The sequence below is a fragment of the Crotalus tigris genome, unplaced genomic scaffold, assembly GCF_016545835.1.
Source record: "Crotalus tigris isolate CLP2741 ecotype Arizona unplaced genomic scaffold, ASM1654583v1 scf7180000018435.730608, whole genome shotgun sequence".
In the NCBI taxonomy this organism is placed as follows: domain Eukaryota; kingdom Metazoa; phylum Chordata; class Lepidosauria; order Squamata; family Viperidae; genus Crotalus; species Crotalus tigris.
Window position 1 is genome coordinate 636952 of NW_024097001.1, and position 72089 is coordinate 709040.

A 72089-nucleotide genomic window follows, 5' to 3' on the forward strand; every position below is an offset into this window, starting at 1 on the left:
TGAAGTTAGTTTGGCCAAGGTTAGGAAGCTAACTGGGTTTGATTTGGTTTGGTTTTTCGCCGGGAACAGACACCCTCCGTCTCAAATGGAGGGTCGTTAACCACGAGGGCTGCGATCAACCCCCCGCGTCCGCTCCGGCTTTAGGTGGAAAATCTCCGCCTCGCTTGGTCCGTTTCCTTCAAGCCTTGCTGAGCTTCTCAGGGAAATCCCCGTCCTTTCCCCACCCTTCTCCAACCTCCGCTAACAACGCGTCACTAGCAACCACTCCTGGCAAGCTTCTACTTCACTCCTCCCCTACTAAGGAAGCCGAAAGGAGGGCAATTTTCTTGAAAAATAACAGACGCGTTTAGAACGCCCTCTTGGAAAGAGGAGGGTCGCAGGTGCTCCGGACCTCTCCACCCATTTCCTCCACACCCCCGCCCCCTCCCCCCCCCGCGCGGACAGACGCGTGCAAGCGGGTCCAAGAAAGAGTCGGGTGACGTCACTCCCCCCTTGGATTCACGTGCCGTTCATCTTAAATCATGCTGCGCCCCCTTCTCTTCTTTGCGCGCGCGCGCAAGAGATACGGCTTTTCCCGCCAGCCAATCACGAATCGGGCCGGTCTATATCTCCTCCCCCATCCAGAGACTCGCGCTTTCGCCTCCGGGACGTGAGCTGAGAGGTGGGGGTAAGGAAAGAGCCGTACGCGCGAATAGTGAGGGAAGAGACGAGGAGCAAAGTTGCAGGCTTTAACCAATATCTTCCTCGGACGGGGGCGGGACTTCCGCCGGGAGCCGGAAGAGAGGCTCGTGGGTCTCCCTGGCGTTTTCTCTCTCTCATATGTGAGCGAATTGTCCTCGCTGTTTCTTGCCGTCGAAACGTTCCGGGGCTCGGACCCGCCGCCGCCGCCCTTCCTCTGCTCCTGCCTTCTCCTGCCGCCGCCGCTCCGCGCCCTTCCCCTCCCGCTTGCCGCTTCCTCCTCTTCCTCCTCCCTGCTGCCGCCACTGCCGCCACTTCCCCCCCGCCTGGGCGCCGCCGCCTCTGCCCCTCTCCCCGCGCTCTCTCTCACCCCCTTCCTGGGACTTGGCGGCGGCGGCGGCGGCGGAGAAGGAGGAGGAGGCGGCGGCGGCGGCAGTGGGGAGCAGCGGCAGCAGCAGAGGCCAAAATTCCTGACCCGACTTTCCAGCAAGATTCCTCCGGCCCGCCGTGGCCTTATTAGCTCTGGGTTGACAGGTGAGTGAGGCCCATTTCCCCTGGCCGCCGTTTCCGAGTTCCCCCCACACCGCCATTTTCTCACCCGAGGCCCTCACGGGGGCGGGGCTGGCCTCAGCGGATGGGTCCGGATTTAGGCCTGGTTCTACCGGCAGCTCCGCACTGCGTCTCTGCGGGCGGCCTTCGCGGGAAGGAAACGTTGGGTTTGAAATGGGTCTTCCCACCCCATCCCAAGCTTCCCTTCCCTGTGTATCTTTGTCGACTTCATGTTTCCGCAAAGCCTGGGGGGAGAAAGCTGTCGCCCCAACTGGTCATATGCCTGCTGGCTACCTTGCCTCAGTCTTACCCCAAAGAGGGAGTCTCGGCGGTTTCGGTTCATTTCTCTTTGCTTTTTGTTTTTCTTCTGCCACTGAAATTCTTAAACTTATGGTTTAACATCAAACTCCAAAATACCAAAGCTCTTGGACTGACACACCTCTCTTGTCACGTCTTAGTAGTTCATTGTCAATAAGGAATAGCAAAAAGGTGGCTTTCCCCCAATGTTTAGTATACCTTAAACTGAAAGACTTGAATTCACTAGCCACTCTGAACTCTGTATGGCAGCTTTGTTTTGTATTGCTTTAAAAGGGAATGTAAGGATGCCTTGTACATAAACCTATGTCTCTTAAATTGGAAAAGTTAATGTGGCAGATTTATGTAGATTAATTGCTGACATAGTTATCATCTTGGACTCTGTTTTGGCTTTTAAAAAATGAAGTTAAAATAAAGTTAAATGTATCACAATAGTAGACTGAAAACTGCCTACTAGGATTATCAAAAAGAAATGTATTTTACTTTGGTTGTATGTCATTCCCATAAGAACTAAAAAAAGTATAATTTAGGATTCATCTTTCTTGTTGGGTTTGATGCTCTGTACATATAACAATACGTATAAAGTTCATATAAGCCATTTATAGTTACAATTTGAACTGTGTCAAAATTTACTTATTTTAGAAATAAAAAGGTATGCTTACAATAGAAATAATTCATCTCTAAGACTAACTTTTTTTTACTGTAACACTATAAATCTTTAATCAACAGGTTATTGAGAATGTTAGCAGCTGTTTCCTAAATGGTACTTAGGTAAATGTCATCCTTGACAGTGGTGCAATTGTGGTCAGAGTATAGTTTGCAGGGTCATTTACTAATGTGTCAAAGTGTTTTGGTGTAAAGAGAATCTTCTTACATCTAGAATATTAACTGTGATTGACTAAAACTCTGCTCCATTTAATGTGAAAATAAGTAGCTGACATTTTCATTAATCTTGGGTGTTTATCAAGGACCAAAGTAGCAGAGTTATAGAAAAATCAGCAAGGTTGAAATGCAAGCACTGACCTCGAGATAGTCTAATAATCCTTGCTATGTCAAGCACTGACCTCGACAGTCTAGTCCTTGGTAAGTGCTCTTTAACAGTCTGTTAGCAGCGGTTTTGTGTCAGAAGTGAGTTTGCAGGAGACACGTTCGATCCTCCAGCAAGTGCTTCTAGATTACGCCTTTAATTTTTTGTTCTGCGTAACTATCAGTTCCAATTGAGAGGATATATGTAAGTATTTGTAGTCTAAAGAGTTATGTGATACAATTATGTAGCTAATTACTGTATGCTTAGTTGCTGACCATTCCAGTTGGTTTCTATATTCTAACTCTGTTACAAGTCTGGTACAGTAACTCTTTTAAAGACATTTTAAAGAGAATAGATGAATAGTATACGTTTTTATGAACTAATACTTCCTTCATCAGGAGCATCCAATAGAATGGATTTTAATATCAAATTTGTGCCTTAACAAATCTGTTATATTTAAGGTGCCCCAAGATACTGGTTTTACTACAACAAAAACTGCTACTTTTTTTGTAAGTGATTATATCTGGCAAATTGCTAAATAAATGCCACATTGTCTTCTAATTATAATTTGTATTTGAAATGGATATCATGCATAGAAATTAGCATCACCATTCTAAACATATTTATTTAGATAGAGTTCTGATTTACTTCTATGGTATTTTCTAGATTGCAGTTTTAAATTGATAAAATCTAATTTATTTGCCTTTTTTATGTCCAACCACTACATCCTGATAGTATTTGTATAGTACTATATGCATTTGTATCTAATTTTTTGAAATATTTTTAGATTTGCTAATAACATAAAGCTAAAAGTCAATCAATATATAGAGAAAATACACACACACACACACACACACGCACACACACATCTTGATCATACCAGGCTCACTTGCATGGCATGATTTACTAGAGGATGCAATATTTTCTCAGTGTAAGACAGAAATAAGTTGTTTCAACAAGAGATGTTGAAAATTATGAATTATATATTGTATTGAAAATCATAAATATTGGAAGTTTTATATCTTAATCTTGGCAACTTTAAACTGTGTGGTCTTCAACTCCCAGAATTCAAAGTTGCCAAGGTTCAGAAACACCATTTTATGTAATATATAAAATATATGTGGAATAGTAAATTTAGTTCCTGTTAAACATGAGAGGCTTTTAGCAATTGTGGTTGTTTCTCAAAATATTTTTAAAATATTTTCTGAAAATCTAGGTACAAATAGCAGTGCAACTGTAAGGTAGGAATTAAAGCCTAGTATAGTTGACAATAAGTTTATTCCTTTGAAATATTCCTTTTTATATTTTTAATTATAAAATATATTTATTGTAGGTTGTAGAGACATATTGAATCACTACTATGTATGATTTTAATAGTTCCAGGTCTTTTTCTGCTTGAAATTGGCATTCTTTATTGTCTTCTCTTGAAGAGTTATTTGTTACAAACTACATAAGGTACGCTTTGAAGAACAAGCACATCTTGCATTCTTCTCAATAGTTGATTCACGTCTTTAAAAAGGTAACCTAATGATACATTTTTCTAATATTTATTACTAGTGGTTCTTTAGGGATTGGAGAAAAAAGGAGACTAATCAATCATTTGTGCTAGTCACTCAATATTATGTAAATTAAGTTCATTAGATTTGGTAACCAAATGATGGCAGTGAACATAATATTTGGCACATATATAACATAGTTCTGGTTTGATATTGCAAAACAGTTAAATTGTTTTTAATGAAATTCTGCCACTGACTTTTCCTGTACGTGATTCCAACTAGAAGTTTTTCTGAGTTAGAATGAATAATAATGTATATATGTGTGTATGTATGTGTGTGTGTGTGTGTGTGTGTACTACAATATATATGAATATTGTAGTAGACCATGATAATAAAATAGTGTTATGTACTATGTATAAGTAAAATACAATTTATTGTTACTTATGGTCAAGTGTCTTTATTCTGAATAAGCTGGAGTTTATATTTAGTATGGTAGATAAGCTGAAAAAAATAACTTTCTTTAGCCATTAATATTGCCAGAAAGGAAATTATCAAATTGCCTGTGATGACCAGTATCTACATCCCTTTGACTTCCCTGGCATTGCAAACGAATATGAAATCACAATCTTGAATGTGAATACAATTTTTGTAGCAGTAAAGTTTTGTTTACTTTGACCAGCTGATGCCCATGCCATAATAAAAACACAGTTTATTATATAGCAAAGGAAACAAAATCTTCTGGATTTTTAACGTAGTTGAGGGCAGCGTTGGATCAGGGATAAACTATTGAGAACAATGAATAGCAACATCTGCTTCGTGATATCCTTTATTAAAACAAGCAACTCTTTACTTCCTTGTGTCCCATCCCAATCCCCAAATTGGTAAGAGTGGTCCCAAGTAGAAGAATATTCAAATTGAACTAAGGGACATGGGGTTCTTTATCCATATTGTATAACAGCTCAATTTTTAGTTCACTTTACATCAGTCCTGTATGAGTGAACTAAAGATCTGAGCTAAAGCTTTGATGATTTCTCAGCCAGTCCTTGTATCTGTATTAGTATATTAAATTGAAATTCATAGTAAATAAAAAAAATGTATCAGAGATAGGAAGATTTGTTTCTCTTCTAATTTTGTCCTTGAGCAGAATGACTACATATTTATTGGTTCTGCTGGCCTAAAATGGCAGGCAAGTTAACATGTTTGTGAAAAATATGCAGAAATTCTGCTTCACTTTGCAAAATGTTGACAGCCAACAGCACGAATGTATGTGATACATGAATGGTTATTATAGTAGCAAGTTAATACCTAGAAATACTTGATAGAGGAAACTGACTTCAAATAATAGGCTTCTAAGGTATGTATAATTAAAAAGGTTTAGGTGTGTTGCCTAAACTACAGTTTAGTTTGGTTCTTTATAAATGTATGACACATGGTTATGTTATTTCCCAAAATTAAAAATACTTTTGAATTATGTTCCTTGAAAACATCCAGTTTTAACACTATGAATTTATAAAGTTCTAACATACTTGTTTTTCATACTCAGCAATGTCAATACTTTATTGAGTTTCCTCAGGTTAATATGTGAATTTAAAAGAAATACCCTGGAATTTCTTGTTTAAATAAAATTTGGTAGTTTTTCAGGAATTTAGGATAGATTTTTAAAATATCTACAGCACAACCTACTTAAAGCTAATATTTCTTTCTTGTGATTTTTTTATATTTTAAAAATGTGTTCTTTCCTTAGCTACCTCAGTCTGAATTGATCAAGTACCATAAATACATTTGAAACACTATGAGCCTTCCGTTGAAGTTTGCTTCACAAAAAAAAGTTGTCATGCTTCACTTGGTCCTCAGATCGATTGATTGCATGAAAAAGTTTATGCACCCCTGGTCAAATTATATGTTTTAGTGAATCCCTAAGTGAACAGAAGCTGATGCAATATCTACATAGTAAAGTGTTAAACATTAAATCTTACTACACACTTGAATGCATTCTTACTAGTTTTGCGTAGTTGTTTTTTCAAGATAAGAAAACAATAAATATGGGTGGGTATTAGTTTGGATACCTTTTTAGTCAGTATTTGTAACACTTCCTTGGCAGATAATGCAGCTTCCTGAAGCCATGTATAAATGTCTGTTCTTGCTTTTGGAGTTGTTTTTGCATGGTTTCTTGCAGCTCAGAAATATTCTCAGGCCTCCTTACATGCTTGAAATCTCCCCACAGATTTTCAGTTCTATCCCAGTCTGAGGACGATGAAAAATACTCCAAAATAGGTGTCTTTCTTTCCTATGCTTCATTGTTGATTTGAAGGTATATTTTGGATGTCACCATGTGTGGGGGTGTGCATGCATGCGCATATCTCTTGATTTATTCATATTGTGTTATGAACCTGTTTATGTCTTCCCCTCAGACAGAATAACAAAAACTGCCATTCAAGCATTTTGTACTATTTTCTGATGAAACTTTGCTATGTATAAAAACAAAAGCATTTTTCTTTTTCCCAAAATGTTTTAAAATCTGATTCCAGTTCCTATTAATTTTATGTCACATACACCCACATAAAGATCGTTGGGAAAATACTCTTGAGTCACTTCTGTATCATTCCCCACCCCACCACACATCTCTCTTATTTAATAAGAACAGTCCAGGAATTTCCAGAGTCTCTCACAGGTACAAATAACTGGTTATTGTCTTTCAATATCATAGACAGTTAAGTATGATAACTTTTTAGAAAATAATACACCAAAATTATAGTACTACTTACTACTTGGTGTTGCCATATAGTTTGCTTGAAATTGTTTAAGCTTTGTGTATTTTCAGACTTCAGTACGAGCAGGATATGTGCTTTGCCTGCTGTTATTTCTTTCAAGTTAAGATTTTTCTCATATGAATATGTATAGGACAATAAATACAGAAAGTACTTTTTCCCTTTAAACTTACTATCTGTGTTGAGAGCCTATAACTGGACTATAAAACTAATGAACCAATTTAATCTTATGAAGTATATAGTGCTTTTCCCAAGTTTTAATTTTATGAAGCTATAAAAGTATACGCTATATTCCCAACTATTAGTAGATGTCTTGTTTTGTTACTAGTTTTTTTCCCCTGAATTGTTTGAGTTCAGGCTTAGTAATGGCTGCCTGCGACACAACAGTTATTTGGTTTCATAATAAGCAGAGATTTAACTCTTGTTACATATATAGCAATATGTATCATATTATTTGATAGATTTGCTTCTCAGTAGGTTAAATGGCGGCTAAATGTGCTGTAGTGGTTGATGACTCACACCTTTAACTTCTAGGACGTTCTCCTGCTGACCTTGTTCCTGAGATATAGATAAGAAAATAGCACTTTGGGAGATAATTTGCTACTCCCTCTATTTTTGCCAATTGTTGTGCTTTCCTCTGGCACCAGAACCATTTGTTTATGCTAAGGGTAAAAATTGTTGATTGTAATTATTGCCTTTAATGAGAAAGCCACCTCTCACCTTTTAATTTTTTTTCTTGCCTTAAAACTATCATAGGAATGTTGTAAATTCTGGCAGCTTTCATTTGCTTTCATAGAAAAATAACAGTCGGAAAAGTATCTTTATTAGCTGGATTCAAACATTTTAACTAGTGGCTGCATTTATACATTAATAACAATGGTTCACTTTACATAACACTCTAAATTGAAGCTGTATTAATTACTTTATAGCTAAATATGATGCTTGAACCAGCCATTGAATTAAAATGCATTTTATTAATACTGTGAGTAGCTGTTATTTTTACTGAGCTGCTCTATTGTGATAACAGCAAGTTAATAACATATAGACCAGCAGATTCTTGCTTGAATTGCTTATAAATAAATGTCAGTTAGGTTCTTTAATGTTACTTGGTTATAATATGTAGAAGAACCAGTATACTGAATCTAAGAATAGAGAGAGTCACAATTAGTTTTTTTACTTATACTGGGCAATAAACATTATTTCTTCATGCCAGAAGAAGCCTTGGCATAATTACCAAACTTAGCACTTGGCAGACTTTAATGTGAATGTCTACAATCTCTCATGGAGTCCATTTGAATAAAATGACTAAATCTGGATTTCATGACTTCAATATTAGACAAGTATTTACCTTTTTTTGTTTTTGCTCATGTCTGACATTGGTGATGAAAATCATAATTTTTCTGTATGTTCCTTTATGTGGCATTGAAATTACATTAGAATAAATAATTCAATTTTGGGTTATTCTTTTTTTCACATTTAACATGTCCAGAATAGCTGATTATTTGAATTATTTCAACTGTGCACAACTGCACAAAGAGTAGAACTTCTTGAGGAAGTTTCAGACATTCACATAAGCTCTTCCAGGTATTATGTTTGGTAGTTGTGCCAAAAAGTAGGTTACGTGGATTTCTTGTGCAATTATTGCTTTGGCTTGTTTGTTGCTTGAGTAAATTTTGCTTATTGACAACTCATATACTTTTTATTGGTTTTTACTTTATTTTTTTATTTTTATATAGGTAGTCCTTGACTTACAACCATTCTAAATTACAACAGTCCTCCCCAGTAGTACTTACAATATGGTTCTGAAATAAAGGAGGCTGGGCATCCCTGCAGTCCTGTGACCACACTTTGGACACTTAACAATCTTCCCACATTTATGGCTGGTTATAGTGCCTTATGGCCCATTTTATGATGTTTTGTCAAAACCCAGCATTTACCTCTGATTTTCAGCAAAACTGGATCAGAGTGAACAATTGATTTGCTTAAGAGCTGCGGTATTCATTTAACAACTGCCACAAAAAAGTCGTTGAGTTAGTCACACAGGTGACCCATTTACAATCACAATGACGTACAAATGTAATAAATATATGCCAGTTGCCAAGTGTCTGAATTTTGTTCATGTGACCATGCGGATTCCGAAATGGTCATGTTAAAAGCGTTCATAAGTTGCTTATTTCAGTCCGTAAATTCATACGGTCATTAAATGAATGGTTGTAAATGGAGGACTGTCTGTAATCTTTAAAGCAGCCCCATGTAAAGTTCCTTGCTGTAGTATGTCATGTGGTAATCAGGGCATTGTTTACTGCAGTCAGACCCTCTTGCACCACATAAGGCTATAATTATTGCACCAGCTGGAATTGGACAAAGGGCCATCTAATCAAAACCTGCATTTACTTTTCAAGTAGAAACTGTAAATTTCGAAGTATCCCTAATCGCAAGCCTGCTCCTTCACAGGTAATACTTGCTTGTCAAAAGACAGCACTTGTATCACTTGTACAAACAGCATCTCTGTCCTGTTTGGGTTCAACTTTAGTATGTTCTCTTCCATCCAAATTCTTGCAAGAGCTGGCTAAAACAACAACATCTTGCTTATAGAATGGCAGTGTGTAATTGTGTATGATCAGCAAACTATTAAATGACTTTTAGTAATTTTATATGAATACTAAAAAGCAGGTGAGAGAAGACCACTCCTTTGCATCCCACAAATCAGAGGCCACAAATCTGATTTCTTATCCCCATCACTACAAACTACAACTATTCACTGAAGGAGAATGACCTTAAAACAATGCTTCTTATCCCCAACTCCCACAGATGATCTTATAAGATTCTGTAATTGACAGTATCAAAAGCTGCCAGGACATGTAAAAGGATCAGGAGAAGTACACTATTGCCATACAGATTGTTAAAACATTTTCAGTCATTTCAGAGAAGATATTTAAACAACTTAGTATTGTCGTAGTCACTTAAAAGTGATGCCAATAGTTTGCATTGGGAGAAGTTTGTACTATTCTATTCTGCCAGCCCTGGATTTTATAACAAAATTCCACCAAGTGCAGGTTTTTGTTTGATTTTTTTCCCAAACATCAAGAATGCAATTTTTTTGAAAAAAATTAAAAATATTTTTAATAATTTTCTTGGAGATGTTGAACTTGCAATGTACACTTCTCCAGTCATCTGTGGGAGTCCACTTAATGATATACTGAGCCCAGTTGCAGACATTGCTATTAGTTGACTAACCCACATCCTGCTTTCCACTCAACTTTGTCTCTCAAGTACTTCATGAAAATGGTTTGGTGGCTAATACTAATAGTTGGTTCATGCAAGTGCTAATACTAGTAAGAATGTACTAAAAGCATAGTAATGAACAGAACTGTAGTGCAGAGGTGTAATGCTGTTGTGAATAATAAATGTGACAATAAATATTAAAACACTAGATTTAATTGAGCTGGAGATCCATTTACTTGTAGCTCCTTGGTGTTCAGAGATTTTTATTATTATTAAAGAACATTCTAGATTAGGAAGCTTGTGTTAATAAACTGCTGTTATGGTATGGGTTAAATAAATCAAATGATATATTTATTTGCTTCCTGACAAAATGGTTATATACAGTATAATAATATCAAATTCAAAGTAAGACACAGGGAATGGTTATGAGTTAAGAAATAAACATTAATGGAACAGTAGGCATGTTAGTTGTATTGATAACAATCTAACTATACACAGATATTTGTCAGCAAAACAAACTTCTGCAGTGTTTTATTGAAATGATGTTAATTCAAAATTATTACTATGCAATTGGGTTTTAAGTTTCATACAATGAAGTTAAGAAAAAAAAGATGACACATCCCTGACTCAGTTATTTCATTTGTTCTGTCAAATGCATTTAAAGGAAAAGATGACATGGTATCCTAATTTGGAACATTATATTTATTGGGGCTGATTATTACAGAAAGAGAGAAGAAAATCCTCTGAAGTCACTTCTTGTACTCTTAGCTACAGTAGGCAGTTGGCTCCGTGACAGGGTCCTGTAGTTATGTATCTAGAATGCTGAGTCGTCACTGGCAGATCTGCAAAAAGCTGTTGGATTGTTCTCCATAGCTTGCTGTTCTGCTCTTCAGACCAGACAGTGTTCAAAAAAAACGCAACACTACACAAATGCAAGATAGTTTATTTGAATTTGAACTATTAGATGAATTTAAACGACTAGAAGATTTATTTCAATTATCTCAAGCACTCTTCTTCAGCTATTATGCAGCAGTCTAGGAACTTATTTTAATGTAAAGTTAGTATTGTGTTGATAGAAAGCGTGCTTCAGAAACGACTGTGTTTATTACAATTAGTTGTTTGTTGCCTACTCAAGCAACTCTAGCAGCTTACAATAATTAAGACCGTCAAATCAAAAATGTTAAAAACATTACATGGATTCGTATTGTTAGCCTTTGTCTTTAAATTCTCAGAGTAGAGATGCTACATTCATCAGTTGGGTATATTATCTCTGCAGCTAGAATTGCTAAATGTGGTGGAGTACCACAATTTCCAAAGTGCAGCTAGCGCCATCTTAATGCTAACATCATTTTCAGTAGCATTCTTCTTCCTGAAAGATGCTTTAAGCAGTTAAAATAATTTATTTTCTTATTTTCTCCCAGTCAGAAACCAAGAGTATGTAAGAAATGGGCACCAAGATAGCTTGTCAGAAGCATATTCCTTCCAAGATTGATTATATAATATGTAGTATCAATATTTGGTAAAACTAATGTAGAATTCCATCTTTGGGGTGGCAGTCAACTTTTAAAAGCTGTATGCATGTTCATCGTTGATCATTTGTCTGATTATCATTGGAAGGATAATTATAGTGCTTCCATTACCAATGCTTTAAAAAACTAAAACAATAATTCCTAAGTAATGTGTCAAAGCAGATTAAAATGCCATGAGAACTTTTTATAATGTAACTTGTAAACTCATTCCCATTTACATAAGATGCCTGAACCATCTTATGTTTGCAGAGTTAATAATAATAATGATGATGATGATGATGATGTGGGAAGGGACCTTGGAAGTCATCGAGTCCAACCCCCTGCTCTGGCAGGAACCCTACAGCATTTCAGACAAATGGCTGTCTCTATTGTAAGTAGGCAGTTGCATAGTGTATCTTCAAAATTTTTGTCACTTGGCTAATTTTCTATTCAAATCTTAACAATTTTGCAAATTGTTTTTGCTATCCCTGTTTTAAACCTCAGTTTGCCATTCAGCTAAAGGAAAAAAAATAAACCAAGATATGATTTAGCTGAATTCTGATAAAATTCTGATTCTAATGAAAATTCTAATTCTGATAAAAGTGTAATCTTTCAAATAGTTTAATGTGTCCCCTATTCTGGCTGGTTTTTACTGCCTTGGCATTTCTTTTCCATTCTTTTTCAGATGTTTAGTAAATCCTGGATTTATTTATTTATTTATTTATTTATTTATTTATTTATTTATTTATGGGACTTATATGCCGCTTTAAGTGCAAGCAATCTGGGTCCTCATTTTACCTACCCCGGAAGGATGGAAGGCTGAGTCAACCTTGAGCCGGTGATATTTGAACCGCTGACCTGCTGAACACAGTCAGCTAAAGTAGCCTGCAGTACTGCACTCTAACTGCTGTGCCACCTCAGCTCATATAATGGATTTGAAAAGCTGATGCTGTTTGCCACCAGTTATGTGCTGTGGAAGATGGCTTCCCAGATGCCTCTTGTAGCATGGCTACAGACTCTTGCAGGGAGCTGAATTGTTCGTTTCTTGCCCCTCCACTGCCTGCTACATTCACTTTGTTTGAGCCAAGGAACCTGCAACAGTAGTGCAAGCTCCCCAGTTGAACTTGAGTCCTCTAGCAAGAGTTGAGTTAAAGTAGCAACCACATTAAGACCAGCAGAATGTTCATTAAAGTGGTTGAAGTGAAACTGGTTGGATTGGTTATTTGTTCATCACCTTTTAATTGCAAAGTCTTTGAATGAGGCAGTCACTAAATAAGGACTACTTGCATTTAGAAAGGCAAAATAGTCCTATTTAAAATAAGGACCACATTTGTAATTCAGATTATTCTAATACATAGATACTAGAATTCTCAGATTTTTTTGCAATCTAGATCACTTTGGTTTTTGTTTCATGCTAGTAAATAAATAAAACTTTACCTAACTTCTGTAATAGGCAGTTCACATTATTGGTACTGCCCTCAACTGCATATTACAGAATTTGCTAGGAAGGGTTTAGTTACCTGTTATCTAAAACTTTTGCAGATCAATAAAATAACTTATTTCTGATCATAACAACAATAGAGCCAACTCATCTGAAAAATTACCACCTTATGCTTTATTATAGACATTACCTTTCATCACCAATTTGCCAGTTTGAAGCTCAAATACTTTTAAATTTATAAGGCAGAAAAGCTATCATACTTGCAAAGCATTTCATCCAATTTGCTTGTTGCACATTTTGTAACCTCTGAGAAGACTAAGGTTTTTACGGATAACTAGTTAAACTGTCAAATCAGGGTTAAGGTCAGGAAGCTGGAATCAAATAACAAACAGGGGAAAGTATAATTAGACAATTACAGAAAAAATAATGTAATGGCATGAATAACAACTGATAGCAAATGAGCAGAGGAACCAGAATGCATAAACAGAGACAGAAAAAGTAAAATATCTTTAAATTATTCAGATAATTGTTTATTTTGGTGCCACACATATTGCTAGACTTTTAGACTCTAATATTTAGAATTGTTTATCAATAAGAATGACATACAAGGCTACATAGGCTTTGAAAGGAACAATAATGTTGGTGAGAATTGTTTGCTTAAAGTATCCTCAAGTGCAATAAAGCAGCTGAAAATAGATGCCTTCTAGTTGTTTAAGGTGTAATGGCATCTGTTAATAACAAACAAGCTGCTAAGATTTTATAAATGAGAATAAAAACTATTGTTGTGTCACTTCCCTCACACATACATTTTGTCCCCAGGCTGTGATCCAGAGTGATGATTCCTGGCATTTAGTTGGCAGGATGTTTACCTTTGTATAGTACCTACGATTGTACACAACTTAGGTGGAATGGAAAAATGGAAGTGTCATCCCTAACTAAAATGCCAGTGATACAAAAATATTGTAATAGTTTTTTCTAGTGTAAGTTGTTGGTAGATGTGGTCAGCACCTTCAGTTTTAAGCTTTCAGTGCTTGGTGGTGTCATCTTTCCAGGTTTATTTAAAATATTTATATTTTGTCAGTTAAATGGTACCTCTGTAAGTGATGTACAGAATTTAAAAAAATACAGTAAATGAAACAATATAATCACAGTTTAATAATGATAGTATTGATAATCAGGATTAGAATTACTTTGTCAAGATTATGAAGATTTAAGATTAATAATCACATATCAAAAATCTAGAGTCTGCAATTTTATTTTGAAAAGAAGGGCATTCAGGGAATGAATGTTACAACCTTAAATGTTATATTCCTGGTTGATATCAAAGGAACATTTAGAGCAGAAGTCTCCAACCTTTTGGACACTAGAGACTGGTTCCGTGGAGAGAGGTTGTGTGTGCATTGTTTTGTGTGCTGCCTGCATCCCAATGATGGCACTTTGCTTATTTGTGCGGACTGGTTGCTGGCATGCCGTGGCCTGGTACTGGTCCATGGACTGGGGGTTGGGGACCCCTGATTTAGAGGTTGTTTTACACCTGATGCGGTTCATAGTAGGCAAACAGACTTATGTAGCAGAAGGTATTCCGTCAGTGCCTCAATTATATAATATAAAAACTTTTAAATTGGTATGGTATCAAATCAGCAGCCAATCTTTCAGAAAGATTTTATGCTGCAATAACTCGGTAAATCATAGCAATTTTATTAGTGCATTTTGCGTGCAACTTAAGATAGACCTACATATTGCATTTAATGTTTCATACAAAGATAGCTCCCCCCATAGACCATGTTATAAGAATCCCATTAGGAAGGGACTAATGTATTAATTCTAAGGACTAAGCTATACAATCCATGTGGTTTCTACATTTCTTACCTCTGCTGTTAAACTTTAAAATAATTGTAGCTTTTAAGTGTCTCTAGTGATGATTATATATTTCTGTCAAGAACTCTGCCTTGCTCCTTTAAAGAGGAGCACAGTCCTCATCCACAAGAGGTGAGGTGTGCTGCATTTGCATGTCAAAGGTAAAAATATGTTTGGGGGCACTCATACAGCATCTGTGTAACTCTTAAAGCAGCTGTATCTTTTCCAAAAATATTAAGGCAGCTTTCCACAGCTGTTGCACAGCCCCAGGAAAAGACACTTTCAGCAGTTGCAGACAGATGCTATATGTCTACTCTTGCAAGCTTCAAAATACTTTTTACTTTTAAATCCACAGCACTATACAGCCCTCTGTTTTTTTAGATTTGGGAGTCATATTTCCATAGAACACTTCAGTATGATTTATCAATGTCATGAATCTTACACTCTAAGCAATCTTGTACTTCATTGAAGAGGGTTTTTCCACCCACCCGTTTCCGTTCCAGTTTCTAGGATTATTGACAACCTCTTCCACTGAGGGATTCTTCAGAACACCATAGATGCAACACTGTGTTACTGACACAGTAAAAGGGAATTGACAGGTATCAGGGAAGGAAAACTACAATTTGAATGTAAGAGGAAGAATGTATCTACTGTATTTGGGATTCCTTCCCCATCCATTACTAGAGAGTGCTCTCCTTTTTATTGTTTAGGGAGGCATTGAAGACATCTTTGCTGTTCAGCTTTCAGTTTATAGACTGTTGTGGATGCTGGGAAAGTTGGCTTTTATTCAGTATACAGTATAGACTTTATAATTTTTAATAGCATTGTTTTACACCACTTGGAATATGGATGTCTAGAATATTCCTTGATTAATTCTGTCATGCAAAGACTATTTTTCAAATGTCAGTATTTTAATATATAGATTAATTAATAATTAGATAGGAAGAGCAGAATTCCTTAGGATGATTTATTATATTTGAATAAGATGATCAGGTAGCATGAACCAAACAAATATCAGTTCTGAGAGCTTGGATTCCCCTTTTTAATAAAAGTTAATTTTTTAAGTACTCAGACAAGCTATGTGAGAGAAATACATTACTATTATATCATAATAATATAATTGTATTTATTTCTGAACGGCAACTGTCTCTGGGTAAATCAACAATAATGCAATTTTTGCCTTACATATAATAAGAACATTTTGTCATAACGGCTGGCTCCCAAGATTGCAAAATCTATCATATAGAATAGATGCAATTAGTATTTGCACAATAGTTATTCAAGACATTTGTTTTAAGATGTGAATATTGCAAATCTACTGATTTTTTTACACTATAATTGGCATGTTGTTAAAAAGCTAACTTGTGAAGAAAAATAAGCATTTACAGGGCTTGGATTATTTTAAGGTTTTAATGCCAGAGGTACTCAATGTTGTAATGAACTCAATGATTACTTTTATTACTGAGGTGGGTCTCTGAATATACCTATTGAAGCATGTAAATGAACATATAAAATGACTTTATGTACATGCAGTACATGTGATCTACACTCTAGTCCAGTGGTTCTCAACCTGTGGGGACCCCATTTGGGGTTGAACGACCATTTCACGGGGGTCACCAAACAATGCAGTCCGCCATTTCCCCCCCCCCTTTTCCTTAGCTGTGCTACTCCCTTTTATTCTATTGGCTTTTGAAAGCCAATAGAATAGACTCTCTTGAATAGAGTCTAATTCTATTGACTTTCAAAAGCCAATAGGAATTGTCCAGGCTGTCTCTGCCCTGCTGAGCCCGCCAAAAATCCCATTCTGCAAATGGTGCTGCACCAGTTGTGTAGTCCTCGACTTACGACCAGTTGAGTAGTCCTCGACTTACGACCGGTTAGGGGTCGCGGCATTAAAAAGGTTGAGAACCACTGCTCTAGTCTTTAGGATATATTACAGGAGCAAGTTCTACTGCACATGTACCCACGTTAGGCTCTACAGTACAAGTAGTAAGTTCAAACCCACACCCCAGTTTGCATATACTCTAGGTGACTACAGCATGTTCACTAATAAATGGATATTTTGCAAATAGTGAGCATGTCATATCTGCATAGCTTAAGGTAACACATTAATTTTTCAGAGTTTGATAAATGTTAAAGCAGTTTATCTCTTACTGGAGGTAACTTTGCTAGAAAAATAGGGAAGATGCAGCACAGCTTATTATATTAGCCGTAGTTTACAAATTTTAAAACTATTGTATTCTCAACTAAAATAGAATTCAGAATATTTATGCAAAATAATACAGTGCATACTCAGAATTTTAAAAATATTCATAATTTCTCTAGCACTTTTTATCAGGCTAGGCAGTCATCATAATTATCAAAAAATTGTGGTGAATCAATTCAATTTTAGAAATGGAAAAGTTATGTTACTAATGAATACATTTATGGCTAAGCAGAAAGTCTGCCTCTGCCCTTAGCATAGTACAGTACTTGAGCATTCTTTCAAATAAACTGTTACTTAATGTCTGTATTGTCAGACACAAGCAACCAGTTCTACTCATGAAGGGTTCAAATTGAATATACTTACTTTATTGTGTTCTACCTATGATAAAAGACTGCTTGCCTTCTTTTGAAACTAACAAATAAGATTCCGTGGAATCTGGCGGGAGGTCAGTCCGAGATCTTCTGTAGCTGTGCAGCAACTCAAGGCTAACTCCTTACTTGATTCCTCCTCCGTGTCTGGCTCCTAGTTTCCCAATATCACCCCTCTCTCACAAAAGCCCTCCTTCCTTTTCCATGTTGCTTCCAATGTCTGAGTTCTCATAGGAAATTTAGACGAGAATTGTCTGCCCCAAGTCTAGAATTTTCCCCAGCCTGATGGTAAGATGCTAGATATCCCTTGAGGCCTGCCACCATCTTAGGTCACCTAAAGTTTCACAGTATCCTCCTGTGTGGTGTCTGGAGGACACTTCCATGACCAGTTCTCTCACTATCATGGCAAAGCTACAGAAAGATAGCTTGATCTTATTAATTATCTTTGTAATTGTGGACTGTGTGCATCTAGATTTCACCATTCTGAAATTCTGTCTCTTGCTTTTTAGGAACAAAAAAGATAGGTACTAAAGCTGGTGGCCTGAAGGTCTACTAAATCCTTTCTGCAAAATGGAATCCAAATAAGATCAACAGCTGATATTGGATATTTCTTCTTAGATGGAATTCTTTCTATCAATGCTGCTTTGTTTCAATTCACATCTGCCAACAACTTGAAATCGTCTATGCCTTCTTTGAGCTGCTTAATCTCTCAGCTGTCTGTCATGATTCATACTCAGAGTCTCTAAAGTGCCCCTTAATTCTGTCCATCAAGTTCTGGTAATTGTCCATGACCTGGTCATTTCCTTTTAGGATTGGCAGCACTCATTTAATGGCCAGCCCCTTTAGCAAGCTTAGCACGAAAGATAGCCCTGCACATTCTGTAGGGAAATCTTCAGTTCACTCTGAGTGATAAAGTTCTTATCTGCTTCTCAGTCAAATATTTCTGGCAAACCTCCATGGCAACACAGCAAAACTGGCTGTGCAGCTGGAATTGCTGGGAATATTGAAGCAGCCAAAGTCCCTGGCAGCAGGATGTTCTTAACCTGCTGCTGAACTAGGTGAAGCACTATGACCTCCAAGTTTTTCACTTCGGTCTCTATCCCTTCCTGATGCCATAGCGAGGCATCCACTATATTTTGACGTGATTCCTTGGGTTTTGGCTACCCCAGTAAACTTTATCCTTTCCCCAGAAGAAAGAGAGAGAAATCTGGGAAGATTAATGTCAGGCACAAGCAACCAGATCCACATGTAGAAGGTTCAAGTTGACTAATTTGTTCTACCTATAAAACAAGTATCTGCCCAGACTGCTTGCCTTCTCTTGAGAACCAACAAAAAAAGTTCCATGGAACCTGGGGGGTGTCGTATGTGTGTGTCAGTCTTTTGCAGCTATGCAACAACTCCAGGCTAATTCTCTTTACCTTGCCTGGCTTGATAGCTTCTCAGCAGTTATGTAGAATTACATAAACTTCCAAAGATTCACCTCTGGTTCTTTAATCATGTTTTGGCAAACTTCAGGTTTAATCAGCTATAAAATTAAATCTTGTAAAACTATCTGAATTGTGTATATGTACTACTTGGCATACAGTCTATTTGTTTAGGAGGAAAAATCTCAGATGTGAGCTGCCTCCCAGGTTAAAAAAAAAAGTCGTAACTATATAAACATTACTTAATGGTCAACATATCTAATTATCTACAGGTAGTCCTCGACTTACAACTAGTTGCTTAGTGACTGTTCAAATTTATGACGGACTTATTTTGGAATTATTTATGATCCTGTTCTGAGGTTCCAATGATTGGGCTTCTATAGTCACATGACCAAACTTTGATTGCTTGGCAACAAAGCTGCAGTTAAAACTATTTGCAGCATCCCACAGGCATATGACCTTGTTTTATACCAGATTTGCCAAAAACTGGCACTTCCTGTTTTTGGAAAAATCACGCCCATGGCAAATCATGGATTTGCTTTAAGCCTTTTGTTTAAAAAAAAAAGGCTATAAAATTAAGTCAGTCTTGTGAGCGATCTATTTTATGAGCCTAATAACTTTCAACCATCTACTACAATCAAATGTCAAGGACTACCTATATTCATTTGTAAATGCCATGTTTCCATGGAGTTAGCTGGGCAGTTCATCAGTTCACACTGTCATGAAGCAATAGTGTGGTAGTTCTTCAAAATTTTGACTTTCCAGTTAATTCATATCTAACAATCTGTTGCCAAATTGCATAGACAAGGTGAGCCTCTACATTCCTGCCCCAAGTTATATCTGACAGGCTCTAAATTAATGTAGCATATGCTAAATGAAGTGACTTTTCAGCATATTAAAAATTTATGTATTGGAAAAATAAGTGCTGCTACCAATGAGGGAAGAGGATTAATTTTTTTCCCCACAAGATATATAAATCAGATGTTTTTTCACAAATTTTCTTTCAACATAATAACTATTATGCGGTCTGTTTGATATTTTTATCAGTATAGAAAATAAATTATGGTGGTTTGTTTTGCAGCTTAAGTGATCCATATAGTTCTCTTTGAGGAGTCAAAAAGCAGACAGCTCATGACTTCTGATCAGGACACTAAAGTTGTGGCTGAACCGCAGGTGCAGCAAGTGCAAGAAGTTAAGGATAGTTTTCATCTGGTAAGTATTGAGATTATCTTGACTAGTGGGAATGTGCAAACATAATTAATTAGGCACTGTGTTTTATGCTGTGAAGTACATTTTTTGTGTTTGGTAATTTGTTAAGCTATTTTACAAAATCCATTTATAGCAAATAGTCTTCTCGTGCCACTATAACGTATTTTTTTCAGATTTTAGTTATGGCAACTAATGTTAACTTAAATGAAAAAGTTACATAATTGATATTGCCAGTAACATACGTAATTGATACTACCAGTAACAATGGCTAGCAGATCAGTCTTTTTATGGTTTCACCTTCAAATCCCAGCAGCTCTGAAAGCATTGTTAGAGGCCAAGAATGGTAGGGGTTATGGTTTAGCAAGATGTTTATTCCAGAACAATGGTATTAGTCTAGATTGAAAAATGTGCTGTGATATATTGACAATTTACAATATGCTCACAGTTTCCTGCTACTACACAAACACTTTTCAAAGTATGATTCTCTACTAAGAAATAGTTCATTGCTTCTTCTGGGAAAGTTAGTTTCTACAAAATGACATATAAAAATGAAAATGGGATTTTTTACAATATTGCATGTATTTAATATAAGTATCTATTACTATCATTCATTGGACTTTAAGATTTCTTTTTCGTGTTTAAATTAGTAGCAGAGAAGATAGGCAGTTCATTCATCAAATATCAACAAGGGAAGGAGATATTGAATGAGATTTTGTAAAGGCAGGACTCCAAAGTTAATTTCCCTGTACAATGAGATTGTTAAAATTGCTTACACAATATAATTCTTTTTACCAAATCCCAATGAAAAAAGAACATCCATGTGGGCAAAATTACTGTGATGAACCTTTTAGCCTTTATTTAAATAATGTTGTAATAAAATGTGTATTTTAATCAAACAACAGGAATAGGGTATCAATTACATTTCTCTAAGGCATCTCTTTAATTTGAATCTTGCTTCCTTCATCCATTTTGAAAATTTTTGGAATCAACTTGAATTATCCCACAGGCATCTAAATTGATACTGAAGCCATATCAGAGGTTATCTAAATTGCTGTTAACAATGAAAAGCATAATTTTCATATCAGTGTACTGGTACAAATATTGCATTTCACTGCCACAGAAATTAAAGAGGATTTAAAATTATGATTAGATTTTCATACTGATTTCAGTAGACTTAAATTTCATAAATATACCTTGAATCATTTTTTGGGCTTCTGAATTGATGGACATTGTTTATTTGTCTATTTAAGGTAATTAATTGAATTGTATTATTATATATAACCAATACAGACACTGTCCAGGTGTAAGGGCTTATGCAAGTTTTAACAATTGTTTCAGAACTCAAAACAGATCAATTGATTCAAAATATAGGAATATTTCATGTTTTGTTTATTTTTTGTTTATTAAATTTATATGCTACCCATCTTGCTGTCCAAAGCGATTCTCTTTGGAATCTACTTGCCCAAACAAACTTGAATATTTTAATGTTCCAACATAGGAAAATAAACAATGTTCAGGATAACTTTAGTTTATTTTTTAAAATAAAAGTACCTTGGCCATTTTTTAGTTTGGGTAGTAGAAAGTTCATTTCTTAGAAAAACAATGGAGCAAGAACTTATTTTAAGTTCATATTGTTCCCTTTGGGAAACACACAGAATGGAACAAATTTTTTTCACAGATTTGTGGAAAAACTCCAGAACATTTCACTTTCTTTAAGCTTTAAAATATTTGTATGCCTTATCCATTTCTGTTTTAAATAAAAGCTGTTAAAGTTTTTGAAGTGAGTCAAAAAAAAAGATATTTTTGGCTTGAAGATGTTTTTTTCTTTTTTAATTTTTCCTTTTTAAGGCTATAGTAATGGTGGAGTTTTATTTAAGAATTTGTTATGATTTCTTGCTCTTAATTTGTAGGCCACATGTGTTGTGCGGAAAATTGGATTTCTTCCCCCCTCCCAACAAAATACATTGAATTGAATGTTACTTTGCTCTTAAGTTAATTCCATATTGTATTAAAGTTATGTGTATATACAATATATATCAGTGGCTTCAGAATTCAGCAAGCATTCTCTGGCTTTTTGACAACATTTTTGTAAGGAGAAACTACTGAAGTTCCTAACTTACTCCTTCCTCTCATAGAATACAGTACAAGCCCCCCAAATACTTACGGGGTAAATTTCTCAGTGCAAAACGCCTTGTATGTATAATATACTGAGGCATTTCTCAGAAACTGACCTTAATGTTGAGTGGCAATAGCACATGAGCCCCCTGCACTGTTTAAACAGTACTATTTTTGGCATCTGGGTGTTGGCTTGTCTCTCCAGCAGTTTTAAAGCGAAGTGGTTATATGCAGCAAAGAGCTTACAGCTCTGGGACTTGCAAAGGAGAACTTAAAATGGGCTGCTGTTTCACTAAGGAGCCAAATAACAGCCATAGTGAGAAAATGAGCCTGCTGCAGAAAAGTATAGAAGAGGAAACCTCTGAAAATAGGATAAGTAAAACTTTAACTTCGGTTTTAGAGGCTAAGGAAAAAACGGGATTGCACATAAGCCAGGAAGAAGGTTGTCTAGAACCTACCATTTATAATGACTGCTGCATAGAATCAATTAAGCATCCTTCAGTCCATCGGGTGGTGTTTGCTGGGAACATTTCCAGTAGGCAATTTAATAAGTATCATCCTTTATCAGAAACCTTATTAACAGATGGGATTAATGATAAAAAGCTAACAGAAAAAAGCAGTCCTAACAATCAGTTTGTGAATAATGTAAGCAGCCATCATATTAATAGTAATAGTGAAAGTGAATTGATTCTCTCTGAAAAGCAATGGCATTCATTTGAAAATACTTCTGTTTTGTGTGCACCAATGGCTTTAAACAAAGGAAGTTTGTTTCCAAAAGCTCTAAATACATATAGTATGATGGACAACAGTTACATGGCACAAGCTGAAATAAAGACTGTTGAAGATAATGATGCAGTTTTAAGTAGAATGGATAAGGAAATAGCAGCTTTGACCTCTGTATGTTTTGACATAGATAGACCCCACAAGAAAGCCAAAGATGAATTCTATAGTATTTGTATAATTGACGATGATATGAGAAATGAAGAAAGGCAAACAATCACTGATGAAGAGTCTATTACAATTGTACAACCATCAGCTATTCAGGAAGGCTGCAATTTAACATGTCCTGTAGAAGAGAAGAAAGAATTCTTCGTTCAGGAAGCAGAGCGTGTGCCAGTTAATATCAGAATTCTGAAAGATGCTAATCTGATGAACAATAATATGGTGCGAGAAAGTGAAAAGAAAAAAGATCCTCCCCTTGGCTTGGTGAGCGAGGGTTATAGATTAAATACTGAAAGCATAGCAACATGTGGTATAGAGGCACAAGCACGTGTTGAAGAAAGTCCTCAAAATAGAACTTGGGAAATGGATATGCTTAATAGTAGAATCATTTTGAATGAATCAGGTTGTGAACACAATTATTCAATACCTGTGGAGAAAGGCATAGACGTGAATTCTTTGCAATTAAGTAAGTTAGTGTGTACATGCCATTCCAGCCCTGATGATGGCAATAGCAGTGATATTAAACTGAATTTTGAACATAATGAAAATCAAACCATTGATGGAGAATATTGTAAATGTTTGTTATCGAAGCCACTGCTTCCATCAGAATGTAGTAATGCAACCATTGATTCAGTTTTTGTAAGACAAATTAATATAGAAACTGTAAGGCAAGGAAATAGGCAAAAATCTGAAAACAAACAAAAGTGTTTCAGGAATGTGAATGAATTTCAGACAATTTCTGATTGCAGTGATAAGGAAATATCAGATATTTCTGAACACAATAATCTACAGAATCTTTTGAAATATGAAATAGTTTCCCATCAAGAAGCTTCATGCAGTCCTGAAAACCTGATTAAAAATGCTATTGTTATGCTTTCAGCATCAAATGATTTAGTTTCTGGAGCAGAACAAACTCATGTACCAGAGTTTAGCAGTAATGAAGATTGCAACTCTGTAAGAACTGGTCAGCAACTCCAATCTCAAATAAATAGCATACCTTCAGAAAACTGTGGTTTGAAAAGAGGTCTGCTGGAGAACAAGGCGACTACCACTTTTTCAGACCTATTCAACATAAATGTTGAAGGTAAGAACATTGAAAAAGAAAATTGCTTGCAAGATCAAACCCAGCAAGATTTCTTAAAAAGCAGCAGTAAAACATATGAATATTCCCATGCACTTAATAAAGACAGTTATTGCTCCATCTCTTTGGCATGTTCTAAGTCAAATGAGTTGGATTTGGACAGGAAACAGTCAAAGGCATGGAGCAAATATATATTCTATAGGCCTGAAGAATTTTCTGCAAAAAACCTTATAAATGGAACCCATGAGACACTGTTTAATGAAGTGGAATCTGAAGATTCTGATGGTTCCAATATTAGTTTTAGTTGCATATTAAATACCAGTAATAATTCACCAGAGACGCATAGTGTACCTCCAGAAGGACAAGAAATGCTTGCAGATCTGAAAGCTTCTAGAAATCTGCAGACTTACATATCTAAGAGCCAGTGTGAAACCAAGAGGTTGCCTGCATCAGATTTACTAGCAACAGAATGCAAAGAAACACCTAGTAATTTAAATGAAAAAAGTTCAGACATTTATAAAAATAGCTCTTCACTTGAACAAAGTAAAACGATGACTATATGCCCACATGATCACTTGATTTCTAGATTTTCTGTTCATTATGAAAATTTATTACAAGAAAAAACAGAGAACTCTGTTTTTAAAGATAACCATGATGATGAATTAAAAACCAAGATAGAAAGCTCTTCTAAAGCAAGCCCTACAGGCAATGTGAGCTGTGGTTTAGAAACTTATGAAGATGCAGGTGTGAGTTTTATTGACCCCAGGCAAGAAGATAAGTATGCGGCTATTCCTTCCTATGAAATACCTCTTTTCCCTGATAACGAACGAGAATCTGAACAGGACAGTGCAAACAACGTTTTTGAGCTGATGGAAGATATATTAAAGGACCCTGATAATATGCAAAAACTATATCTAAGAGATTCACAAGATGATGCTGCATCCCCAATTTGTCAGTCTACTGAAATAAATAGTTTGTTTTCAGCCACTGATTTTACATATGGTCAGGAATGTATGAGCTACCTGTGGATCGATTCTTTTAACAAAGCTGAAAATGCATGCCTGTCAGCTGGCACAGTGCAAAATCAAGCTGGAGATCTGAGAGTTTCTCCTTTTCATATAGGAAAATATCCTTATCATTTGTTAATGAAAGAAAAGAGTGCTATTTGGGGATGGCAAGAGAGAGATGAAGAATGTGTAAGTTATTGTAATTTCATTCATGAACTTTCTTAGAAAACTCAGTACAAATAGTCCTCGACTTAAAATAGTTAGTGACTGTTCAAAGTTACAATGGCACTGAAAAAAGTTATATTTACGACCATTGCAGCTTCCGCACAGTCATGTAATCAAAATTTAGATGCTTGGTAACTGATTCATATTTATGACAATTGCAGTGTCCTGGGTTTATGTGATCACCTTTTGTAAACTTCTGACAAAACAAAGTCAATGGGGAAGCCAAATTCACTTAACAACCATGTTACTAACTTAACACCTGTGGTGATTCACTTAACTGTGGCAAGAAAGGTCATAAAATGGGACAAAAGCCACTTAACAAATGTCTCACTTCACAACAGAAATTTTGGGCTCCATAGTGATTGTAAGTCGAGGACTACCTGTACATGATTTGAAACTTAACTTGAAGATTTTAATTTGACAAAGGGTTACCTAAAGATCCTGTGGCTTGGATCTAGAGGTGCCTATTTGCTTAATGTACATTACTAATGCTTTCCTGCCAAAATGTTCTTGAGTTCCTTTAATGTTGCAGTTTCTTCACGGCCTGTCCCATTCTGTGAGAACATAGGAGGTTGCAATTGGCCCTATTGCAAGATCAAACTCTTCTCTTGTTTTGTAGAATCAATTCACTGTTGTAAAGTTTTCTAATCTTTTCCCGAGGCTTAAGCCAGGAATATTACTCCTCCCCCACCATTGGACAGGAAATGAGATTATAACTGAGATAGTTTGAGAAATACAATTTAAATTAGTGTAGCTTGACAGAATAACATTATGTATTACATAATTCTGCAAAATATACGGAAAAGTGTGGTGTATATGATCTCAAATGTCAAAGTTAGTACAGTGTTTAGAAGTAGCACCTAGCCACCTTGTTGAAATACAAGAACAGTGAGAAAATTCTCAGTTTATTGGACAACCTGTTGCAAAACACATGGGTTTTTCTTCCTTTTAAAAAAGATATGAGTTTTTTGTTAACAATATTAATGTACTCTCAAGATTCATTTTTCATGACTGAGATCCAGATGCAGGAATATCAATCAAGAACGCATAAATATTGTCTCAATTGGATTTGTAACCAAACATGTTTTAATATGACAATTGAATATTGCTATTGTTTAAAAATGATCAGGCACTGACTTCCTTACTACTAACTCTGAGGGACTGAATTTTGTAGTATTGTTGGCAGAGCTAACCATTTATCTTCATAAAATATTATGCTACATGTGTCTTATGCATCCTTTTGTCTTTATTTGGCAAGGAGATGTAATACTTAATGATTTAAATTCAGTGTATTATTCCTTTTAAAAATGTTCTCAGGCATATCTCTTTTACAGCTAGTGCAATTAAAACTAATTTCTTAAGGGAATTATTTAATTAAAAGGACCGTTTATAATGTAAACATTTAAATAGCCTTTTTATTATGAATTGCTATAACTAGTTAAGTTGTAAGATAATATATTAACATGGAGAACTATAAACCTAAAGCATCTCAATAGTTCTAGTGTAAATTTTACTTAAGGCCTTTAACCATGCATATTATAATTTATTGATTTAATTATCATTGGCTAGACTTGGACTTACAAACTACATAACCACTTAGGATTATGTGATTCAAACATTGTCCTGAGGTGTTAACCATAGTTATGCAACCTAATGGTTGGGCTTACATATTAAACACATTAAAAACATAATACAATGTATTCAAATTTAAGTTCAAAACTCTCCTCTGTTTTCACTGGTTAAGTGGCTCTAAAATAGCAATGATCTGTATCTCTATATGTCAATGGCTTTAACTTTAGAGGTTTACTATAAGAATATAGTATTGCTTTTTATTTTTCTATTGATTATGCATTTTATATGGCTCCTTGTCCTCTGTTGTCTTTATTATGAGTTGATGAAAATATTGACACTAATCTGACAATGTTCTCAATGACTTAGATCTACTTTTTTGTCATAGATAAGAATGTTAGTATTCTTGTTCTTCCAAAGCTTGTTCATGGGAACTGTAAGGATACAGAGCGTGTTATGGGAATAAGTTGTGCAAAGAGGTTAAAGTGAACATTGGTGGAAATCCATCCCTTTACATTGGAACAAATAGGAATAAATTTAAGTTAGCGAATATAAATAGTGTTTTTCATAATAAAGAAATATAAACATGAGGTGCTTATGATTTAGACTTAAGAAGCAAAGTGAATTCAGCTAAACATTCAAGGTCTTTATAGGAAGTCTCTTTTTTTAAAAAAAATATATTTTCAACTCATATTGTGTAGTTCTTTTATATAGGCAACTTACAATAATTTATTTTTAATGAGACAAATGCTGTGTGTATATCTGTATATGTGTATCTATGCAGTTAATGAACACAGCTGTTCTGAGTATGCATTATGTATTACAGGAGCCAGCCAAGGTTTCAGAATTAAATCCTAATGCAAAAGTGTGGGGGAATCACATGGTACACGTGGAAGCAAGTGGTACTGAAGGGGGTGTGAACAAACCCTGGGAAGAAATAACAGATCACCCACCAGATTCCTGTAAAGAAGGTACAAGAAATCTGTTTTGAAATACCGCATTATTACTAATACTAAAACTAACTATTTCTATTTATATAATGCTTTACTTATACAAATAGTTTTCCTTTCTTCAGTTAACAAGGTACCTCATACCTCCTCCCAGTCCCACATTCTTCTCTGTTTTTATTACAATTACAATGAAACCAACATTTGCTAACCAGTATGCTCCTCTTAGCTAACCTCTTGCTTTCCCTTCCCACACATCCCCATGCCCTAACCCAAAGGATATGCTTGTACATACTCTGTCCTAGTTGTTCAGTTTAAAAAATAATTACTTAAAAATTAATTAATCCCACCCTTACAACATATTAGAGGCACCAAGTAATGGCTTAGCTTGAGGAAAGAAGAAAAGTTGTTTGCCAGCAGCAGTCGTACATACACAAGTAACAAATCATTGCATATTTCTTGCAGGTTTCATTGAGAGAAACTTACAGTAATTATAGCAAATAACAGCAGTTAGTCAGAGTATGAAACCTTTGATGTCTAAGTCACAGCAAATGAAGTATATTTTTGTGACTCTTATAGTTTTCTCCACAGCATTAGAGGCTAATGGTGATGGTGACAAAAAACACCAGAATGAATCGTTAACAAAACATCAAGAACCATCACTATCTGTTCCATTATCAAATCAAACAGATATGAACCCTTTGGCTCTAGATCATGCAGAGTACGAAACTGTACATGAAAATACTGAGACAGGTATGGAAAAGGTCCTTGCTCATTCTTAAAGCTGTTTAGTTTTCTGGTTTATAGAATGATCTTCAGGAAATTTGCACATTCTAGCTACTGAAGAAACATACCTGAGCAGGACTGAACTGTAGGCATTGTTACAGATGTGCCTATATGAACAACAGCTGTGACTATTAAATCCGTAACACAGTATGAAATAGGAAATGCAGAGTAATAATTTTATCAGCAAACCCATATATGTGCGAGTCATCTAATTGGAATTGTTGCTTGTCTTGTTAGATTTGTCCTGCTTACATACAATTTGCTTCCTGTCATCTTCCATTGCAATATCAAGCTGAGTGCACAACTATAATATTTTAAAAATGTAACATTCCACACCCCCTTCAGCTTAACACAGAGCCACACAGAATCAAATCAGGTAGAAAGATTTTGCCTTATAGACAATGTTGGGGATTTGGATTTCTGATGATAAATATGAATGAAGTTTATGGATCTATATATTGTGTTACACTATTAATTTCAGTTATACAGTGAATTCATACCTTCAACAGGCTTATGCACTTCAAAAATTCAGTTCCAAGAAAAATGGAACAGGGTGATCTTGTCATGGCCCAAACACCAAGAAAAATCCAGAGTTTTTTCTAAGCAGTTTCCTTTATTGTTTCTCATCCACAGATAGAAATCTTGCCAAACTAAAGGAAACTACTTGCATCCTTAAGATATATTTTGAGGATACTTTAAGGAGGAACTGTCCCGACCTCCTCCTTCCCAACCAAACTATCTAAAATTTGCTGTCTCTTATCTTATTCCTCTGGAAAGCATTCCCTCTCCCCTCTCCTCTACATAACCACTCAGAGTCACTTTGGAGAGGGAGATGAGTAGCATATAAATTTAATAAATACATATCATGCAGAGTTTCTTTAAATTGAATGTTTTGCATTGGATGGTCATAGGAAAAAAAGATTATGTAAGACATTGGTACATTCTCACTCCTCTACCAACATTTACATATTTTCTGGCCTCTCTTTAGACCAGCGGTTCTCAACCTATGGGTCGCAACCCCATTTGGGGTCGTTCGACCATTTCACGGGGGTCGCCAAGCAAGGCTGTCCGCCATTTTTTTCCCCTTTTCCAGCGGGTACCTTACCTCCCTTGGGCCGGGCCAGCTGGTGGCCCAGCCGGTGGTCGGCCTGCTCCGTCTCTGCTGCTTGCCAGCTACGCCTCGGCTGGCGCAGGGGATGGCACCATGCATGCGTGGTGCTCCCGGGCAGGGAAAGTCCTCGACTTACGACCGGTTTAGTCCCCGACTTACGACCGGTTGGGGGTCGCGGCATTAAAAAGGTTGAGAACCACTGCTTTAGACACAGTAAAGATGAGGACAAAAATCATAAACACAACTTTATTGTAACCATTGAACAAATGTAGCTTATGTTCTCATTTTAACTCTGTTAGACAATAGTTGGAAAATATTTTTTGTATGATGGAACCATTGCCTGAAGGAGAGAAGGTCCTGATTGGGGGGGGGTCTTTAAAAGACATACCAGTTTAGAATCCATTTGGGGGGAGGAAATATTTGAAGTCAAATTCTTAAGTCTGTATCTGTTATTTCTCAACAATAAAGAAACCTGTTTGACCCATTCTCAGAATTATTCTGGTCCTTGCACCTGGCATTTCTGGATGCTTATATACCATTTGTTCTTAACCTATTTTGGAAGAGTGGTGTTCTTACCACTCTTATCATTTTCATTTGATGGGGTTATTTTTGAATTTCTGATTTGTTCACAAACCATGAAATGTAGTTAACTGGAAGTGTGCCTAGCTCTGACATTCCCTTGGTGTAGTAAAAAATCAAGTTCTTCCTCATCATTGAGGCCTACTGAATTGGCAGAATTACTGCTTTAGCTTGGTTTGAACCATATGTATATTTATTTCCACATGGAGAAGCTGGGAAATGTGAATAAATAAACGTGCCCAATGACTTTGCATAAACTGGAGGTCTGTATAAAAGGAATGTAAATAAAAGATCTTACAGTGAGTAATAGCCACAAAATGCTTGTAGTTTGAGTTCTCATGCCATAAGCATTTGCTCCACTAAAGGCTTTGTTATTCTGTAAGCTGCAGCTCCACACTTGGAATACTGCATCCAGTTTTGGTCACCACGATGTAAAAAAGATGCTGAGATTCTAGAAAGAGTACAGAGAAGAGCAACAAAGATGATTAGGGGACTGGAGGCTAAAGCATATAAGGAACAGTTGCTGGAATTGGGGTATGTCTAGATTAACGACGAGAAGGACGAGGGGGGACATGATAGCAGTGTTCCAATATCTCAGGGGCTGCCACAAAGAAGAGGGAATCAAGCTATTCTCCAAGGCGCCTGAAGGCAAGACGAGAAGCAACAGATGGAAACTGATCAAGGAGAGAAGCAACTTAGAACTAAGGAGAAACTTCCTGACAGTTAGAACAATTAACCAGTGCTCCAACACTGGAAGTTTTTAAGAAGAGACTGGACAGCCATTTGTCTGAAATGGTGTACGGTTCCTGCCTGAGCAGGGGGTTGGACTAGATGACCTCCAAGGTCCCTTCCAACTTTTTATTATTATTACTATTATTATTATGGATCATTGCACAATCAGCCAGATGTTCAGACTGGATTTGGCATTTTGTCTACCTATCGAGTTCTTACCCAGGACCTGGGATAGGCAGATGTGGATGTTTGATGGTATTACAGGTATCGTCGCAGGATGGAAGCAGTTCCTAGTAAGGCCGCCTATTGCAATTGACTAAGCAAATTTGTCAATGCCAATAGTATTCAAGTGGTGCTCCAGTTGTTTTGGGATTGCACCCAAAGAGCCTATTACTATTGGTACTACCCTTGCTAGCTTTTGCCACAATCTTTCTATTTCTCTTTGTAGGTCTTTGTATTTTGTTATCTTCTCCAGTTCTTTCTCTTCTATTCTGCTGTCTCCAGGCACTGCCACGTCCACTATCCAGACTTTTTTGTCTTTCTTATCGACAATTGTTAAGTCTGGGGTGTTATGTTGCAGGTGCTTGTCTGTTTGAATTCTGAAGTCCAGAGCAGTTTAATTTTATCATTTTCTATGACTTTCTCTATTTTATGATCCCACCAGTTTTTGCTTACAGGCAAATGATATTTTATGCAGATCTTCCAATGCACCATTGTTGCTACTTTGTCATGCCGCTGCTTGTAGTCAGTCTGTGCAATCTTCTTGCAACAGCTTACCAAGTGGTTCACTGTTTCTTCAGCTTCTTTGCATAGGCGGCACTTACTGTCTGTTGCTGTCTTCTCAATTTTGACTTTGTATGCATTTGTCCTTAAGGCTTGGTCTTGTGCAGACAGAATTAGTCCCTCGGTCTCTTTCTTCAATTTTCCTGCTCTTAGCCATTGCCAGGTTTTATTATTATCTGCTTTCCCAGCTATTTTTTTCATGTATTGGCCATGTAGTGCTTTGTCTTCCCATGCCTCTATTCTGTTCTTCATTTGATCTTTCTTGTAGGCCAGTTTGGTCTCTCCAGTAGTTAGTAAGCCTTCCTGATATACTAATTTCAGGGCATCTTCATCATTGTTCTTCAGATATTCTTCCAAAGCCATTTTTTCTTCTTCAACCATCTGATGTACTTGTAGCATTCCACGCCCACCTATTTGCCTTGGTAGATAAAGTCTATCAATGTCACTTCGTGGATGAAGGGCATGATTCATTGTCATTATTTTTCTGGTCTGCCTATCCATTGCCTTTAGTTCTGCTTGAGTCCAGTCCACTATTCCAGCTGTGTACCTAATGACTGGGATTGCCCAGGTGTTGATTGCCCTTATGGTATTTCCTCCATTGAGTTTGGACTTTAAGATCTTCTTCACTCTCTTGATGTATTCACCTCTAATCTTTTTCTTGACTATTATTATTATTATTATTATTATTATTATTATTATTATTATTATTATTATTATTATTATTATTAAATTAAGTATAAGCCCGTAAGTCGTATCAGTTGCAAAACAGACCACCTACATGACCAACTTGATAATAGAACCTTTTTTTGCATCTGTCAAAACTTAGGAACTGGGTCATAAATATATCTGAAGAGGTCCATCGTAACTTCAAATGATCACTCAGTGGCCAGTCATAAGTCGAGAGCCACCCGTAGTGTCAAATAATATGCACAATACTAGCTATGTTGTTTTAAAATTGTAATGTTTTCCTTAATCACTAGAAATAGTTAAAGCAAATAAATACTTTTTTCAATCATGTCAAACAGTCAAATTTCAGATGCTGTTACTATGTTAGATAGATAGATAGATAGATAGATAGATAGATAGATAGATAGATAGATAGATAGATAGATAGATAGATAGATAAATAGATAGATAGATAGACAGACAGACAGACAGACAGACAGACAGACAGATAACCTTTATTGTCATTTTTTACTGTGGGCACAATATATACATACATAATACACATACAAACATACTATATACAACATATGTATAGACCTACACCCTTACATATTAGTAACATATAAATATTAATCACTGTCCATCTTGAATACATAACAGAAGGATGAAGCTTTAGAGTTCACAAAATTAATATATAATGTTATATATACTGTGTATTAAAAGATCCAAAACAGTGATAGCTGAGTATTGGAGGCCCTTAATTGTTTTCAGATACATAACACCAACCTTAACCCAAAAAGTTACTTATTTTTTATTTGTAAATGATTTCTTACAGCTTGTTAATTTGGAAATAAATCATGAATAAATTGTGTATTAAATCTTAAATATATTTTTGTTATTGACTGTTCAATTTAGGTAATTTCTCTTTTATCTAATATTTACCCTTCTAAATATTAGTTTAACACCATTGATTTCATCTGCTGAGAATCAGAGGTCTTAGCTTATCTCAAAAACCTGAACCAGTTTAAATCTGGTTAATGCTTAGATAGGAATTTCCTGGTGAGTCTGAGTAGGAAGTTTAAAAAGAAGAAAAGTGGTAAACAATTTCTATACTGATTTAAAAAAAACCTGTATGGATTTGACCATGTAATGTGAACACCACATGCCATAATGGTAGACTGTCTAGGCCAGTATTTTTCAACCATAGCAATTTAAGATGGGTGAACTTCATGCCCCAGAATTCCAGCCATTATGTACTGGGGAATTCTGGGAGTTGAAGTCCACCCATGTTAAAATTGCCAAGATTGAAAAATCCTGATATAGGCTGATCACTTGCTACTTTTATGAAGAATTATATACCATTTTTTTCTTTGTTTCTTGTTTTCCATTTTAGGAAGTAAAGAACATCTTCGGCCAGAAGGTCAAGAAGATTTACGTGAAGTGCTTAAAAAAACACTGGAGTTCTGCTTATCAAGGTAAGTATATAATGGATATAATATAGTCAAGCCTCATGTTATTGCTAATAAGAGGACAGATTAAATGTTAATTAGGGTGGAATAGGCAATATAATTAATTATGAGTGCCATAACCAATATGTTAGTCTCTGGACTGCATAGAAATTCATGATCGGGCTGGGATATATTTATATGCTAATTTTATAGCTTGAAATTCAGAAAGGATTGGGAAGGAATGAAAACTCAATAGTGAAGATTTTATTTTCCTTAATTGTTTAATTATCTTATTTCCACAACTGAATCGCAAAAGATAAAATGCAATTATACAAGCTGCCAGTCATTTGCTAGGTATTTCGCGGGCTCTCTATTACAGGAAGGTTTGTTATTTCAGTACTTTAGAAGAACTAATTGTTGAGAATAGGTGCAAGTCAATTGTATGCTGTCCTCTGCACTAAAAATATTGGTACCTTATTTTGCTTATCATTAAATGTAAAGTGCCAGACACTTGGAACTCTTGTATAGAGTAAATTATATAGCAGTAATTTTTCAAAACTCACCACATGATCTGATTACTGTTAGTCTTTAATATAAAGCTATAGCTTTAAACTAAATTTAATGACGCTAATGTAATCCACATGCTGCCTTCGTGACTGGCTAGAAGTTTGGTAATATCACACAAGTGTTTTTTTTTTCTGTCTACCTGGATACTGATTTTTAAAAGCATCTGAAAATGGGCTACTTTTGGCTTTCTGTGTCAGATGGTTCAAGAAAAGCAGGACTTAACAATCTAAGAGGCAAGGACAACAAGTTTGGCTGTAATTCTGTAATTTTGCAAGAAATGAAGTGTTTTAAAGTGAAAACATGACTGTATCTTAATATTTAGGAATAATTTTAAAGGGCAATGCAACGAACACCCTGCTAGGAATTGCATGGAGAGTTAATTTTATACTGTTTTTTTCTTTCTTTTTTTCCCCCTTCTATAGAGAAAATCTTGCCAGTGACATGTATCTTATATCTCAGATGGACAGTGATCAGTATGTGCCAATAATAACAGTAGCTAATCTTGATCACGTCAAAAAGTTGAGCACAGATATGGATTTGATTGTTGAAGTGCTGCGATGTAAGTAATGGCAAATCATGTATTATTTTGCACCATTCTTTAGAATAAGAGAGCTTAGTTGAGATGGACAAGGTTGAAACTCATTTTTATTCCCTTAAGAAGTAATGTATCTTAAAATGACAATACCATTTTTTTTGTAGGAGAGTTTTATAGAATATTAAGTTCTTTTATCTTAAACAGAAATAAGTCTTTTTATACAGGCAATCCTTGACTTATTGGGACTGGAAAATTTGTTGTTAAGTGGTACAGATGTTAAGGGAGCTATCATGTGACCACATCTGAATTTATGATCTTTGCGTCACATCATTAAACAAATCACCATACCCATTAAATGAAACATAACATGATTGCAATTTGAGACCTTCCTTTCCATCTTCCCATTAACTTTGCTTTTTGGAAGCTGGCTGGGAAGATCACATTGATCATGTGACCCCAGAATTCTGCAGTCATCACAAATCCAAGCTGATTGCCATTGACCAGATTCTGGTCATGTGATCACTCATCATAAGTGTGAGGATCGATCATAAGTTATTTATTCCAGTGCTTTGAACAGTCACTAAATGAATGATTATAAGTCAAGAACTACCTATATATATATTCACTAACCTGACTCAGGCTTAAGGAATGTACACGTGCCTGCTGGCTTCTTCTTGTGAATTATGAATTTGCAAACAGATATCCTGAATAATGGCAGTTTTCCTGAACACACTGTACATTGAGTGCCTTACTTTGAACTTCTTAGCACTCTCAAGAAAATCTGTGTTGGAGTTAGAAAGCCTTTAATAGTCAGCAAAAGGATAAAATGACTTCTTTTCTAAAATGGTTCTGCCATCACCTCTTAATAAGAAACACATATTTTTCTGAGAGTGCATGGTTGAAACCCAGGAGAAACACCTTCTTTAGGAGGTCTCCTCAGCCCCATCCAAAGCCTCTTTTCCGCATCGGATTACAATAGCTGTGTGTTGCTGTTTAAAGTTTAGACATGATAGATAGAGCATGGTAGAAGATAATTTCTACCTTGGGTATTGAGTGTGTTTGATGGTATAGGGTCAGGTGAGCCTATAGTATGAAAACTCAAGTATAGTATCTTCCTTTCCCAGAAGCCCTCTAGATGTAGTTGTTAGGGTGGCAGAAGAGAGGTGTCTTTATCCCACATCCTCTCATTTAACTCAAGTGTGTCACAGAGCCTAGGAGCTCCCAATCTATAGTCAATAGATAAAACTTTCAGTGGCAAAAGAAATAAAAATAGCATGTTGCTCCATTCATAACAGTATCTTAAAAGAACCTCCTATAAAATGTTTTAAAGGAGAATTTCAGTCTGAGGCAAGAGATAAGACATTTATGAATAAGATAAAAGACACTATTGCTCAGAGATCTCAAAATGCATTAAACATAGAATATATGAGCTTCCATAGTATGAAATATGTATCAGAACCAATAAAGTTCTGCTTGTCCATAGGAAATAAAGAATAACCTTAGTTCATTGCTAAATAAACATTTATCTTTGTTGCACAAATACCAGTCCTTTTGAATAGTGTAGAGTTCTTTCCTGTTCATTTTTACTTTTTGGTTTTCTGGAAATTCCAAATTTAAATTGGAGCTAAAAAAGGTTTCTCCTTTTATCCATTCTAATATACTTTCTTCCTTTTATTGGTGATCAGTCTGTATTTTATAGGAGAACAAAGTCCCTTCATACTCCTCAGTCTTGTTTCAGTTAGATTGAATATAGATTTAGGCTCTGAATTTGTTTGGGAACGGTTATAGCAGGGGAAAATTATATTTTTAATTGATTCCCCTGTTTTAATAACAATTGAGCTAATTCTATTATAGGTTAACAGAGCAATGGTTCTCAACCTGTGGTCCGCGAACCCCTGGGGGGGGGGGGCTTGATGTCATCAGATGTTATTTAAATCTTGAGTTAAGTTTTGGGGGTCCATGGCTATGGTCACAAAAGGTATTTAAAGGGGTCTGTGGTGAAGAAAAGGTTGAGAACCACTTTAATAGAGTATTAAAGGTAATAAATACAAACTAGTTGCAACAACATTGTTTGTTTGTTTTTAGCATTGCCTTTAGTCCAAGTAGATGAAAAAGGTGAAAAAGTCAGGCCAAACCAAAATCGCTGCATTGTAATTTTGCGTGAAGTACCTGAATCCACTCCAATTGAAGTAAGTATATTATTTCATCAGAGTTTTTAGTTTTATTTTTTAAATTTATAAATATAGTAAAACACTAATAAGAGAGAGGATACCTGGAGCATTAGTTTCATGACCTGTTCTTGAATACTCTTTATATTCAATGCTAATATGGCTTCAGTTGGGGCTGAATTAGTCATGGTTATAATTCTTAATGAACCCTTCTTCTCTTCAGCCCTGACAAGCTATCATTCCATCCACCCATTTATGTATTTATTTTAGGAGGTTCAAGCACTCTTCAAAGGTGAAAACCTGCCTAAGTTTATCAACTGTGAGTTTGCCTATAATGACAACTGGTTTATTACATTTGAGTCTGAAGCAGATGCACAACAGGTAAGTATGTGTGCCCTTGTGCATATGTTATGTTGAATTATCTATGTTAGAGACTGTATGATTCAAGTTAATCATGGCTCAAGCACTATGATGAGAACACAACCAAAGAAGACTACAGCTACTAAGTGATCATAACAGACCATTCTCCCATGTTTGGAACAAAATGCTGACTCTGTTATGCAAGTAAAGGATTCCATAATTAAATATACTAATTATTTCCCACAGTTAATTTGGTAGTTGGCAAATAATTAAAGGTAGTCAGAGCAAATAGTTAAATAAGCAAATAGCCACAGGCAGGGTTGTCATATAATTGGAAGTTATCTAGTTGGGAAGGGATTCATAATGTTAATAGGTAAGTCTATTGTAAACATAGCAAGATGATTTATCTCCCCCCCCCCCCCTTATTAGCATGGTCTTGGTAGATTTTGGAAGCCTGATGAAAAGGACCCTGAAGCTATCAGTTTCTCATATGCTATAAGATGTCAATAGTATCACTTGGGTTCAAGTCCCATTAAAATGAGTTATATAACTTATTCCTGTTGGCTTTGGTAAATTTAAAATGCCTATTCTGTGATTGTCAAGTTTGCCTGGATTTTTCAATTCCCATAACTGCAAAGATTTCCAGTGTTTTCTCTACCTGATGCTTTCCCACAATATGCAGTTAATTGCCAGATCAAAATAACACAAAAAAATTGATGCATTTCCAAATATAATATATTATTTGTAAGTCTGAATTATATATGGGCATTTTTCTTCATATAGAAAGGTATTTGTGCTTTTTTCCCATTAGTTCAATTGCACCATTTCAAACAAGTATATCTTTCTCTTAAAGGCTTACAGATATCTTAGAGAAGATGTGAAAACTTTCCAAGGAAAACCAATTAAGGTAAATGTATTTTGGAATTTGAAATTGTAATTAGTATAATTCTGAAAAGCATCTTCTAAGAATACAATCTTTTATCATTTATAGGCAAGAATAAAAGCAAAAGTAATAGCTATAAATTCATTTTTGCCAAAGAATGGATACAGACCTGTGGACATGAATATCTACACACAACAGCGTTATACAACATCATTTGCATACTTACCTCCAGTATACGGACCCCAACAGCAATTTCCACTATATAGTTTAATTGCACCACAGGCCTGGTCTACAACACACAGCTATATTGACCCATCATTGGTAAGCACTGGGGAACCATTTGTTTGTTTGCTTGTTTGATGATGTTCATGCTGTTGCAAAATATTTTGGGGGAACTGTTCAGGGGGAGAAAACTTACACAATTGTATTTTACAACATTCTATGTATTATTCCTCTGTACCAAAAACTCCCTGTGTATCTATGCTTAGATGGAGAGGAGTATCCTAAACCTGTCTGCAGTGATATTCAGGAAAACACAGGAAACTTTTAATAGGGAAAATAAAAATCCTTCTACCTTTGAAACCTGATGGTATAATCTTGAAGCCTTTAGTATTATTTGCGCTCTTTTGCAAAGTGCGATTTTTAACCCTGTGCTTTCCTTTTTGAGTTGACATCAGGGTGTTTCCTGAAGTAGCTTATTTTAGAGTTAAATCTATATTACTTGATCTACTACTATGATTCAAACTCAGAACATTCTGTTTAATAAAATGTGGGATGGAAAATCAAACTGATTAAAATTCAGACAACGTGCTGTAATATAACATGTTTTTTTTATATTTTAAAACTTTCGGTGTAAATCAGATTGATTGTTACCTTGTCCTTGATGTGTATTGATTTTTATAAATCCATTAAACTAAGCGTACTAAATAAAATCTCGTAGGATGTAAAATTGCATACTGAGACATTTTGTCAAGACATTTCTCTCTTGTATGCTTGCATGCTTATTTTCTTCATGTAAATTTTTATCCGGAAGAACCATGGTTTTAGAAATATAAATGTATTTATATTGCATTGTATTATATTATAAGTATATTTATTAATATATTCTAAAGCTAAGGTTATACAAATATAAATGTATGTAATGAAAATATTAATAAGCACAAGTAGATACTTATAAGGAAAAGTGAAGTGAACTAATGAAACCATTGTGCTATTTTCAGAACTTTATGGATATATTGAAAGTTTCAAATGTACATCTGAAATTTTCTGTTCTATAGGTTGCACCATTTCCAAATACTGGATTTATCAATGGATTTACAGCTCCTTCTTTCAAACCAGCTGTTGCTCCACTTGCTACTCTTAGACAATATACACCAAGAACCAGGCAAGTTCTGTTAATACATTTTTGTGTACCTGGACAATATGCCTGGTGCAAATAAACTCATATATCTCTCAGGGATTTCTGGCATTATTTCATCACAAAATGTCACCATTTCTATCTCTTAGTCTCTTAAAAAGGCATACACAACAAGAAAGGCAGGTAAAATTGAATAGGGAAATATTTGTACAGACGACAAAGAACCAGTGCCAATTGGAAATTGGCTGTAAATGTTTTATAGCGAATTATGAATTCCATTACAAAATGACCATTGAGTCATAACTGCTGTCTTTGTGCAGAGAAGCCTGCTTCCAAAATAAGCTATGGGCGACAGCCACAACCTAACCCTATTCTAAAGATGCCTCTAGGATTTGTGTTTGCCCCAGAGGCATTCTTGGAAATGGAGACTGCGGTTGAGGGTAGTGCCAAACACTGTGATCAATCGATCTTAGACTCCAGTAAAAGCTTGCATGTTGATGCAGTTCTAAACATCTCCTGAAGATGTCCTATGATGGCTCTGAAAGGTTTTTATTTTTCCCTGTCCAGAAATCCCAGCAAATCATATCTACGGCATACAATTCCTACTGTAGACAGAGGGACTGGACTGCTAGAGAGCCCTACAATATTCAATCTTTCTGCTGACCGATTAATCAACGGTGTCAGAAGCCCACAAACCAGGCAGCCAGGACAAAACAGAACACGGATGCAAAGTACTACAAGCTACATAAAGCGAGATGTAGGGAGCGGGCGAGTAGAATCCACGGCTTCAGATTCATCCCCCAGCTTAGGCAGAGGAAGGTGGGTATTGAAATTTAGGGTAAAGCACTAGCCCCTGAGGTTGGGAATGTTGTGTGTTTCCATGTTAGAGATTTCAGAAAGAAGAATTCTATGGAAATAAAACAAGAAAAAAATTCTCAATTTGTATTTGATAGTATAATCAAAGGCAAAACACTAAGGATATTCTCATGTAACATTAAGCCGTGATGAGTTAGTTCTCTTCAGTATATGAGCCAAGCTTTGTTTATAGAAAATAGTTTCAGTGTCCAGCTATGAAGTCTGTCTGTCTATCTTATCTATCTATCTATCTGTCTATCTATCATCTAAGATAATCTGATTGAGTAGAAACATAACAGCATATGGAAAATAGTGGTGCAGATGTCACTTTTATATGATAATATGCACAATAATATTTTGTGCGTAACTTACAACTATTTATCAAAAACGCTGATTGCTATTTTATTGAATTGTTTATTAAAATGGATCTAATTAATGCAGCTTGGAAAGTAAATGGCAATGAAATCACTTCCAGAAAAAAAAAATATTTTTTTGAAGAAGGGAAAAAAAGTTATTTAATGAGCATCACACCTTGGGTTTTTTTAATATTTAAAATAAAACAGTGTACATCTAGACTTACAGAATTCTTGCATAAGTAACCTTCAGTGAAAGTTATAACATTTCTGGATTCAGGTTATTGGACATTTCTGATATTCCAGAATGCTAGCTGGAGTGCTACAAATAAATGGAAAGCATTAGGTTGGGTAGTAAGGCCATTCAGACATGTATAACTCTTCCTCTTGGAAATTTGGGACAGTATACAAAGTCCTCCATTTTCTATTTCCATCCAAAATTTTTCATGTAATGAACCTGAGAAGTAGGTTATACTAGGCTGAATAATAGTGATTTGCCCAGGATTGCTGTTCACATACCTTAGAAGAAGAGTCTTGAGCCTGCTTCTTTGACCTAACTGAAAGTTCTGACAGCTACACCCCAAAGGGTTTCTCGGTGTAACAGTACAATCACATTTAAGAATGAATAAGTTGCTAATAATGATGACTTCTGTCCTTCCAGAAAAAACTCTTACGGCTATCGAAAAAAGAGAGATGACAAGTTTGTGGTGAGTATGCAGTGTCTAGATATTCAGTTGAGACTAATACAGTAGCACAGCCTTGGTGAGGAATGATTTGACATGATGTTAAATGGTGATTTAAGCAGTAAAAATACCTATTCTAAATTACCCCAAATTGTCATGAGGTAAATGCCAAGGTTGATGGTGACTCATATTTGCATTAGATTTTCAAGTTGTTAAAGCAATTTTACAAAGCATCTCTCTTCCTGGTGCAGCTCTATTTGAATTCATTTTCTGTCCAGAAATTAATTGGTTCTACAAACATAGGAGAAAATTCTCCCATAACAAAATAACTGATTCTCATTTTAGTCACCACAAACTCCTTCATGTTTTAGCTGATCCTGTTCTTATTTTTCTCCTTATCTATAATTTCTATCTTTTTTTTTCTTTTTGCTTTTAAGTGGATCTTGTTTTAAAATTTGAATCTCCCTTTCTATTTTTTTTTTCCACAAAACAGAGAGGCTCACATTATTGGTCATATTAGTAAGAAGAAGAAACACTTAATTCTCCCATTTAAAATATTACAATGGATATTGTTTTCAGCTTCTTGTAGAGAGCCAACTAGAATCATAATTAAAGGAAGCTGAATGCTGGATGGCTATGTTTTTAATGACTAATTGAAACTTAAAAAAATAAGATTAAACCTAATATAGACTAGTATAAAGTAAGAAACAAGAAATCAATAAGAAAGAAAGTGCAAGAAAACAAAAGTTGAATATAAAACAAAGAATATATATATACATGCAGACAGCCCAGGTTCGAATCTCAGAAGGGTATGTCTGGTTGAAAAGAGCTAAAGAGTTTGAAATAGCTATTCCAGTTCTCCCTTAATTCTTTGCTAGCAATCCAAATTTTATATATATAGATAGATAGATAGATAGAGAGAGAGAGAGAGAGAGAGAGAGAGAGAGAGAGAGAGAGAGAGAGAGAGAGAGAACTTCTGATACTCTTCATAGCAGCTATAAGTACAATTACATTTTAATCTCTTTCTCTAAAGTTACATCATAATACTCTTCTTTCTCTAATGTATCCTAATAATCAAAATCATAAATCTCAAGTTCATTTTTTCATTTTTACACAAAACTCTCTAAGAGCTTTCTCTATCTACCAATAAATGTAGATAGTGTCTTTTCTGTAATCAAATAAGTTAATTATCCATTTCTGTAAGATGTGTCAATTTCACCACACATTCCTCCATAATGAATAGTGTTGAATCTTTCCTTCTGTCTGAGTGACTGTTTTTCATGCTTAAAATTATCAAGTTGGGCCCAGAGAATCTGCACCAAATCCTTACAGTAAGAGCTGATTTTTTATATATATATTCACCTGGGTTTCTTGAATTGAGATGATGGTGAAAGGACTTTCTTTGTTGCATTACCTTTCCTTTGGGACAGCCTCCCTTGGAGAATCACTCCCCTCTCACCATTCCTTCCTTCGGGACAACCTTAAAAATATGGCTGCTCCCGTAGGACAGTGATGGCGAACCTTTTAGAGACTGAGTGCCCAAACTACAACCCAAAACCCACATGTATCGTCGGGTTCCAGGTGGGCATGGCCCATTGAGTGGGCATGGCTTTGGTGGTAACGCCAGACTGGGTGGGACTAAAAAGTTCAATCAATCAATTCCAATTAGCGAGATCTTTTTTTTCCCGCAAGAAGTTGAAATTGACTGATTGATTGAACCTCTTTTTTTTTTTTTTTTGCACACTGCGGTGGAGGCCGAAAGCGAAAAGGTTTTATAAAACCCAGCTGAAGGCCTAGGACTTGGGCAACAATATGTGTGCCCTCAGAGAGGGCTCTGCGTGCCACCTGTGGCACGTGTGCCATAGGTTCGCCACCACGGTCATAGGATTTAGTTACGTTACTTACTGTCTAGATTGGGGTGATATGGAAGACTGTTTTCTTCACGGTTTCCTCGGGGTGATGTTTTTTCTTTATAGCATGTTAATTCCTCTCTTCTTAATTTTTGTTAAAAATTATTTTTATGTTAGATAATCTAGAAATTGATTAATGGATAGATGGCAATGTTAATCCATACTCATGGACAGTGCTTATAATGCATTTTATTTCTTTCTAATTTATGAATGATAAATTTAAATCTATATCGCCTACTCAGGCATAGCCTGTTGGCAGGAAAGAAATCTATTTAATAAATAGAAAGTCAATTGATGTATCTACTTTATGACTGCTTGAGTGTAAGATATGCAGTTATGTTCCTTTAGATTTTGATTGTTTTCTACAAGTTTGGTTCCTTTTCCTTGATTGCTGCTGTTGTCTTGCTTTCTAATCCTACATTTCTCTTACAGAGAGGGCAAATGCAGTCTCCACCCCCTATAAAACCGCCATCTCCGAGTTTTGAGCTGGGCTTGTCCAGTTTCCCTCCCTTGCCTGGAGCTGCTGGCAATCTAAAGACTGAAGACTTGTTTGAAAACCGGTTGTCAAATGTGATTGTGTCATCAAAAGAAAAAGTAAAAATCCATAGATGTTGGGCAAGGGGGCATTTGGGGACACACTTTGATGTTCACTCTGAGAATCATGATTCTTTAATGGTACTTGTGATTGCTTTGAGAAAAGAAACTCAGGGACACCCAGTTATAAAGTATTGCTTTCTCCAGTAGGCTATTTTCTATAGTGTTGTTGTACTTGATAGTAGACTTGCCAATATCGTTCTGCTTGACATGAATGTTTAAGTATCTTTAAGTCCTACTCAGAATGGTATGTAATGGGATATAGAATCTTCAGCCTGGAAAATGATCAGATTTGGTGGAAATACTTACTGTTACATGTGTGGCTAAACCCCTCAGATAACGAACTGTATAGCATCAGATATTAACTCTACCGTTTATTTCTTGTGGTGAACAGTTTTTGAAACAGGTCTACATTTGGATAAGATCAAAGCAATATATCATATTCAGCATTGACTTTGATGCAGATTGACATTATTTTAAAAGGTCATCTAGCACTATTGTGCCATGCTTAGTTTCTGAGGTAAACGTGACTTAATCTTTCTTTAAGATTTTAGTAATCTACAACAAGGATTGGACAGGGCTGCTGCAGGTAGTCCTTGACTTACAAACAAAATTCAGCCCCAGATTTCTGCTAAGCAAGGCAGTTGTTAAGAGAGTTTTGCCCAATTTTACGACCTTTTTTACCAAAATTGTTGAGTGAATCACTGCAGTTGTTAAGCAGATCATATGTAATTAAATAAATCTGGCTTCCCCCATTGATTTTGTTGGAATCCGGCTAGGAAGGTTACAAATGGTAATCAAGTGACCTCTGGGAGGCTGCAGCCATCGTAAAAATGCCAGTTGCCAAGTACCCAAATTTTGATCATGGGATGCTGCAATGGTCATAAGTGAAAAATGATCATAAATAATTTTTTCAGTGCTGTTATAACTTAAATGTTTCATTTAGTGACCATTTGAAGTCAGGGACTATCTGTAGTATATTTCTTCCAACTCTTGCCTCTGATGATAATGGTTTAGTTATAAATATAATGTTGTTGAATTGAAATGTAGTTTAAATGACTTGAATTTTGTTTTTCTCAGGGCATCAGTGTAGGTACAAACACAATACCAGCTGGAATTCCTCGTGAGCCTTCTTTGCCAGTTTCTTCTGCTCTGCCAGAGACATCTGAAATATCTCCTTCCCCATCCCAAGCTCCTGAGTAAGGATCTCATAATACAAAGCTTTGTACACATTTCCCATCATTGAAAGGCTAGATATTATTCTGTTAATGTTGAACTATTTAATAAATAACAGTGCTTGTGTAATAGCAGCTTGTGTGAATTGTGCAAAAGCGCATACTGACTTACAGCTTGATTGTCAGTGTTGAAAAAAAGTATCCATATGTCTGCAAGATAAACAGTTTCTTACAATAAAGATAAATATGTTTTCTCCCATAGTAGAGATTTGCTAAGGAGCTGGCAGATGTTATCTCAGAACAATTGCACCACATCTTTCATAAATCCTGGAGCACCGGGGAAGTACCTGAGGATTGGAAAAGGGCTGATGTGGTTCCCATCTTCAAGAAAGGAAAAAAAACAGACCCAGGAAACTACAGACCAATCAGTTTAATATCAATACCTGGAAAGATCCTAGAAAGAATAATCAAAAAACAGATCTGTGAACGACTTGAAGCAAACAAATAGCTAGTAGCCAGCATGGGCTGTTAAAAACAGATCATGCCAAACCAACCTTATTTCATTCTTTGATAAAGTGACTAAACTAGTACACCAGCGAAATGCTGTGGATGTAATATACTTAGATTTAAGTAAGGCATTTGATAAAGTAGACCACAACCTACTCCTTCTAAGCTAGAAAAAAGATGAAATAGACAACATCATCAGATGGATCTGATGGATCAATGAATAGTCCTTAATGGTACTACATCTACAAAGAGGGAAGTAAGCAGTGGGCTACTACAAGGCTGCATCTTAGGCCCAGTACTCTTCAATATCTTCATCAATGACTTAGATGAGGGAATTGAAGGGGAACTCATCAAATTTGCAGATGACACCAAACTGGTAGGAGTAGCCAACACCCCAGAAGACAAACTCAGTATCCAAACTTGAACAATGGGCCCTATCCAACAAAATGAGTTTCAATGTGGAGAAAAGCAAAGTTTTACATTTAGGCAGGAAAAATCAAAGGGACAAGTACAGACTGGGTGAGACCTGGCTTAAAAACAATAACTGTGAGAGGGACCTTGGAGTCCTAGTGGACGATCACTTGACTAAGCCAGCAGTGTGCAGCAGCAGCCAAAAAAGCTAATACAATTCTGGGTTGTATAAACAGAGTCATAGAATCAAGATCATGCGAAGTATTATTACCACTTTATAAATCCTAGTAAGACCACACCTGGAATACTGCAACCAATTTTGGTCACCATACTACAAAAAAGATGTTGAGATGTTGAAAAAAAAAGTTCAGAGAAGAGCAACTAAAATGATCAAAGGCCTGGAGACTAAAACATATGACGAAAGGCTGCAGGACTTGGATTTGGCTAGTCTAAAGAAAAGAAGAAATAGGGGAGACATGATAGCAGTATTCGGGTATTTGAGGGGCTGCTACAAAGAAGTGGGATCATGTTATTCACCAAAGCACCAGAGGGCAGGACAAGAAACAATGGTTGGAAACTGATCAAAGAGAGAAGCAACCTGGAATTAAGGAGAAACTTCCTAACAGTGAGGACAATTAACCAGTGGAACAGCTTGCCCCCAGAAATCATGGGCACTCTAGTCTATTCTATTCTAAAAATGTCACTAGGCAGAAGATAGAATTGAGGTATTTTCATTATACTCACAGGTTCTTTTCTATTATTTTGCAGTAATCCCAAAGCTGTGGACAAGCAGAAAGAAACTCGAAGTACTCAAAGACTTTGTTGCATTGTTACTACTGCTTCTAAATCAGTACAAGTCAATGGTGATCTTCTAGCAGTAAGTGCATTTTGATTTTTATAAGTTGATGAGAAGCTTTTGGCTTTTATATTTTCATTTTTATTTATATTAGAAGAGAGATTTGTTGCCATAAAAATACATCACACTGAACCATAATGTGATCCATTTTGTTTTGACTTAGTATATTATGCAAATCCAGTTCTCTGATACTTTTCAAAGAAATCATCATGTTTTCAAAGTTTTCTCTAACGTCAGAATTCCAGTTGTCTTAGAGATGGCAGACATAGAAGTCTTAAAATTATGACATGCTGAATCAAAACATTACAATTAAATACCAGCACCAAAGTAGTCAGAATGTGGTGTATGGGCAGTAAAACCATTTTGTCAAAACCAGATATGTTAATATCTATCTTACATGCTGAGAATCAAGAATTAAACTATAATGAACCATTGTTATTATTCATAGCCAGCCATTTTAATTTAAAATTACTGGATTATGGTTCACTTTGTTGTTTGAATTAAGCCAGTTGAGGTTTATTTATCAACCATGACATAATGCTGCACTACATGCCGGTTCATGTCTGATCATGACTGTTATAGCCATCCTCCTGATAGTTTGCTCTTATAGGTAGTCCTCGACTTACATCAATTCATTTGAAGTTACAGTGACCAATCCCCAAAATTATGGCCGTTTCCATATCCCCATTGTCACATGATCAGAATTCAGGGATTTAGCAGCACACCTGCCCTTAAACCTGCTTCAATTACCTCCACCCACCTATCTCCCTCCATTTGTGCCTTTTTGGCACCTAGCACTGCACATTTCCTGCTGTCCTAGTTGCCCTTTGCCATCTTCTTGCTTCCACTGTTCTCCAAGCATGCCTAGCCTTTGCGAGGCAACTACTGGCTGCACAAGGCTTTCTTTCTTGTTTGTGCCCAATGGTTTCCTCATAAAACCTGGGGAAGATGGTTTCACACTGCCGACATTTGCCTTAGGAAGAGCTAAGACATACCTCATCAGCAGTGGGAACAGGAAGATGGCAAAAATTAGCTGGGATGGCAGAGCACATGGTGATAGTGGCCTCAGAGTGCATTGGGGCAAGGCTGAGGTTTTGTGCTCTGCTGCTGGGGCTGGGCTTTGCTTTGTGTTGTGGCTCAGGATCTGCTCTCAGGCCGAAAACCACAGCATACTAAGAAGCCATTTTGCTGCACACTGCTGGGCTGAGCCGAGGCTTCTAGAGTTGATGGCAGTCTCACACTGTAGTTCAGGATCTTCCTACAGACCCAGAGCTGCAGTAGGCCAAGAAGCTCTTGAGCTGAAGTATGGCAAGCAGCCTCAGAGTCACATGATTCGTAGGGTGCAGGGTGATCAAAAGTAAGGATTTCTATCACTCTGAAAATATTACACTCTGATGTCTATCAGGGGTTCAAGTTTCCAGTGCACTGTTGAATGTCTTACTCTATTTATGTTTCAATTCTTCAGAACAACAAAATTTCTTAAGGAGTAACTCTTCATGCTGGAGAATCACAAATCTAAGCAAGGCCTTCATCTTATTTTGTGCAAAATTAATATTTCTGATGATGAGACTGTTCAGTTTTATTCAATTTTATTTGTGTGCGTGTGTGTGTGTGTGTGTGTGTGTGTGTTTTTAATAAAGCAGGAACGGCGGAAACCTAGTTATGCAGAAATCTGCCAGAGGATCAGTAAGGAGTCAGCTCCGTTGCAGTCCCCAAAAGAACAGAAGCCAAACACAGTTGGTTGTGGGAAAGAGGAAAGAAAGCCCACAGAAACACTAGAAAGAAGCAAAGAATTGAAGTCTAAAGACCAGTGGAGACCATCAGGACGCAAGTCTCCTCTTCCTTCAGCCATTGGGAAACGTCTGACTAAAGAACAGAGCACTCCTCCCAAATCTCCTCAGTGAAACTAACACTTAGGATGAATTTCAAGAAGTTTTCACTATGAAGTTACCCTATGTTGACACTCAGAGTACAAAGGAGTTGCTGGTTAAAAGCTTGCAGGAGTTATGAAGTATATGAAAAGCTTGCTAGGTTTTTTTCATTGTTGTTTGTTGTTATTGTTTATTTCTTGTAAAATAGATTTTTTTTCCTTCTCTTTTCTTACATCCTTATCATCAAATTCCCCTTGAGTAAACAAACAGTCAACTCTGTCGGGGTTTAATTAAACTTTATGTTAGGTTGGTGCTGAGCTTAAGACGATGCCTAAAATCTTTTTTTTTTCATTAGATGGAAGATGCATTAATCTGAAATCCATTTTTTATGAAGCCTCCATGTGGCTGTATGAAAACAAGCTTGTTCTAATGAGTTTTTTTTCCTAATTTACTAGACAGAACTGGGCTGCTGTATTTCTTTAAATAAATGGTTTATAAGTAGGAATCTTCAAAAAAAAATCCTGAAGACTAATAATAGCAGCTAATACATAAGGTATAAAGCAGAACAGATGTTTTATAAAACAGACAAGTTTAACTTTTTTTTTTTTTAAATTCCAGTTGCTGTAGCAAATCAGCAAACAGGCTATACTTTTTTTTTTTTAAGTTTAGAAAATAAAACTGGTTCTAATATTTTTGTTCTTGGCCAAAGGAGAACTTCATAAAGATCAACTGTGAATGTTCTCTGAATTATTTGTATTGATAGTCTGCAAGCAAGTAATCAGTTTCTCAGTCCAAGCTGAAATGATACCATGAATTTCAGGAAAAGGGGAAAAAAGCACATTATGAATTATATAAATGTACCCTTCTGTATGGCAGATGCAAGCTAATGGCAGTTTTTCACAAGATAGCACAATAGCACTCTTGTGATGAAGATTTCATTTTTTTCCCCTGCTCTCAACTAAGGAAGCTATTTTTGAACCCTTTTCTGGCTGAACCCCTTCTCTGTGTAAGTTTTCAAAACTGTGTCCCAAATGCTCTTTGAAAGAGTTCATATCTTAATCAGCCTGAGTGCTGACATGTTCTGTAACTACCAACATTGGCATATGGATTTAATATTTTTTTTTTTGTCCATGAACTGATGGTGTTTTTGTATGTGTGTGCATGTATGCGGAAGAAAGACATTGCCCTGTATCCTGCCTGGGGTGAGATTTATCACACTTTAGAAGCAATATGCTTCCTGAAGGATAAGGCTGCACTTAAATTAATAAATTTCTAATAAAGTTGCTGGTAACTATTTTTGTTTTAAATACCTAAAGTTTTTCCTTTCAGTGTTTAAGCAGCAGATGGTTCAGATCAAAAGGTGTTCCTGCTAAGTACAGTTTATCCCACCTACACACACCCACACACCCAGACTCACACACACACCAAAAGATTTATTTAAACAACTGATTTTTTTTTAAAAAAGAACTATTTCCATCCAATCTTTAAAGACTTGAATTTTATTTAAACTTGAAAATGACTTTGCCTTAACTTTTGTATAAGACAGCTTAGAATTATTGAGGTCTGACCCTCTTAAGGGTTAGCACGGGGTGGCATATACCGAATTACTCAGTTACAGTATATATGTATTGTCACTGGTCTTACTGGGTAAACATACTCTAGTATAGGTTGTGGTGGCAGTTTTTGTAATATACCTAAAAGATCTTAAGCAGTTGATCTTTTTCAAAATGTTGAAAAATCTGTAAATGGAAATAGTCAATACTGTATTAAAATGTGCACTTGGAAGTGTGTGCTTTTGCTTGTACAGATGTAAATAATCAGAACATATAAAAAGGTACCATTAAAAACCGATAAAAATTATTGATATATTATAAATGTTGCTGTTGAACTGGATGTAGATAACTTAAGTGTTGTGGTTTGAATATTACTTTAATTTGTTTTTCCCTTGTTTTCTTTTCTTTACTCTGATATGTTGAGCTAAGTCTGCCTCTTCACTGCTAAGGGGAATGGAAGGAAGTCTATCTTTAAAAGTCCTGATCTTGTAAATACTTTCTGGAAGTTTTGCATTTCATTCATGTGGAACACAGGTGTGCAGTATAAATGTCAATTCCTAGGAGTTGAAATTTGTGGCATTATTTTAATGGGATTAGAAAGAAACAACATTGCCACCAGAAGCTCCCATCCCAAATATACTCAACCACTGGTAAGCCAACATGTTAGTAAAACTGGGTTTAAATGTCTACATAACTACTTTAAAAAAGCAAACAAACAAAAATCATAGGCAGTAGATCCCCTAACATAAGTTGCTGCTATTTATAATTATCCTTATCAAAAGAAAAACAAACAAACCATCTTGCTCCTTGCACTGCAGACTTTAAAACGGCAAGTTGAGTCTTGTTTGTTATTTCCTGAGAAGACACACAAGCAGAGAATCAAAATCACCTTACTTAACATTGGTTTAACATTGATCTTTCCCCCCCCCCCCACGAGCAGTGACAGGGGCAGTAAGACAGGAGGTATGATTTAGGCCGGCTATGAGTTGTCTTTGTCTGCTGAAAGCATGAATAAAACAGCTGCAAACAAAGAGGTGGCTGGGACAAGTATAAGAGCTAATCATCGGAGCTAGCTGATACAATAACTTTTGCAGGTCAGTAGAAAAGACTGTATTTTTAGTGAATTTGCTGCTGCTCTTTGTACTAGGCTAATACACTGTAATTCTCACTCAAATAACAGTCTGTGACAAAAGTTTGAAACTTTACTGTGATGACTTTTTTTTTCTTTAAAAGAAAGTTCATGCCAAATAATTTCTCCAGTAATTTTTAACGTTCTCATATTCAAGCAGTTCAGGACGATTTAACAACACAGGCTATTTATGTTTAGCTATTCAGATCTGCCTTTTTTAAAAGTCTTTTTAAATTATTGAGTGCAGGTTAAAACAGGAAGAACCCATTGGAAATGGTGGACTGGAAGGGGTAAGACTACTTTGGTGCTCCTTGTATAGAATTATATAGGTTCTTCAGAGTCTGTTTATTCAAAGGATGCATTCAGATATAATTTTGTTTCTGCGTATTTAACATGTACAGTATTTTTGCCTTGGGATATCCTATCTACCATTACTACCCTTGCTCCAATTTTGCATCTAGTCAGAGAAACCAATAAATTGTCAAGCTCTTAATTTTGGTTCCTTTTTTTTCCTGCTTCTCTTCTGGAATTAGAAATTGTTTCATTCCTTGGATGCAGTGCATTGTCACAGCCACTGATTGACCAAGGTTTCCAGTCGTTTCTATATCCCTTTCAACATGCTGTAGTTTTTAGGGGTTACGGGCCCAAATCAGACTGCTAGCAGCGGACAATCAAAGGTTACTGCAAAGTGATAGCTGCCAAGTTATTAAAAGCAAAGATGTCATAGGGAGGCCATATTTTTTCCTGAAGGTGGGTTTTTAGTTCTTCTGTTTAAGACTGGAATCAAGCTTACATGTAAACTATTTGATAATTTAAGTTTCCTTTTGTGTCATAAAATGTACAACTGTCTAAAAATGTAGGTTATGAAAAATAAAAAAATTTTAGCACTGTTGAGTTTGTCTCTTTTTTAAAAAAAATTAAGTTTTTAAAACTTTTGTCTTTGCACTCACTTATATTTAGGCTTGTTGCAACAAAGACCAATATTAGGAGTTCCTTTGCTCCCTTCTTGGGATTGTCTGGTGCTCTGACAATGTGCCAATTTGTCAAGCAGTTTGCTCTTTGGTAATGTTTGATTCCATGGACAACACTGACTTCCTCAGCTAAGAATCGAAGATGAGCCAGACACAACTGACAGGGGAAACTTTACCTTTATTTTTTAATTTAGCTTTTGAAAGGCAATGGTTATCTTAAAATGATTGGTTTTGCCATATTTCAAAGCTATTTGCCAGATTTGTTTTTAAGAACCTCAATTTTCTTAATCAGCCCCCTCATATATGGGAATTGTGGGAATATGATACCTATGCTAGAATTTGTTCACACTGTAACCAAATTGTAAATGATGTTGTTTCCCTCTATGGATTTTTTTTTTTGGGGGGGGGAGTGTTTCTACAGCAGTAATTTCAGACATTTGCTACTCAAGACTCTTCTCACTTTGAGCAAGGGAAATGGCTATGTTCATATAATCAAAATTGCAAGCTTTTAAGATCCTTTTGTTGTAGGAAAATAAAGACACCAGGGCTTTGCTTAGGTACAGGTTTAGGCAAGAGTTGTCCTATTGAAATCAATTACGTTTAGATGTGACGCCTCACTGTTATTCTTTCTCAAAAAAGAATAACAGTATGAGTTGGTACAGTATATTTCTTACAGTCACTTAATTGCAATTTTCAGCAAATGCTAATTTTGTTCCAATGGGAGATATTCCAAAAACCAAATGAGGGAACAAGAAAAATATATCCAAACTGCAGCTTAACAATATGTATAGGATAAAGTTTTGGGAAAACTCGTGTCAAGAATTATTCTGTGAAGCTGGAAATCTAATTATCTAATCTTATTAAAACAAATTGTGCATATTGACTACATAGTAAAGATATTTTGATTGATCCCTATTGGCTGCTCAGAAATGAGGCTGCTTACGAATGTTGTACCACCTTCTAAGATACATACCATCAGAACAGACAGTATTAAATCTTTGTTCCTTTCAAATATCAGTGATGAAAGTGCTCTTGGCAAGTAGCTTTATACTTCTCGATGAAGGAAATTCAAAGTTCCAGGAGAGAAGCCTATTGGAATTCCTGCTCATTATTCCAGGTAGAAAGATGCAGAAATCCGTTAGAGCTGTTTTTTATAATAATTAGGTGGGCGACTTAAAGTATTTGATTAAAAGGTCTAGCTGCAATTAAGATCTCATTCATAACAGCTGTGGGTGAGTTCTTTGATGCCAACCAAGATTCCAATTATTCCTGGTTTTTATTTTGAGGACAGGCGTAGCAGTGTGGATAGGTGGGAGAGACTTACAAGCAACTTGCAACCTTTCTGGTTTTCCCCATTAACTGCTTGTAGGAAGCTGACAGAGAAAGTCACAAATGATCACAAGACCATGGAGCACTGCAACCATCATAAGTGCGCGCCAGTTGCCAAATACCTAGATCAGATCAGGCAGGAAACTCTTATTTGTGCAAGCAGCAGGAGCACATGCATGCAAATGGAGATGCATGTCCATGTGGTACCATCCCCTCTACTACCAACCCACACTGGTTTGTAAAGCTAGAAAGGTTGGGAATGCTGGCCTAGATCATGATAATTTGACTGCAGGGGTGCAATGATTGTAATTTCAAGCCCAATCATAAGTACTACACCTTCAGCACTGTTGCAGCTTCAAATAATTGCAAGCAAGAATTGCCTATAATTTAATGATATAGAAAGGCACATCAATCTCTATGATTATATGGAAGATATCTTGAGATTACCATTCTCACAAACAGAAATGGACAGTTGGAGATGGGAGGAAGCAACTTAGAGAACGATGAGTTTGCCCTTGATTTAATGATAGATGTGAGTTGGTTGGTAGGTTTTGTTTTGCATTGACTTGTATTCCAATTATAGGAATAGGTTGATTGTCTTTGTGTGTGTATAACCTCACCCTAATCAAAATAGCCCTTTGGTGCCGATATTCTTTACCACTACAAATATGTCCATATCCTTCCAAGTAAATTGGGGTCCCCTGTGTTGAAACAAATCTCTTAGATTAGGGGTGCTCAAATGTATTCTTTACATAATTTCTCCATGTTAAATAGCCTGACAGCCCACAAACTGTTTCACTGCCTTCTATGCATCTAGAGAAGATGAGATACAGATAGTCCTTGACTTACAACCAAATTTAGCATCAGATTTCTATTGCTAAGTGAGACAGTTGTTAAGTGAATTTTGGCCTATTTTAAGACTTTTCTTGCCACAGTTTTTAAATGAATCACTGTAGTTGTTAAGTTAGTAACACAGTTGTTAAGTGAATTTGACTTCTCCATTGGCTTTGCTTGTCAGATCACAAAAGTGACAGTGGGATACAGCAACCATCCTAAATATGAGTCAGTTGCCAAGCATCTGAATTTGATCACACGATCTCGGGGATGCTGCAATGGTCATTAAGTGTGAAAAATGGTCATAATTCACTTTTTTCAGTGCCATTGTAACTTTGGTCACTAAATGAACTGTTGTAAGTCGAGAACTGCCTGTACTGTAATTTTCCCATATAACCTGTAAGTTTCTTCTTAGAAATGTTTTTACCTTTTTCTAATGAAAGTAAATAGTCTACCTTCCTAATTAGGCCTATGGTGATGAAACATCAAACTATTTGCACATTGTCAATGAAGTTTTAGTTGACCTAAAACTTTTTTTTCAAAAACTTTAATACAAGGAATGAAAGAGTAGACTTGATTGATAAGAAAAAAGACTCAATGTATGAGCCATCCTTACATTTTAGTCACGACTGCTCTTAGCATGAACAATTAGGATGACATCATCTCTGCTGTGTCAATCCAACGTCTTCACAAAGTGAAAAATTCTTGCAGCTGGCTTGGATAGGAAAACTGACTAAGCAGATGCCTGAAGTACCCATGGAGCTTCCTACATCAAAAGCAGGGCCTAAGGGGGTTGGGAATTCAATCCTGCTCTGAACATATGCACTCAGCCTAGGACTGAGGTGTTTGAGTACTGTCTGAACACGGGAAAGTTACACTTGGATTAATTAGCCTGATTAAGCAGGATTTTGCCTATGGATCCTCTTTGTCCCACCTAATTGCAAGCAAAAATGTGCCAGCATCATTCAGACCCATTGTAAAGCTAAATATTTACCCACATGACCAACCCTTATTGCTTTACTATTCACAGACCACTTGAGGTATTATGGGGCAACATCAATATTTAACGTTAAGTTTATAAACTTTTTTTGATTCTCTTCCTCACTGAGTGAGATACCTGACATATTATATTGTAATATTAACTTGTATGAATACAGAGATGTTTTTCTAAAATGAATTGATGGCACTTTGAAATACAGGTAGTCCTCTACTTACAACAGTTCATTTAGTGACCATTCAAAGTTACAACAGCACTAAAAAAAGGTGACATGACTGTTTTTCACAGTTATGACCTTTGCAGCATCCCCTGGTCACGTGATCAAAATTCAGATGCTTGGCAACTGGTTCACATTTATGACTGTTGCTGTGCCCTGTGGTCATGTGATCAACTTTTGCAATTTTTTGACAAGTAAAATCAATGAGGAAGCCAGAATTACTTAACCATGTTAGTAATTTAACAACTATTCATTTAACTATGGCAAAAAGGTCATAAAATGGGGCAAAACTCACTTAACAAATGTCTCCCTTAACATAAATTTTGGCTCAATTGTGGTCATACATTGAGGACTACCTGTCTAGCTAGTCCTTGACCATTCATTTACCACTGAAGTTACAATACAACTGCATTGAAAAAAGTGACTTGTAGCCAGTCCTTGCATTTATGACCGTTGCAGCAGTCCCACCGTCACATGATCACAAATCGGGGACTTAGTAATTGCATGAATTTACAAGGTGAATTGAAGTGTCCCAGGATCATGTGATTGCCTTCCCAGCTGGTTTCCAACAAACAAAGTCAGTGGAGAAGCTGGATTTGCTTAATTGGATGATTCACTTAACAACTGCAGTGATTTACTTAATAACCATGGCAACAAAATAAAAAATTGGGTGCAACTCAATAACCACCTTATTAAGCAATAGAAACTCTAGTCCCAATTATGGTCATAAATCAAGGACTACTTGTACTGCTTGGAAGATAGCCTGCTTGAGGCATAATGGAGGCAAAACTAATAATAAAAACAATTTAACCAAGCTAACATAGGCCCACAGGAAGCTGCAAATCCATTGAAACCTTCCCTGAAGTTATATTCCACCTGACAAGAGCTAATCAAAGATATATTGCCCAACAATGCCAAGTTTGGCCCTTAATACCTTTCCTCACCCATCACATTCCCCCCAAAAGATCATGAGATAACTTATTGGGAAAATTAGGCATGGAAAATAGGATTTGCTGAAACCAACAGATGTAATATCTGTGCACAACCCATTACAACATTTTAGGAGGACTAGTTAGCCAATACCTCCTCTAGGAAATTAGAAATATTTGTGGAATTTTAGAGATGGACATTTGGCATGAACATGCCATGTAGAAGTTAGAAATGGCTACTTTGGATTCATTCATTTTGTGATCCATGGAATACTAAGAATGAGAAAAGAGTTAATATTAGGGTGGCCAGTTGTTTCTTAAATGTTCATTTTACAGAACAAAGGTTGACTCAGTTTCCTGGGGAATAATTGGCAATTGTTTCATTTACATTATCTTCAGCAAATGTCATCCAAAGGCCATTTCCAGAATTTTTATTGAACTGAATCTAGAAAATCAAATTTATTTGATCAATTTCAATTAAAAGTCCAATTGTCCTGCCTTAGTCAGAGGAAGAAAAAGACTCAAAGGACTTCTGCCTTTCATAAGAATGATGCGATGGCATCTGGAATTATGACTTCTTGTGATTCAGAACTTGCAATCTTGTTTGCCCAACCCGTGAGAATGTTGTGAACTCTGTGAAGAGCCAGCAAACAGGGAAGCAAATTAATTTTGGGTTGCATAATGAAACATGCTAACTTGGTGCTGGAAATCAGGTTTGCACAGTGCCAACTGCACTCAGTTGGAACCTCAAAGCTTCCTATGTTTAAGTTCTCGCCTGAGTGCTCTCTGGCATTGGAACAACTCCCCATGACAACCAGATGTTGGACATCTGATGCAATGCTCTAGCCTTAACGTGGACTACAAAACTCCTTTGCGCAACAAACTTTAGTTCCAGTAGAAAGAGTTTCTATTGATCTCAGTCTGTTAATGACTTTGTGATTGCTAATGAACTGGCTCTACTTAGAGCAGCGGTATGCATGTAGCAGAGGGACTTCCTTGCTTGACTCCTAGCATTTTCAAATATCATAAAGGCTTCCTTTCACTTGATTGGATGTTAAAAGGCCTAACTGCCCTAACATATCATACCAAGTCTAGCCAAACATCTAGTAGCCAATGTACAGTGCCTGGCTTTATAGTTCAGCTTGCTTTTTCTTCCTAGGGGGAAATCAAATTAACAATGGGTAAATGTGTCAAAGGAATACAGCCACATAACTGCTAACTAATTGCTTCTGTTCGAAAACCTCCAGTATTTGGTGATGTGCAACCAGTTCTCTTCCAGTTACTAAGACAAAAAGTGTGAAACCTCTCTTGTTTCTTTGGTTTGCCAGCCTGCTCCACAAAGACAGGAAAATCCTAAGGTTAAAGCTCTAGAATTTCTAGACTCTTGGGTGCCCTTTGAAGTGTGAGATACGAAAGAACTGATTGTCTACATCAGTGGTTCTCAACCTTTTTAATGCCGCGACCCCCAACCGGTCATAAGTCGAGGACTACTCAACTGGTCGTAAGTCGAGGACTACTCAACTGGTGCAGCACCATTTGCAGAATGGGACTTTTGGCGGGCTCAGCAGGGCAGAGACAGCCTGGACAATTCCTATTGAAAGCCAATAGAATTAATCTCTATTCAAGAGAGTCTATTCTATTGGCTTTCAAAAGCCAATAGAATAAAAGGGAGTAGCACAGCTAAGGAAAAGGGGGAAAAAATGGCAGACTGCATTGTTTGGCGACCCCCGTGAAATGGTCGTTCGACCCCAAATGGGGTCCTGACCCACAGGTTGAGAACCACTGTTCTATTCCCATCATAGCCCACATGGAACATTGCAACTAGCAGATTTAGAACAATCCAAGGTTTCAGGGCCCCTGTAAACTAACTGTTCCAAACTTGGTAGTACAATTTTCCATCTTGATATCCCATCCCATTTTATTAACTACTTGGCAAAGAGGTGGAAAGGGAAAATGTGTATCATGTACAGTATATTAAAACCAATATATGCTCATGCAAACTAGGCTATTAAATCACATTCAGCTGAGTCACAACATTTCTTCATGTATAGTAAACTAACGTTTGTGCGGTTCTTGGTGCTTGCTGAGCTTGGTGGTTTTCTTGCAGATGGTTCAATGCCAAACTAGGTAACATCTTCAATCCACCAAACTCAAAGAGCACCAAGGACTTCAGTTCAACCCTAAGCTACACATATTCTCTTCTATTGAGACCAGTATTTGCCAAAGTTGGCAGCTTTAAGATGGATGGATTTCAATTGCCAGAATTCCCCAGCCAGCATGCTCCATTTTTAATGAAAAATGCTGGAACCAAATGCCAGGATGTTCTATTTGCACAACACCATCTCCATGTTCTACCTTTGATTCTGTTGAGTCCTCGGATTAATGGCAAATGAACACAGAACATCTTGTGGTTCCAACAGTTCTTTTATTGAAGTCTTTTCCACTCCGTCACAGCTCTGAGGCTCGCAGGCCTCTCAGACTCCTTTTAACAACGTCCCCGGGCAGAATGGCAACAATTAGGCGTGCGAAGCCAGCGTCAGCCAGTCTGGTCCCGGGCAGCTTGCAACTGCCCGGGACCATTGCAATGTCCCATAACAGATTCCATGTCAACTTTTTAGCACAGCTGTCCCATTTCTCTAGCAATTGGCTATCTATGTACCTACTGTATTCCCACTGTCTTCAGTTTATATCAGAAGAAGGTTATATAAAGTTATAAAAGTGATATTACTTTTTTTTACAAAAATAAATTTGAGACAGTGGAAATGGAGTTCCAACTATGACATGGATTAACTTTCTCATTTTCAGATTAACTTTCAGTTCTTTATTATCCCTTAAAATCCACCTCTTAATTACATTGCTAATTGCAGCATAATTAAGTCAAGGTTCTTATTAATGCTGCTTCTCAAAACCTAGCAAAAGAGAGGTTGAATGTAAAAAGATATTCCAATGGGGAGAATTTCTGTGAAGTTAGTTACACCTACAAGAAAATGTTGCTGTAGAAAAAATAAATAAAACAATGGAATATAGCATTGTAACAATGGAATATAACAAATAACAAGCATTTATTTATACATAGTTATTTTTAAATTTTATTTGTTTGACAATTGAGGAAAATGCTAATGTCTATAAACTCTTCAGACAAAAAAAGGCTGGTGATGAAGGAGATTTGGCAGAAAATAATTCAGGCAGGCAGGCAGAGGAAATTCTCCCCTTTTCTGGCAACAACTGTCATGGATATGTCCCTAGATCCCTCTCTGGATACCAGTTCAGAGGAAGAGGGTATGAGTTGGCAGAGGAAAGCATAGAGCTGAGTGTTGGTCAGGATCAGGGCTCAGAGAGTGCTAGCCTGATGGAGCAGCTGCAGTTGGTCCATCGGATGAGTGACAGGCTGTGGCTGAGTGAGGAAAACCACAGCTGCAGCAAGTTTGCCAGGAGGCTCCAGTCAGCAATGAGGAGGGGGTAGAGTCCACACCTCCTCTTGATCCAAGGACAAATAGAGCAGAGAGGAGACAGGTTCAATGCTGGTCAGCTAGACTATTCGTGAGGAGGCAACCTTGCCTCTCATGAAGGGCTGCACCAGCGTTGCCTACATAACAACAACAATAATAACTTTATTGTCACTGAATGTACACCAATCGGCATACATCAAAATGAAATTTCATTGCATACAGCTCTCAAAAGGCCACCGGCTCAAGTTTCAGAACATCCATTTTAGTCTCTAGGGAGTGAATACTGGTAAACAGCATAGATAGAAATGGAGCTCCATGTTGATTAGTCCTCAAATTAGCTTGTATTCCTGCATAACAACTTCGCCTCCTTTTCTTTTTCTGATCCTGTCTCTTCCATCTTTTCTTTAAAGAGGCCTCACTCCTTTTCGCCCCTGGAGCATGCTGCCGCTGCCTCCAACTCCTCCAAAAGCCTCTCTTCCTTCCTCTGGGCCTGCCAACAGCCTCATCCAGTTCCTTCGCTCCATAAGTCCCAGGACCTCTCCTCCTCTGCCTGCTTCGGAAACAGCCCTGATTTGCAATAGAATCCGTCGCTGTGTCAGCAGTCAGATCTTGTTGCCGGCAGAACAATTTCAAACAGCACAAACAACTTTTAACAGTCTCACCAACAGTTCCAAAACAGCTAAAAACTCGCCATACCAACAAAGATTGTCGGTCATATGTTAGCTTAGTCCCACTGCGTTGCTCAAACACATTAAAATCTCCCCGATCATGTGGCCTATATCCCTCCAAAAACTTTTCGCCTTCGAGAGCCAATGCAGCCACAGCTGATCCAGGCGCCACCATCTTAACTTAATTCTGAGGACTTGAGTGTTGCTGGAGCAACGTGCCCAGTTGTGTGCCTTGTGTGCTTGTACCGTACATCCTGAGCCATTCAAATCATGGACTCTCTTCTTGGACTTTGTGTGTGCCTGTTGGACTCGGTTACCCATTGACTCCTGCCATGCTGAGCTTGGAATCCAGTCTTGTGCAACAGAGGGGTGTTTTCCAAGGACCTGTTTGGATAAACACCTGTAGATTCTTGGGGTACCTGAAGTGGGGCAGCATACCTACAAGAGGGAAAACTAGGAAAATTATTCCTCCCACACACACAATCAAATATCAATTCAAGCCTGGGAGGAGTATTTTAGAGGGTTGTAGGTGAATCGTGCTAGTAACATACAATACTTCTTGACTTACGACTGTTTATTCAGCAACCATTTGAAATTATGGTAGTGCTCAATAAAGAGACTTATGACTGATGCTTGAAGTTACAGCCATTGCAGTGCTCCCATGGCCAAGTGATTGCAATCTGGGCTCTTGGGGAACATATTCACAATTACAAGCTTTCCGTGATCATGCAATTGCCATTTGCAATCTTCTCTGCTCGATTCCTAAGAAAGTCAACGAGGACAAAGTGCTTCCTTTCTCCAGCATAGCATACCAGTTCCCCTTCCCTCTTTGGGCTAGAAAGTTAAAAATGTATGCAGAGACACTGAAGAGATCCCGGTTTAAGAAGAAGACCAAAAAAAAAAGGGGGGGGGGAGTATCTGTGTTGTGCAGAAGCATGCATATTGCCAAACTATATTGCCACACAAATTATACCTAAGGTTTAATGAGGGCTACTAATTTAGTCCATTTTTGAAATGTTAGCATTCTACTCCCTAAATTCCCACGGAAATGAAAAGCCTTCAAACAAAATTAAGCATAGAGACCTCCCTTAAGAACAAGATATACCATCAACTGGATCCTGAAGTATGTTATGGATGCTATCAGTACTATCCAATTAGACCCATGTTTAAAAGTAGAATAGAATAAGAATAGGATTTGGAAGGAATCTTAGAGGTCTTCTAGTCCAATCCCCCTATACCAGACAAATGACTGTCCAGTCTCTTCTTGAAAACTCCAGAGTTGGAGTACTCACAACTTCTGAAGGCTAGTTGCTCCACTGATTAATTGTTCTTACTGTCAATAAATTTCTCTCTACTTCCAGGTTGATTTTCTGCTGAGTTTCCACCCATTGCTTCTTGTCTGGTCCTCTAGTGCTATGGAGAATAGGCTGATCTTTTTTCTGTGATAATCCCTCAAATACTGGAAGACAGCTATCATGTCACCCCCTAGTACTTGTCTTCATTAAACTAGACATACCTAATCCCCTCAATTGTTCATCATACCCAAACATCTGTTTAGGAAAATATTTTATCAACACAGACAGAAATATGTTCCAGATAGAGATAGAAAATCACAAAATGGTAAAGAAATAGATGAAAACCTATGAAAAACTAAAAGAAAAAATAAAGGGGGAAAATACTGTATGTACATATTAATCAATGTCAAACAGATTTTTCAGTTTAGCTTGGAAAGAAAAAGCCATTCTTAATTCTCTAACATTGAAAAATATCATAAAATTTAGTCCACAGAAAAAAATACTCTTTTTTTAAATTAACAGATAAACTTGCCTTCTCAAAAACAGAGAAGACTGACAATTCTTTGATTCAAACCTTAATCTCAGGAATATTGCTAGTTTAATTTTTCAAAATACCGTATTTTCCGGGGTATAAGACAACTGGGCATATAAGACGACCCCCGACTTTTGAGAAGATTTTCATGGTTTAGAAAATACGGTAAGTCTCTTAGCAACATCCCAGGCCTAATACAACCATCACTCCTGAAAGCAATCAAATTCCAAAATTTTGGAACAGAATTTAACATAACTTCCTTTATACTAAAGAATTTCCTCATAAATTAATTTACGTACATAATAATGTTATTCCAGAAAGTTATGTTATTCCAGAGCTTTGATTGCTAAGCAAGGTGATCATTAAGTGAGTTGCAACCAATTATACAACCTTTTTGCTGTGGTTGTTAACAAATACAATTTCCCCCACTGACTTTAATTGTCAGATTCTGGCTGGGAAGCTTGTAAATGGTGATAATGTGATCCCAGGATACTGTAATTGTCGTAAATACATGCCAAGGATTGAAATTTTGATCACTTGACCACAGAGATGCTGCAACAAGGCATTGTATGCCAAGACAACTAGACACAGAGCCAGTTTTTTACCCTCAATGTCATCATCTGCTGGATATCTAATTCTCATAGGTGACAGTGGCCACTAAGTTCTATCTAATATGTGTGTATATTAATTCATAGAATGTGGCTGTGGTATTATTTATCCTTATATTGCAGTTCCTTTTATTTCCCCCTTCTAGTGATTGCACACTTTTAGTATTATGGTTCATTGAAGAGTCATCCAGATATTCAGATTGGATTTGACATTTTTGTCTATCTATTAAGTCCTTTCCAAGGATGTGAAATAGGCAGATGTGGATATTTGATGGTATTACAGATATTATTATTATTGTCGCTGTGTTTCTGTACCTGAGATAAATTCCTTGTGCTTCTAACCACACTTGGCCAAATAAAGTATTCCATCCCATCCCATCCCATATTCTGTTCCGTTCCATTCCGCTCCGCTCCGCTCTATTCTATTCTATTATTCCATTCTATTCCACTCCATTCACAGTTGTAAGTGCAAGGACATGTTGTGAGTCACATTTTTAGCACCATTACAATTTCAAACATTTGTTAAATGACTGCTTATAAATCGAGGACTACCTGTAATCCTGAAATCCCCAATATGGTATCTAATTCACCAGAAGGCCCATACATACTTTCCTTGGTCTCCAACACTCTCTCCTCTTCTATTTTTAAAAAGTTGTTCATTCATGGATTTTGCTTTTGACTGGAAAATGAGAAACTGTAAAATGACTCCAGATTCCCCAAGGTTATTCCTTCTGTCCCTTACAGGAAGTGCCTAATTGTTTTTGCTTTGTACACTATTAGGTTTTGCTTGGGTTTTTTTGTTGTTGTTGTTGCTTTGATTCACTTTAAGTGTAATGTGTGCTGTGTCTCATTTGATATAAAGAAGACAGGGGGTTTGGGGGGAGGATCAAAAAAGCCAAAATAGCATCCATGGTTAGACAATCAAACTGTTGCCTCTTTCATGCACTTACAAAGAGGTTTGTTTACCCTTTAGTAGCTCCTCTCTTGACTTTTATGCCCCCAAGGGGGTTGTCTTTGACATGTTCTCCCAGCATTACAGCTTACTGTAAAATTTTGTCTGAATGTTTCAGAATTAAGCCCTCCTTTTCCGATATTCGTTTTCTTGGCCAAATCCCTTTGCCTCAAGCTTCATGACTTTACAGCCTGTGAAATGGATAATGGTATGAAAAAGCAAGATTTTAAAGTCAGACTTGTGGGAAAATTATTGCTCATTTTAGCTCCATTACCAGTCGGCTTTTGAGAAAAACTGGAGTTTCTTACACAACAATAATTTAATGAGCAGACAAGACTCTTCCTTGATAGAGCCAACATGAAACATTCATATTGTGTCCCATAAAAGTGAAAACTCTGTTATCCTTGTTTTTTCTGTCCATCCAAAATAATTTACATGAATACCAGTAGCAGGCTGGAAGCTGAAGAGTTCAGAGGCTCATTTAAAATTTCTTTTTAGTTGTCAGCTTTGAAAAGTCATTGTTAATTTCAGCACTGGCACTCATCCTCAATTAGACCACGTTTTCTATTACCTGTCTACAGGGAACAATAGCTATGCAAAAGAGCAAATATATCACATTACAGCATCTGGAAATTTATCTTCTTTGAAGTGAAGAGGACAATAAACAAAGAACTAATTTGTTATTGCTTATGGGAAACTGATTGCAAAGGAACACCAGGCAGTAGGATATTCAATAAGGTCCCGAGCCCTGTCATACAATCTATCACATTTTTTAAAAATAACAGGTAATCTCTTCTGCTTTATACCACCTAAATCATGTTGTTATTTTCTGACTGAATAGAATATCCTAAAAGATCAGACCTTTCATATTTGGATATTATGCTCCTAAAGATGAAGTTAAAGACTCCTAAATTCAGCTCAGCTTCATCCATGAAGATGGTCATGCACTTTTATCAGTAATATAGATGTGGTCTTCATTGTCTAGTTCAACAGATTTTTAGGAAATCTCCATCTACAATGAGTAAGCCAATGTATGGTGGTCATGATGTTATGATTAAAGATCCTCCCACTTTTTATGTGTGTCACATCTTTATAGTATTAATATGCTAAGTTTAATTCTTATAATTAGATCTTAATATTGTTAAGTTTTCCAATTCTATGTTAGTAATCCCTGCAATTACTTGAGGCTACTTGAGGAACTGTCTTACCCCACTGGGACTGGCCGTACCAACAGAGGAGGCATGCTGCCAACTTTGTCAGTCAAGAAATTCTGGCTGGCAGGGTCCAGGAAAAAGGACTGTCTACTATGGCTTCTGTGGAACATCTTAGTCCCTGATTGACTCCCACCCTTCTGTGCTTCCTCAGGAGCCTGAAGTCCTAACTCCACCAGATGGCCCGAGGCCCTAACAGGAGAGCATCACATTGGAGATGGTGGATGAATTTAAAAGGCAATAGCACTAGCATTTAGCAATAGCACTTAAACCTATATATCACCTTATAGTGCTTTACAGCACTCTTTAAACATAGACCCAGCATGTTGCCCCTACAGAGTCAGCATATTGCTCCCAACAATCTGGGTCCTCATTTTTCCGGCCTCAGAAGGATGGAAGGCTGTGTCCACCTTGACCCAGTCAGAATCAAACTGCTGGAGTGAGCAGAGTCATCCTGCAATACTACATTCTAACCACGACAATCCTACTTCCCCCCACAGCACTTATCTTGATTGAGGTTTCTGTTTTTATTCTTTTAAAGATATTTATTTTTTAGGTGTTTAATATTTTAATGCTGGGAGCTACACAGAATTGTTGCTAATGAGATGGGTAGGAAATAAATTAAACAAACAAACCAGCAAACAAATGAACAAGTAAATAAAAATATTGGTGTGTTTATTATTTCTATACCTGAAATTCTTTTTCCTGGAATAGTTATAATTCTATGTATTTTTTTTTTACTGGTCTACATCCAAAATAAAATTTGTTTGATGACTATGATTATTGGAGGGAAGCAGAGTGGAAAACTGAAGAAATGACTGGTGTCTATACAGGCAAGGAAGGAAATGCTTTGTCTATACAGGCAAGGAAGGAGATGCTTTGTACCAATACTCCCCCCCACTTTGGCTTATTCATATTTTGCTGAAGAAGCCTGATAGATGCCCGAGAACAGACATTATGAAAGTGATTTGAAAAGGCATTGGTGAAACAGGACATCATTATGTAGTTTCCTGTCCTATCTTGTTCATGTTATCTTTGAAACAGTTACAACTGGCCATACACTCCTCTGACTTAGGAATCTCAGAAAAGAGCTGTGAAAACTGCTTTGCTTCTGCTTGCTAGGTTCATATTTCAATGCACCCCAAATTCTTGCAGTGAAGCATGCTGTGCACCCCACTCTTGGATAGAGATTTCAGTGCTTCCCCAGAGTTGACATCACAAGAAATCTGAGGACACAGACTTTGGATTCACTCCAAGAGAAGTCTAAGGACAGGGGTGGCAAGGAACATCTTGGGTATTAGAGAAAGTTGATTGTACTTGGATGTTCTTAATTTATTATTTCATATGTTAAAAATAATAATTTAATGTTACAATTAACCAACATATTTAAATAACCTCTTGATTTTAGATCCAAGTAGTCCTTAACTTATCACTGTAACCTAGGCCAGTGGTGGCGAACCTATGGCACGCATGTCAGAAGTGGCACTCAGAGCCCTCTCTGTGGGCATGCGTGTCGTTGTCCCAGCAGAGTTCACCAGAGTAGTGAGCAACGTGGCGTTTGGAAGTGACAGGGCAGGAAGTGAGTGAGCAAGTGGCGTTGGCCCGCCGGGGATGCCATGCTCACCCGGTCTGCCATGACTGCTACAGCCATGCCCAACCAGTGGGCCACACACACACACACACCCCGAGGGCACCACAATGCTGATACAGCCCTGGCACTTTGCGATAAATAAGTGGGTTTTGGATTGCAGTTTGGGCACTCGGTCTCTAAAAAGTTTGCCATCACTGTCCTAGGCCATAATTTCAGTTGTAACATTATAAAGTAGGTTATCATGTGACTGCACCTGATTTTATGACCTTTTTTTGGTGGCCATTAAGCAAACCCTTTGTTCACTATGAGGTGTCTTTTGTTGGAAACTGGAAGTAACCATTATGTCCCAAAAACTTTAAATCCAGGTTGTAAGTCACTTCTTTGGTGTCCAACTTCAAATGGTTGCTAGCGACTAGTTGCTAAGTTGAGGACTATGTATATTGCTAAGTCTGTTTCCAATGAAAATGGGAGAAACTGCGGCCTTCTAGAGATTGCTGAAGTACAGTTCCCAGCATCCCTTATCATTGGCCATATTTCCTGCATTTCATAAGAATTGGCACCCAGCAATATCTGGAAAATTATAAACTTTCCCATCTGTGCCTTAACGTATCTTCCCAAAGTCTAACCTTTTAGGATCTGTTTAGGCAGAGGAGTTGTAGAAATCTTAATAAATCGATCCATTTGTTAAAGATCTCAATTAGCTTTCTAAGAAAACTTAATAAAGGATCACCCCCAAAATAAATAGATTTGAATGCTTTAGTTCAATTCTAAATAAATGCTTCAGTCTTCCTGCCTGTTTTATTTTTACAGACTTGAAGAAAAAGAGTGAGTGAGTCAATTAATCCTAATACCTAGTTGTAAATTGCATTTCAGATCCAATCCAGGTCTACAGAGAAGAAATTAACACCATTTCCTCAATGAATTCAGCTTGACAATTTAGTCCATGTCATTTTCTTTCAACTTCTGAAATCTCTGTGGCTTTCCATCTAGTTAATTGAATGTTGATTGGATCGGTTTTTTCGATCCCTGTTTGTTTAGTGCTGGGTGGTAATCAAAAGCAGAATGCATGCAGAGGGAGTCACCTGGCCTCCTTCATTGGTTAGTCATCGGAGAGGGAAAAAGCAACTTATCCTATTGCTTAGTTTCATTAAAAAGCATTCCCATTAACTGACAACTGAGCAATCAAGGATTGTTCAAAGACATCCTAGTCATATTCTAGCATTTGGAGCCCAAGGCATCTACAGAATTCAATGCTTTTGTCAAAATGACAAAAAAAAAAAAAGTGTTCCCAAAATATTTTGGCCATTGAGACAACCAAATGGCTTTCTCCATCTCTTCTCATCCCACACCCCATAAGCTAAGAAACATTGTTAATTTCTGCTGTTAGCTGTTTATAGCCACAAAGGTTATATGATTGATGCTGAGTTTTTTTTAAGAGTATGAATGTTTGTATTACTCAAGGCCATGCATGTATAATGAAGAAATCTCACCAGTATCTTCTTCCTTTTCTGATGGTGAAAAAGAGCAATAAGAAAAAAAAATATTTCCCGGTTCTCTCACAATAGTCAAAACCACCATTTCTGCAATAGTAGTACAGGTGTCTATAAGATATGGCCACAAAGGATTTCACCGTAAGTCCAGCTATAATTTCTCTGGAGATTGGATGTGGTTGTAGTTGTAGTGGATTATGACAGTTGTTGAAGACCAGCTTCCAATTATAATCAATCCGCATATTTGTAATCAAAGCGAGTCTTCTGAAACCCTAAGCCTTCCATGAATCCATTTCATAGTAAATCCAAAGTTTCAAAAATGTATTTATTTATGGCCATCAACCAAAGTAATAGGGAAAATGGGGCATTTTGGCTGAAAAAAAGAAGTGATTGGTGGTTTAAAAAAAGGAGGTAAGATTTATTCACATCTCCCACATGGTTTCCCTGAACAAATGGGAATTGGTACTTTTCATGACAAAAGGAACATCTAAATGAAAATTACCATTCTACCTTTTACTTTACCTACTTTTATCCTCAAATTTAGTCCCAGAAAATGAGAGAAACTGGTTTTACAGTTTATAGGCTCATGAAAAATTGGATACTATATAAGAGGTAGTAAAATTCACCATCAACACACACTACTTTTTATATTAAAATTACATGCACAATGTACAGCTCATTTTATGCGTATAACCTAAGACCTTTAAGTGATCCTCAAAACCCTTGGATGTGGGCTCCAGACTCCGTCCAGAAATCATATTGCAGTTTTTCATCTAACCCAAGGCAAAAACCATTTGAAGAATAATAATATTAAGTACATTGAGTTACATTCAATTATATTTAATTGTGAGCCTTCAGAGCCTTTATGGTTTTCTCCTATGGAATTCACTTTTTTCACTAGTATCTTCCTCTACTCTGGAGAAACTGCTAGAAAAGGCAGCATTCTGAACTCAGAGCCTTTCAGAATGCCAGTGTTTACTAGTGTTCCTCCTTTCTGCAGGAGAAAACACTTAGCGAACAGCATTACTTTCATAATAGTTTGGAAGGTCCCCATCAAATTTTACAATTTGGAGAAGAGGCTTCCAAAGTATCGTGAGAATGGGGCTCAGATGAAATGTGATGGAAAAGTGGTGGCTGTGATGGGGCAGGGAGATGTGTCCCATCTTGCAGCAGGTTTCTGCATGCTGGTGGATGCCAAGCAACCCAGGGCCTCCCCCATCTCCAAGTGCCCGAGCTGTTGCTTAATGACCCCCATTTGGTCACTTAGTCATTGCAACAGGGAGAACTTGGATTGTAGTAGTTGAGCAAGGCAGTTATGTAATGATCACAATGACTTACATCCAAAATTCCTGGCTCAATTGTGGTCGTAAGTCAAGGACTACCCTTAATTCATTTGAAGTGATCCCTGATAAAATTTCCATATAGCTTTTTATGCCATATGGAAAAGGATACTGGCTCTATTTTATGGATGAAGAAGGATAAGATAGTACAACTAGGCTAACTATATCAATTACTGTAACGTTTTTGTCTGACAGACTGCTGTTGAAAGCTATATGGAAATTTTACTTATCATTTCCATACTCTCAATAATTTCCCTCTCAAAAGTCCACTTACACTTCATGATATAGAGTATAGACAGAAGGTGGACAGAATTGGAAAGATGAAAAGTTTTATGCAACAAATCAAACATTTAGCAGCCCTTGCTATTTAAGAGTATCCTCAGTTAATTTCATGTCTTGGGGTGTTTTGAGAAGGTAATCTCAAAATGCCTATCTAGAAATTTGGGGACCTGCCAACTTGTCTGGAGCTCCTCAGGTTGGGTCAAGTAAGCTTGAAACCAGGGAGATGCAGTATACAAGCTTATTTTGCTGTACCAACTGGTTAAGAATACAGCAGTTGGACTTTAAAACTTGCCATTTCTGAGAACCTTGGCTGTGATCATAACCTTCAGTTAGTTTTTCAAAGTACTGTCATCAACCTAGTATGCTACACTTTGTAGGTCTTCATGTCTATTATTTGGAGGACAAACCAGCATTGCTCCAGGCTAGCATGTTGTTTGTTCTCTACATGAAAGTAGTTAGGAATAAATAATTCAACACATCTGGAAGACAACAAGTTTTTTACCTGAAGAATCCCTCCTCCTTTCCAGTCCCAAGGACCACTTCAATCAAGAATATACATGTGCTGTGTATTTGTATAATAGAATAACAGAGTTGGAAAGGACCTTGAAGGTTTTCTAATCAAATCCCCATCTCAGGCAGGAAACCTTATATCACTGGTGGTGATATAAGGGTGCCAGAGGTGGCACTCAGAGCCCTCTCTGTGGGCACAGGCGCCATCGCCCCAGTCCTAGGCCTTCAGCTGGGTTTTATAAAACCTTTTCGCTTTAGGCCTCCGCCGTCTTGTGTAAAAGAAAAAAAAAAGGTTCAATCAGTCAATTTCAACTTCTCGCGGGAAAAAAAAGATCTTGCAAGGTTGGAATTGATTGATTGAACTTTTTAGTCCCATCCAGTCTGCCGTTATCACTGCAGCCACGCCCACCCAATTGGCCACGCTCACGCAATGGGCCACAACCAGCCAATGGGCCACACCGACCCGGCACTTGACAATGTATAAGTGGGTTTTGGGTTGCAGTTTGGGCACTCAGTCTCTAAAAGGTTCGCCATCACTGCCTTATATCATTTCAGACAAACAGTTGTCCAATCTCTTCTTAAAAACCTCTTGTAGCACCCTCAACTTCTGGAGGCAAGCCATTCCACTAATTAACTGTTCTAACTGTCAGGAAATTTCTTCTTAGTTCTAGGTTGCTTCTCTCCTTGATTAGTTTCCTCCATTATCTCTTTCCTGCATTCAAGTGCTTCGGCTGCCTTCTTTGTGGCAACCTCTGAGATACTGGAACACTGCTATCATGTCACCCTTCATCCTTCTCTTCATTAAACAAGACATACCCAATTCCAGCAACCGTTCCTTATATGTTTTAGCCTCCAGCCCCCTAATCATCTTTGTTGCTCTTCCCTGCACTCTTTCTAGAGCAGTGGTTCTCAACCTTTCTAATGCCGCGACCCCATAATACAGTTCCCCATGTTGTGGTGACCCCCAACCACTTATACATCACCGGGTGCCAGGGGCGTGGCCAAAGAAAAGGGGGGAAAATGGCGGACAGCCTTCTTTGGCGACCGCCATGAAA

At 36.9% G+C, this 72089-nt stretch overlaps 1 protein-coding gene across 11 annotated transcripts; it reads left to right on the top strand.

Annotated features, from left to right (window-relative positions):
• The first annotated feature begins 664 nt into the window (after positions 1 to 664).
• On the top strand, positions 665 to 52721 carry LARP4B (La ribonucleoprotein 4B). 11 transcript variants are annotated; one of them, XM_039352501.1, is made up of 18 exons: positions 19941 to 20074; positions 24009 to 24212; positions 25332 to 25405; positions 27837 to 27981; positions 28549 to 28710; positions 34008 to 34089; positions 35052 to 35188; positions 37250 to 37353; positions 37603 to 37713; positions 38546 to 38599; positions 38684 to 38896; positions 39853 to 39959; positions 40500 to 40751; positions 41802 to 41847; positions 44166 to 44327; positions 45408 to 45526; positions 47189 to 47297; positions 48917 to 52721. In XM_039352501.1, exons 3-18 carry the CDS (start codon positions 25355 to 25357, stop codon positions 49178 to 49180), a joined length of 2118 nt encoding a protein of 705 aa, XP_039208435.1. In that variant the 5' UTR covers positions 19941 to 20074; positions 24009 to 24212; positions 25332 to 25354; the 3' UTR covers positions 49181 to 52721. The 11 variants fall into 11 exon arrangements, with proteins under 11 accessions (XP_039208438.1, XP_039208432.1, XP_039208433.1 ...); XM_039352492.1 differs by lacking the exon at positions 19941 to 20074 and adding an exon at positions 22400 to 22562; XM_039352493.1 differs by lacking the exon at positions 19941 to 20074 and adding an exon at positions 22400 to 22562 and having other exon boundaries at positions 48920 to 52721.
• Positions 52722 to 72089: the final 19368 nt, after the last annotated feature.

Coding starts and splice junctions, on each gene's coding strand:
- LARP4B (XM_039352492.1), top strand. CDS start 22,415: ATGCAGCAAAGAGCTTACAGCTCTGGGACTTGCAAAGGAGAACTTAAA. Junction 38,600..38,683: donor TCCAAGGAAAACCAATTAAG/GTAAATGTATTT, acceptor TATCATTTATAG/GCAAGAATAAAAGCAAAAGT. Junction 40,752..41,801: donor CCCAGCTTAGGCAGAGGAAG/GTGGGTATTGAA, acceptor CTGTCCTTCCAG/AAAAAACTCTTACGGCTATC.